The 60948-nt window shown below is 37.5% G+C and overlaps 3 protein-coding genes and 2 pseudogenes across 3 annotated transcripts; 1 reads left to right on the top strand and 4 right to left on the bottom strand.

Annotated features, from left to right (window-relative positions):
• Positions 1–2006: 2006 nt before the first annotated feature.
• Positions 2007–3511, bottom strand: LOC110753719 (protein DOG1-like 4). The gene has a single exon (XM_021954667.2). It carries the CDS (start codon positions 3309–3311, stop codon positions 2475–2477), a length of 837 nt encoding a protein of 278 aa, XP_021810359.1. The 5' UTR covers positions 3312–3511; the 3' UTR covers positions 2007–2474.
• Positions 3512–9356: 5845 nt separating this feature from the next.
• Positions 9357–11652, top strand: LOC110753718 (8-amino-7-oxononanoate synthase-like; annotated as a pseudogene).
• Positions 11653–13006: 1354 nt separating this feature from the next.
• On the bottom strand, positions 13007–22273 carry CDKE;1 (cyclin-dependent kinase E;1). Its single transcript, XM_021974147.2, has 16 exons — positions 21822–22273; positions 21451–21561; positions 21253–21356; positions 21119–21161; positions 20915–21013; positions 19664–19733; positions 19460–19554; positions 19282–19315; positions 19108–19192; positions 18893–18970; positions 16201–16248; positions 15639–15671; positions 15270–15375; positions 13948–14160; positions 13731–13849; positions 13007–13464 (listed from the first exon to the last, which is right to left on the bottom strand). The coding sequence occupies exons 1-15, from the start codon at positions 22074–22076 to the stop codon at positions 13784–13786; spliced, it is 1440 nt and encodes a 479-aa protein (XP_021829839.1). The 5' UTR covers positions 22077–22273; the 3' UTR covers positions 13007–13464; positions 13731–13783.
• A 10612-nt stretch (positions 22274–32885) lies between these two features.
• On the bottom strand, positions 32886–45898 carry LOC110770068 (zinc finger CCCH domain protein). The gene is made up of 12 exons (XM_021974150.2): positions 45693–45898; positions 43969–45413; positions 43150–43157; positions 40981–41153; positions 40376–40436; positions 40175–40273; positions 38791–38885; positions 38440–38553; positions 36268–36335; positions 35102–35212; positions 33859–34090; positions 32886–33140 (listed from the first exon to the last, which is right to left on the bottom strand). The coding sequence occupies exons 2-12, from the start codon at positions 45303–45305 to the stop codon at positions 33030–33032; spliced, it is 2409 nt and encodes an 802-aa protein (XP_021829842.2). The 5' UTR covers positions 45306–45413; positions 45693–45898; the 3' UTR covers positions 32886–33029.
• Positions 45899–56915: 11017 nt separating this feature from the next.
• LOC148294836 (uncharacterized) lies at positions 56916–59936 on the bottom strand (annotated as a pseudogene).
• Positions 59937–60948: the final 1012 nt, after the last annotated feature.

Below are 60948 nucleotides of genomic sequence, written 5' to 3'. Positions count from 1 at the left end.
CATATAGATTGATACCATTTAATGTCTATGTTATATTGATATCATTATATGCATCATAAATTTGTTGATTACTATTGAAGCTTTTCATTTTGTTCATTTGCTGGTTTTAGATAGCAGTGAAAGTAGGTTTGAGTTATGGTTGTTGTCAAAGCAATCATCATCTCTGGTTGTAAAAGGTTTGTCTGGTGTTAAAATAAAATAGATGTTGCTTTTGGGGCTGATACCTTTTAATATCTATGTTATATTGATATCATTATATGCATCATAAATTTGTTGATTACTATTGAAGCTTTTCATTTTGTTCATTTGCTGGTTTTAGATAGCAGTGAAAGTAGGTTTGAGTTATGGTTGTTGTCAAAGCAATCATCATCTCTGGTTGTAAAAGGTTTGTCTGGTGTTAAAATAAAATAGATGTTGCTTTTGGGGCTGATACCTTTCTGCTCGTATGTGTCTCAGAAAAGAAGCGTGAATTCTGTGGAACAATTTTGAGGGTATTGCAAGACCCATAGTTATGTTGTGACAATAAGGAAAGAAAAGTACAACAAAGTTTATCACCCCATTTACAAGGCTTTTTCCAATTATAACAAGTGGACTATTGAAGTGATGTGTTTGGCGGTATAAACCTTAAAACTTTACGTTCAGCTTTCATATATAACTATGTAAAATTTTCGTAAGTTTGATGATTGCTAGCTACAATTTGTTATTTATCTCGTTTGTTCCTGTCTCTTTTCTTTCTTTAAAATATATATATAGTTTCGTTGTCTGAAAGAATTCAGTTAAAACTCATGCTCCTCCTTTTAAGCTTTGACAAAATCAGACCAAATATAGCGTGGTAGTGATAGGATAAACTAATTTCACACTTCACTCTTGATTTAGTTTGCCAAATGTTAGATCTGTTGGTACACTCTGTTAACTTCTCTGGTTGTTGCACCATGTTCTAATAAGTGGGTTCATCAAGATTAGTTTTTATTTCTTCCTTGTAATTACATTTGATTTCAAGGTATTTTGTTCTTTCAGCTGTCTGGATTGCAAGTGAAAATCATCTTCGAAATAATATCTTCAATGTACAAGGATGCCCAATTATGTACTTTACACCTTTGGGTGACAACCTGCTAATGTATGATGGGGATAGAACAGAGGACACCATTAACTTTCTTCAGAATAATCGGTATAAGATTTCCAAACCAGACTCAGTAAAGGATGAGATATGATTATGGTACGTTCCTTGACTTTTGTCTTTTACCAGAACTAATGATATCTATCTACATTGCGGATTACTTATTTCTGCTATAGTAAAAAAAAAAAAAAAAAACAGAAATTAAATGTTGTTACTTAAATCTCTGTTGCACATTGTCAAAATTTTATTACTCTCTCTGTATGTTAAAAATCTGTACATAAATCCATATCTATCTCGTGTGGCGACTGGAATCACACAGCACTAGGTATGTATGTGGAGAGTAAAACTTGTATAACTGAAATACTACTACATAATACTAACATGGTGTGTTTAACCACTCATAGAAAGTAATTTATCAAATTTTATTTTTTCATTTCCGATATAAAGCTTCAAATTTGATAAAATGTTAATGAATGGCTTCCTATGAGTGGTTAGACATTCTACGTCAGCGTGATGAAGTGGTATGACAGTCGCACGGTCTATAAGTACCAAGTTAAATTTGTAGAGCTCTTCTTAGAAAAACCAAACTAGTCAAACTAGAAGAACAGTAACTGGGAGGGAGAGAGAGAGAGAGAGAGAGAGAGAGAGAGATTGCTGGCCTTTTTGGTCAAAAGTTTAGGGCAAGAAGTATTTCAATTACTTGAAAGGTATGGAAATTGGAGTTAGGAATCCTAGTAGTGCTGGTGGTGTGTTGGTACTCAAAGGATTAGCAAGCCCAATTATTTTAAAAGCAATTATCAGGTGCATCTGTGGATGAACAAGACTGGAATGGTGCCTAAACGGCTGAATTTGAGGAACTATTATGATTAGACTTTCAAATGGTTTCATATCAGGAGCGACAACAGGGAATAGGCAGTGCTGAAATTATTCTCAAAGTAAATTGAACATAAAGTAGAAAGGAAACATAAACCGAAAATAAAAGCAAAATAAAGGTCTCTATCAGAACTCGGAATAACGAAGATGGGGCTGATGAGTCCATGACACCCGATCGATGAAGGGGCTCTGGTCACCCAGTCGGTTGCGTCAATTGTTCATTCCCCGTAGCTACTAGTGTAGTAACTGCATGAATAACAATAATTAGATAGACATTATATATAGATATATATATTGAACAGTTGCATCGACTATATTTCGTAGCTGTGGTTAATTAGGTTGATCAGCCCCCTCCATTCCGGCCATTGCTTCATGCATTACACCTCTTGACACAACTTTTTGCTTTCTTCTTTGAACCCTTTTGGATTTTGTGGGTTGGTTGGTCGTAACTTCTAAGTACCTCCAACTTTTGATGGATCATAGGCTAAGATGAATTGCCACGGCTGCTGGCGTCCTCCTTTTTGCCCCAGTCATGAAGCCTCAAGTGTAACTCAGCAGCAGCAATCAAGAAATGGACAGCCTGGATTGGAGTCAGAATGTGTGTCATGGCTTTAAGCGTTTTTAGCCGTAGACTGTCAGCCCTCTGCAAAATCTCCTCCAAACCTTGCTCCTTGGATGCCAGGACAGACTCAACTCGGTCCTCTTCAACTTCTTGCTCATGACCAGCATTAGTGCTCATCAACTCGGTAATCAAGTGTGACAACTCGACCATTGACGTGTCTGCCACTGACTCCTGCTGTTTGGCCATTTTCTCCGTGATGTCCCTTTCCTCCTTAACAGTCCTCCTCTGCAAATGGTCCACCTGCATGAGCTGATGCTGTGAGATATCTGCCAAGTCACCTGTATCAAGGCCTTCAATCAACTCTGTGAGTCGAGCCTCAAGTTGCAAGCCGGACTTGGAGTAAAAGAGATGAAAAGCCATGCTTGGTCGCCACCCACCAATCCAAAGGAAGGCATCCTCTAGGGAGGTTGTCCAGGAGGGCGAAAGCATCTTGAGAACGTCTTGCTTGACCCATCTGGACTTGGCCTCATAGTATTGCTCATAATGCTTCACCACACGCTCTACCAGTGTTCTTAAACTTGTATTAGTATTAGCTGCTGCAGTAGTGGTGGTGTTGCCATTATTGAGGTTGTTTCTGGTGGTTTGGTTGTTTTGGGAGGCAATGATGAGGTCTTGGAGATGTTGGTTTTGTTCAGCAAGCCAGCACTCAAAGAAATTGTGGAAACTCTCGTGCTCAACATCAAAAATGGTGTTTGTCATGGCTAACTCTGTAGCAGCTAATACAAAACAGACCCTACTACTTTTGTGTTATATATATAAATGTGTGTGTATGAATGGACAAAACCCACAGTCCCAGGTTTTATTATGCAATGTTTTTAGTTGAGGTTGGGTTGGCAATTAGGTCATGCTAAGAGGTTCTAGTTTATTGTACCTTATTTTATTTACTTCGTACCCAAGTTTCAGAAACGAAGGTGGGTCAAGTTGATGAAGCAGCAGAGAATACCAAGATTAGGAACCGTCAGCCGAGAATACCAAGACAGATATTTTAGATTGGCTTTGGCAGCGTTTGTCGTACATATCCAATATCCCATGCATCAAGTTCATTCATTTCATGTATGTTGATTGATATTTGTTTTTTACCCCTTAAAAAAGAAAAAGTCACAGCTCTAAAACAACTAACTACACACTAGTTTGTTTGTAGGTCCTGTGGGCGCTCTGCTTTCACACACTACTTGTATAGTGACTCTTTCTCACCATAAATATCTCAGTATCGTGTGCGCACACAAGCATGCCTACAAAATATCTCATAAATATGTGTATAAATACAACTGTGCTCCTCATTTAATAATCCAATTTTCTTATTCCTTTTTCTTATTTTATTTTTATTTTTGAGTACAACGATAGTCTAAACTACAATGGTGGGGGATTTTTCACACATACACAACTATAATGTTGTGGGGATTCGAACCTGAGATCTCTAGTCTGCAAGTCAACGTTCTTTTTCACTGGGCTAGACTCCTTTGACATTTCATTTTTACTTTTAGGTAAACTACAAATGACCCATAAACTATTGCCTTATTTTTCAAATTTATTTATTGATGATTAACAAACACATACGCAAACACAAAGAAACTCCATAAATTGCCCCCACCTTCAATGGTTTGTTAAATATTTTGTTCGCCTCAAGCCACTTGTATCCTTATTATTCAATTATTCAAATTCGATGAGAGGTCTAGTGGGAGGAGAGGAGCATGCTAGGATCTTGGGTGGTAGTGGTGAAGTGGAAGCGCTGCCACGAGGAAGCCACATAAATTGAATTTGGGTCATCTGATAGAAACGTTGAAAGATGTCGACCACATCACTTTTATTTTTCATCCCATATAACCACATCATACGAGTGCAATCATCCACAAATAACATAAACTAGCGAACTCCCAAGGCTGTAGAAACAAGGGAAGGTCCCCAAACATCATAATGAACTAAATCAAATGGCATAAGCCATTTATTACAACTCGAAGAGCAGGATACTTGATGACTCTTAGCTAAAATACAAGTCTGACATTAGAAAGCAGACTCATTGACATCACTAAATAATGCAGGAAACAAATGTCGTAAATATCCAAAGGAGCCATGACCAAATCAGCAATGTAGCAACCAAATTCGGCGATAATGAGAAGTTTCGGAGCTACTAGCACAAAGAACCCAACAAGTTGCCACATCATTCACATAATAAAGCCCTCCCTTTTAGTACCACGACCACAGATCTCCTAAGTCTGAATATTCTGTAGTAAGACAAAAGATGAATACATCAGTACAAAGCAGTTTAACTGCTCAGTAACTTGCGACACAAATAATAAATTACTAGATAAAGATAGAACCGGTAACACTTTGTCCAATGGAAAAAAAAAGTGTCAAGAGTATAGAACCAGGCCCCGTGACAAGAGCAGCAGCATTATTATTTGGGCCCAAATTTGGTGCGCCTGGTCCAGAGATAAAAACCAACATCATTTTGGGCTGCTAATTTGGACCTAAAAATGACGCCCTCAGCCCATTAAACGCGCCCAGCCCATTAAACAAAATAAACAGGCCAAAGCAATATCACTTGGCCCAAAGGAACAAATGGGCCGTCTCAAGAAGAAACTTGGGCCTCGAAAGAAGCCAAAACAGGTTTGAGCCAAAGGAACAAATGGGCTTGGCAACTTTTAAAAAGAGAAAAACCCGCAAAAGGAACAGACCCATGTGACCCCTGACTTGGAAAAGTCAATAACTTCGGCTGAAATTAAAGATTGAGCAGGGGCAGGTATAAAGAAGGATGTCTCTGAAAAAACTATGTTGCCAGGAGATCAAACTCCGTTTTAATTATTCAAAAGATATTTTCCTATTTCAGAGAAGACACCATTCTCAAGAGATAAGCAGACTCAGCCTCTGTGAAAAGAAGATAAGCGGGAAACAGGGAACTGTTCAAAAACTGAGAACTTACCATCTCAAAACTTCAGAGTCTTGCAAAAGCAGTTGAAAAAGAAGAAGAGCATGGCACCCCATCAGAAATACAGAAAAATGGTCACTTCAGGAACTGATCGTTGAGTGTTTGCTTGCCAAAAATGGATAGAACCCCCTTCTTTCTCTTTTAAAAATTAAAGATCTTTTGAGATTATTTGCCGCCCAATATTAAAAGAATCAAAACTCCCACTCAAGAACATTTCTTATATATATGAGAGAGGGTGAACAGAGCAAGGGGCAATCAACACAACCAAAAACTCAGTCAAAAGACAAACACTCAAAATGATCACTTGATCACAAGAATTCCAAACAAAGTCCAACAAACCCAGAGTTTGAAGCATTTCAATATTCAAAAGCTTTTTCAACAAGCTTGCAGAATCATCCTACCTTTCTCAGCAAAGATAGTTAGAATACTGCTTCTGATTTGAATCCCAGTTCACAAATCAACAATAACGAGATTTCTCTCGTTACAAATTTAGTTCAGCAAAAGCCAAGACAAGCAGAGTTTGAGTTTTTCTCAAATACGAAAACCTCAACAAATTTATGGAGAGCCCTGACTAAGCACCACAGGTACCACAGTACACCTCCAGCTCACGTCCAATCACTTCTATCCCTTTCAGACCGGAGAAATCCCAGTTCTGCCCGTCCAAAAGCCTGCCAGGGCTTGAAATGAATTAAAGCTCTGCCAAATTCAAACTTGGTATCGATTTGCAACTGAAGCCTAGCAGTTGAAGCTGTTAAGAGTCCAATCCAGCATAGACACATCCAGTCCAGCCCAGAACAGAGGCAACTACCCAGGCAGAAATGGAAGCACAGCCCTCCTCTTATCTTTGCATAGTCAGTTTTTCCTTTTTGAGCCTTGTAAAGGGGAGTTCTACCTTAAATTAGTTCAATCTGTTACCATCTACTCTGGCCAGAACTACCGGTTTTATATCGAGAAAAATCATAAAGTCCTTACTTGTCTAAGGCATAGAAAAGAACTTACTTGGGAGATATTCCTCACCCAAATTCACAATCGTTTTGTTTAGAGTCAATAGCTTGGGGCGCAAGTTATCCTTACTCTCAAAGTCTATTAGGATTGAAAAATTGCTAACGGTGGCACGCTCAACACATAAAGAAAGTTAATTTATTGACCAAACCAAGGTCTTTGAATTAATGGGGAACTTTACCCTACCATCACAGGAAACAAATCAAAATGGGTGAACAATTAGCAGTCAGAACATGATCAAGATGAGGCAGAACAGTAGTAGAGAATAAAGTAGAATTATATGTCATATAGTCAGTAGCTCCTTAATCAATAATCCAACGTGTATCGTGTGCATCATGGGCATGCGGCATAGGTGCAAGAGGTGTTGGAGTGCTTGAGACCGCGGTCACTGCCAGAGCAAGAGTAAAGGTAAGGTCGTCATGCCCAGTGGTGACGTCAGCCACATGAGCTTTGCCGCCCAGTTGTTCCTTTTTTAAATGCCTCCGTTCCTTCTCCCAATCTGGTACCACATGTAATGCCTAGCAGGTGTCGATAGTATGTCTCTTTTCACCACAGTGATCACACTTCAATTTGTCTTTTTCTACAGAAGTCAGGTGACGATACATAACAGCAAAAAAGCAAGACCATGTAGGCCAAGAAACCATAGCAGTGTTTTTCGAAGCAAACACAATAGCAGGTTCCCCAATCTTGGTGCCGGATCCTGTTGCGTCGATTCAGCTGCACCAAAATGGATTCAGCTGCATCCTCAACTTGTGATACTCGCAAGTGCACGAGCCGTTTGGTAGTATAGCATATGTAAGTGCGAGGTCGATCCCACGAGGATTGGTGATTGAATGATCCAATTCATTTTCCCTACACAAAACAGAAATGAAAAAAGAAAATAAATAAAACAAGAAAAAGGAAATAACTCAAGCAAATAAGTTCCCAAGTTCAATTAGATTAACGGATTGATTCTAGCTAAAGTATGATTAAGCCATGGTGTTTGGTCATAACCTTGTGTTCCTAATTCCCTAATTTGATCATTTGTTGTCTAACCTAAAACTAAGCATTAGGAACCCATTAAGCATAGAAGAACAATTTAAACAACCAAGCATGTATCTAATCCCTGTTGTCGAATGTCCATACATACTCTTCCTATTCATAGTTCAATTCGAATTAAAGCATGGTGTCTACTCTTAATTCAAACCAAGATAGCTAACATGCAAGCCTAAATGGTGATCAATCATTCAAACTAGCATATTAACTTATAAGCATAATGAATAAGAACAAAAATCATAATTGAAACTTGGAAACTAATTAAACTTGAATACTTAAGAAAGAATGTACATTACAAATAAAAGTAAAGTAGAACTTGAAAAACTTAAGGAGAATTTCAGCACAAATATTTCATTACAACAATTGAAAACTAGAAAGGAAACTAAGAGAATTTGAGGGAGAGAAGGGAAGGGAGCTCTAGATAAGTGTTTGAGAGCTCCCCCCCTTGGGGTGTGTTTTGAAGCTTGAAGGCTTCTCTATTTATAGGGCTAAGAGGGAGGAACAACATAATGAAATCCAACACTACCATTCCTCTTTTAATACAACCCATAACTCACACTTCATCTTGTCTATGTTAGTGTGGTTGGAATCAATCTCATCCCATACTTCTTTTACTGCACCTCAAGCTTTCTTCACATGGGATCAAAGGTGATCAATTGTGGCTGCCTTTTGCTGCCAACCCATGTGGTCTTCTTTTGGTTGTTGAACAAAAACGAGTCTTCTGAACCAGACTTGGTGTAGGAAGGCCAGAGGTTTCAAAACTTATCCAATGGGGCTCAAATTTGGATATGTTATAGTAGACACCCATTGGAACAACTTCTATGACGAAAGTATTCCCATCGGAGCAGTAGAAGTGTGCGTTTTGGGCCTTGCAATTTGGCTGCCGAACAGAGACTGGAATTGACTTCATTTCATTTATGCTTTACATGCATGCACATGCTTTCTCTTTAATAGCTCCATTATGTACCAACTTGCTCCTTTAGAATTTCATTGCTGGAATGCCTCCCCACTTCACTCATTATGTTGGATCCAAAGTCAGTTGCAACATGGGTGAGGCACATGGCTTAAAGGAGGAGACAAGGCTCAAAGCTGGCAGCTGCAAATCCTCCTGAGCATGGTTCAGTGTTGGACGGGCTAAGGACTCCACATATGTTCAATTGGGCTGAATTCTGGATATGTTATACTAGACACCCAATTGAACAACTTTCATGAAGATCTTCACCTCATCCGAGCCCCAGAGTTTGCTGATCCAAGGCCAAGAAGTTGACCTACGAAACTGGGCTGGAAATGGGCTGTAGCCAAAATGTGTTTGTCTTTAAGCTCATATTCCTCATATGCCAATCAGCCCTTAACATGCATGGATTGCATCATTTCCTATCCAAAGTCATCATTGTTACCTAAATGTCAATTAACTGAAAGATAAACACAAAAAGGATTAAAAGCACAAGTTTAACTCAAAAACATAACCAAATCATAAGCTAGAAGGGTACAAAATGATATACAATTATGAACCGATCAGATCCAAGCATAATATTTTGGCGTTGAGCCTCCTGACGGACCATAAAAAAGATATTTTCGATACTTGGAACTTTAGCACTCCATAGAATATCATTGCGTACCTTGTCATAAGTATCGTCAAGGCCAGCCAAAAAATCATACACACAATCTGCCATAACAGCAACCTGAAAAGTCTTCATATCATCAGCACACTTCATTTGAAAAGGGCATCTCTTGTCCAATTCAAGCCAGATTGCCTTAAGTTTGGTGAAATAGGTAGAGACATGACGACCTTCTTGCTTGAGACGAGTAGCCTATCACCGCAGTTCATAAAGCTGGGATATGTTAGAGCCATCATAAAACATCTTATTAACAGAATCCCAAATTTCCTTAGTAATAGGTAGAGTATGAAACATATTTAACAAACTGGGTTCCATAATTTGCAGCATCCAACTTTTCACAGTAGCATTAACAATTTTCCACTTCCCAAATTGTGGGTCTTGGGAATCAGGGGCATCAGTGTCGCAAGTCAGGTAATCCAATTTGCCTGTAGTAGCATGAAGTTCGATCATCAAAGCCCATATCTCATACTTGGATCCATTCAATTTGAATCCCATGGGTAGATTGGTGGATGATTCAGTACGAATCGTCACAATAGGGATAGAAGAAGAGATTTTAGTGACATTCGACATGGTGATAGATGGCGGCGGCAGTAGAAGATTAGGTGGCAACAATGACAGTAAGAGATATGAGACGGCGCAAGCTTGGGTGTATAGGCGGCACGGGTTTAGGTGTATAGGCTAGGTGTAGCAGAAATATGTATTTTTTAGGATTAGGATTTTGATGTTGTAGAGACAGATCGGAACCCTCTCTAATACTAACTCAAAAGTAATTAATTAGGGTTTAAAATGATATGTTTATTATTCTCTCAATGAGGGATATATATATTATATACATAGTGGGTACAAATAGGAAATATATGCAAAATCTCCTAATTATACTCAAATTAGATAATTACAATAAAATACAAATTCTATTCCTAATAGGAACGTTGACTTTGACTCACACCAACAATTTATTCCCTAGGATTGCCTTCTTTGTCCCAGAGGATTTGTAGCCAATATGGCCTCGATGGTAGCTTTGGGAAATGTTGGCTCTCTCTTGGCTGCTGGAAAAACACCTTAATTAATGAAAAAATTGCCATTTTTTCTGATGTACTGAACCATGCGTCAAAAATTGATGGTATTCATCTTGCTGAATGACAAAAATTTGTAAAGATATTCATCTATAGACATTGCGACATGACTCACCTTAATGCATTGTTGTAGGTCTTAAACTTTTGTTTTAAATTTGTGTGCCTCTTCTTATTGGATAAGTACTTCATTGTGGCCGTAGCTTAGAAATGGGTTTTGTGTGAGAGATCAAGTTGCACAATGAGGAAGAAAGTCGTTGTGACTGATAGGCAATTGTAGCTGTTTTTAAATGCTACTTTATGTACCATCATTTCTGTTGGAATCAAATTTACATTCATATAAAGTATTCCTATTTGATTTTATTTCTTATATTTCTTATGGCTTGTATGTGTCTTCACTACAGCTTGTTTGGTATGGACGGAGACTTTGCAGCAATGGTTAGCTTTTACGCAAGGAGCATGGCTTTCTGTTAGTCATTGATGATGTAGGTCCTCTTGAGTTATTCCGCAGTAAAAACTTGTGAAACCTTTTTAAGGCCTATCTTGTAGACACATCAATGACTGTCATAATTATATTACGAATGAATTCTCCAGTTATACTGAAAAATCAACTTGTCGTCGTTGATTTTATTTGTCTATCGTAAAGGAAAAACGTTGGTCTATTTCTTCGTTTTCTTTTGATGTAAAGAAGATATTATCTTTGACTCAGGCTCATGGAACATTTGTTTGTGGCAAAAATGGTGGCGGAGTGGCTGAGCAGTACAATTGCGGAAGAGATGTTGACATTTGTGTTGGGACTTTGAGTAAGGCTGCAGGTTGCCATGGTGGATTCATAGCATGCAGGCAAGTACGAACTTAGAAAGGAAACATGGTGTAGAAGGGAAATTTGGAATCGGGTCTCATTGGAATCCTCATAAACAGTCCATAATATCTCTATTGTAGGGAGCGAAGAAGAGAAGGCTCTGCAATCCAGCCAGTTTTGGTTCCATCTCTATCTGTTTGTGAGTGATTTGGAGATCACTCTACAACTGCATCAAACTTTGTTTATTATCAATGAACTTGAGTTCGTTGAAATCCGGTTTCCATGTGACTGCACTTGACAAGTCTTCGTTTTAATTTTCCTTTGTGCTAAAGTATATTTACAAGTTTGGGTTGTATTCATCTTGTTCATTTTGTGTTATGATGCTTTGCTGTATGACTTCAATACCCATCATCTTTTAGAGGAATGGTATTTGATGCTTCGCTCCTGTTGTGTAACTTTTTAGGTGAGACCCAAAGGTATCCACCGCCGACAGCAGTGACTAATCCCTTTCGCCGCGGGAGCTCTCCCAATGGAGGTAAACGGCTGGCTACCACCACACCACATCTCATGGTTTCTCCTGTCAAAGTTATTACTTATACCCCTTGACTAAATTGGCAATAGGTTGAGTTAAAATCATGCAGGGTCTTAAAGATTAATTACCATAACAAATTATGTAGAAAATTATTGGTCATACATGAAAATAAAGCCAAAATGCATGTACAAAGTTTGGAAATTGAAATCTAACTCATTACAATCATGAAAAATTTGGGACTATACTTTAGTTCCCCCTCCACAATGGATGAGTTGAAATTATATTGTTTCTTTGTGGACTTTAAATTATTTTATTTTATTTTTCACTAAGCTAAGAGTGACATTAAGCGCAACACACACAAGAGCTGCACTCTCCCTTCGTGTCAATTTCCAAGAAATTGGAATCCATGGCTCAAATGGATATGCAAGGCTTTAGGATTTGATTTTTTTAGATTCCAATAGTTCATAACTGTACAGAGAATGAGAGTACCAAAACATATTTACTGTAAAGAAGTGAACATCACTTCATTTAGGATGTATGTGGGCCTTCATAAAGCTCCTTTACACCTTTTTATTTTATTTTTTTTTTAAATTCCTTTTCTTTTATAAATTAACAAGGGCTGAACGAGACATCTTAGTACTCACATGTGGCAGGTCGTCAGCCTTAAGTTAGCATTGGTGATATTTTGATGACAATGCAGTTCCAGTTTCAAAGCTGTAATTTGGGGTTTAGGGGTTTTAGGGTTGGGGAGCTCATTAAGTTGATGGGGAGAGTGTTGGTCTTGGACTTGGAAGGAGACTTGGGTGGAAGAAAAATAGGAGAGGCAGAGGGTTTAGAGCTCACAATATCGCATATAGTGGCAGTCTTGACTGGGCACCTCTCAGTTATGAGAAAAACTTAGTTATCACGCATGTTATAGCATTATTGGCTGGGGGTAGCAAAATAGTGCTATCACTATTTTATGGAAGTCTATGGCCTTAGTTACAGGCTACATCAAGTATGCGTTTCTTTTTCATCTTTTTTTTTTGTTGGTGATAAAATGATGAAACCACCAAACTTCTATTGCCCTCGTTCATAATTTTGCTATTTCAGGCCCTAAATGAATTTTTCAGACTCACCAAAAAGAAACAAAAAATTTTTGTAATTTTATTATCAAATCTAATTTTCTTCATTCTAATCTTTGATCATTACTTCTTAATAACCTGAAAATCTGAATGTATTTTTTTGATACTGATACCGGCCAGAACTAGAATGCCATTTTTTTGATTTGTATAGGCTGGTGAAATAATTTGAGGCCAGCTGCTCAAGGCATAGTCTGTTCTCTGAAACCATCATATGCAACCCTGTATTGCACTTGTGCATGAAAGCTCTAAGGCATGCATACGGATCACTGAAAGTAATAACTTAATTAATTAATAAGAAAATAACATTAATTAGAAGAAGAAAACAATACAATTTTTTCTCTAAATAACACTATTCTTCTTAAGATACATATATGTAACAGAAGTGAGTCCCAGTTAATGGGGGTCTCATCCAAACAAATGTGTTCCTTCCTATACTCTCCTACCATCCTTCTCCTGTTTTCTCTATTAGTGAGGATGCATAAATACTTAAAAGTAACTCAGCAATGTGGCAGCCATACAATGCTGTCTAGCTAACTTTCTGCTTGCTTCACAACAAACTTGTACAGAAATCAAGTCATAATTGTACACGTCTACACGAGCCCCAGTTAGATTGCAGTAACTGAAATTTTCATCCCACTGCAGTAACCAGCATTCCAAGAAGAACCGAAATTTCCGCTACAGCATTCCAGTTCTGACAGAATAAGAACTACTTTGTTGTCCTCAATCTTCATATTTTGGAAGCCTTGAAATGCATGAATAAGATAAGAAGGATTTCAGGTAAGGGGCAAACAGTCTAATATATAGGTTGTGAAATGTCATAGCTTGAAAGTTCAGTTGTTTAATAAGTTCAGATATTTATAAGATTGAACTTAAGCTATCTATCACTTCCACCATAACCTCATGCACAAATAAATTATCCAATATGAAATAGCCTAAATGCTTAACATATTAAAGTGTCTTCGACTAGTCTTTCTATTATTCAAGCAAAGCATCCAAACAAACACTAACCTTCATGAATTTTGGAACAGCCATTGCAACTAAAGAACTAGCTGCAGTATTCCTCAGAAACGTCTGGATTTCTGCTGTGGAGGGTATCCCATCCCCATCCCAGTATCTTTCCTTCTCAACTGTAAATGAAAAAAGAAACAAAAATAATATCAGCACATATCAAGCGAAAGAAGCAACACTTCTACATTGAAACAATTTAGGACTCATCGCAATATACCTGTTGTTGGTGATGGGCCTGGGAAACACCACGCTGCATTGGAATGCCACCAGGATTCATTCCACCACCCATTCCCGCCTGAGATGCAAGGTTAAAAGCAGTCATACCCTGAGGCTGCATTCGTTGCATGTTAAGCATCGGCCTGGGCATGGATCTGTTCATCCCTACATGAGCACCTGACATGCTTCCAGATACTGCATTTCCAGACGATACCTGGTCCAGATAATCAGATGAGCATGCACACATCCCCTAGAGTATAAAGCTTGAAATGCGAGACTTCCTATGTTCTCTATATTAAAACATGTTATTTTTCATGGAGTACACTCATAATATGTAGTAAATGACTCAAAAGCATGAATTTGTTCAATGCAAGGATGTAATTTATAGCAGATCAATAGTTGAATAAAATTCTATTGTGAATCTCTTTCTCAATAACAATTAAATCAAAGGAAAGGGAGGAAAGAAAATGGGGTACAATTAATTGTAATGTAGATATCAAGATGGCAACAATATGCGTTAAAATTCAATAAAATAATGACAAGTTGGCAGCCGACCAGCAACTGAAAGAGAATATGAATATACAAAAAAGGCTGGAAGGAGGTTCCAAGTTCTGGCATACAGACATTGAACTAAACTAAAAGCATCTCCCTTCAACAAGCACATCAACTTAAGCAACACTCATTTATGTAAAGAAACATAATTATGTCCATTTGTTAATGAAGCATAAGGTAAGAAACATCAGAATATTACATAAAAATATTATATATAAAAAATATTCATAGACAATCACTTAACCAATTAGACCTTGAAAAACCAATGAAACTGGTTTCCATGCATCTGTTTTTATAAAATATATCTAAACCCATCAATTTAATTTTCTAATCCATACCATCTTAACAGAAGATTTGTATGTCACAAGTCACAAGAGGAAAAGGTGACCACTTTAAGTTTATGCATCTTACAAAAATAAATGTGCTGATTTGGCATTCTAAACAATATATTATCCGCTGTAATTTACAGAATAGCAACACTATCATACTTTCTTGTTCTACATCCAACACATATTGAAATTAATATCCATGATTAAAATTCTTTCAAGAGGAAATCATTTTAAAATATATATGACACTCCTGAATCAGTAGACTACACAATTAAGTAGCCCTCCATTACATTTCTTTATTCTACCTTTCACTCCCATTTTGTCTCAAATTCCAACTAAATTTTGGCAATAAGCATTGTTTATTACTAGGCCTTCTCTTAAAGAACTGCAGCTTTAGAACAGAAGACTCTACCCATTTAGTTGTAAAACCATGTAAGCATACCGGTTGTGAAGGTTGAATGCTAGTTGTCCCTTCAAAATCTGTGCTTGTGTCTACTGGACGAATAGGATAATTTACTACTTTCTCTCCTTGGGTGGGTACCAATGCACTGATCATTGATATCACAAATACCTGGTCAAAATAGGGAACATGGGCGGAATATACAATAGCATCTAATACAAGTTCTCCTTTTCAATCTTTTTTCTTTATTCTCAAACTTCTTTGGTATTCATGAACATGTTGTCAAAGAATTGTAAAATAAAGACTCAAAATGGTGAGCGTATCACAAGGGACAAGTTCCAAGGTACAAAAAAAAAAAAAAAAAAAAAGAGGGGCAGGGGGAGGAAAAGTTAAAGAAGAAGAAAACCTTACTTGCGCCCTGGTAGAGGTTCAATACGAAAATACCTGAAACAAAATATATGAAGGTTTTTAGAAAGCAGTACTCCGTTGCTCATGACAACTCATGCATGAGATTCAAAATTCTTAGCACAATATTAACTGTAAGTTTCTTCAAATAATTTGTTTACAGCAGGTACCCCAGACTATCATTTGTCTACGAAAATAATTCACGTTTTTATAAAACTTATTAAGTGGCCCATTGCTAAGCTTGGGGAATGAACTAAATATTAGAATCCCCAAAACACCACTTGCTATTAGAAGCCCAACCAATACTACTCGTTTTACATGTTCTTTTTATGACTCCGCAATTGAAAGTAAAATAAGCTTAATTAAGTCTACGTTTCTTATTCGACCATTATGACAATCTGTAAGCAAAAATCTAGGGAGAATAATCATGAAAACATTAGTATATATATCAGCTTCTATACAAAATATGAAAGCTCAGACAGTATGCCATCGAAAGGGGTAGAAAGGAAAGGAAAGGAGAGAGAATAACAAGCATAATACAAAAGATATCAGAGACAAGAAGCAGTACTCATGCTCTAAAGCTTGTGCAGCTGTTATACGCTTTCGAGGATCATATCTGCATACACAGTTTGGGGAAAAAACAGATGATTAATATATTTTTCTAATGACAAAAGTAAGGCATTATCACATCTGAAAACTTAATTGCATGAAATAGAACTAAATATACAACCTGAAAACCTTACAGGTACAGGCTAATGTAACTAAGTACAACTTGAGCATACTTTAAAGCTATAATTTTAACACTTTTTAGATCGGACAACTGTAAATCTCAGAATTAAGAAAAATATGAGCAATGTATGATAGACAATGAGAAGAATGTTTGATCCAAGTTCCAACGGTCAGTTTGGACTGAAACCAATAAGATGCAATTTATCGGTGTCAGAAGCTCCAACTCTCTAAAGCATTCACTCTAACCCTACTCCTGACCGAAAAAATCAGTGCAAGAAAAAGGCAACCAATAGTAAAGATTCCACTTAAATTCTTTGATCTCAATTAATGCCCCTTAACTGCTTTTCATAATTCATATCCAAATTAGCTTGTAAATAACTGAATTTACTTCTACTTTCCTTTACAACTTGTGAACAGAAAAGCATGTCCAACAACATGTTCCAATCTGGGAAGACATCACTGACTGACCCATGTATCACACCGAATGACAGTAGACTTGGTATCCTCATTTTATAGCCATCGAATTCATTTTAAATCACTACTAGCTAACATTTCTTCAAAGACTTCATGCAGTAAAAACTAGTCATCTCCCCAAAACTTCCTACCCTATGCACCTCTCTGTTTATGGACCACCCTGTCACATTGAAAATATAGGAATTAAAATTCTCAACCACCCTCAAATTTTTGTAAGGTTGGTCAGTTTAATCCCAAGGAAAAGATGTTCCTTTAGTACCCTTCCAAATCCCGTGGTATTTACATGATTGTAAGAGATTGTCCCATTAACGTCTCCAGCTAAATACTTGTTATGATTTGATAGTGTTGTCTGCAGCCTTACTTTGTAAGTTAACGTGGAGCAGTTACTTTCTCCATTGCCCTGGTAGGAAGTGAAGAAATGGACTTGACTACTTTCTGGAGAGAAATAAGTTAACGTTTCCCTTAACTCCTCTCCTTATACTGAAATCTATTCATGGATCTCTATCTCAAGGCAAACAACCCTTTTCTACACATATAATGGGATGAATTTGAAGATGATTTTCTGAGGAAAATTTTGGGCTTCAATAGTCATTCAAAAGTTATCCCCTTTGTTTAATAAGAACTATGAAATCTGAAAGTAAATATCCTAATTAGTAGAAATCAGACTATGCATATAACATACACATTTACATATTACTTGCATCCCTTTCCAAATGCATCACATCCAGCTTTCGCATCTCAAGATATCCCTAATTCTTCCCTATTCTAAAACAGAAGTTCTTGTCCTAACATCCGATGCTCAATTAAAGCATGGAGAAAATTACAATGCAAGCATCAAGTAAGTCATCAACTTTGAACTCAATAGAGTACACAGGTAGTTGTTCTGAACCTTGGGGGAAAGTATAGGCATTATTACTTACAAACCTTAATACAGTCCGCACACATTATTCAATTTTAAATCCTGACTATTTTGTGCTCGTTATAATTATAATCCTTGAAACTTGTATTATCAACATATATGTGGAACCAAGAAACCATGTCTGTCTAAATATTCCACATGACTTCACTGTATTACAACACTATTCAGGTTGTATTAGAGAGCATCTACAATCCTGCTCCCTATTTTTTAGTTAAAATTTAGCTAAAAACACTTGAAAGCTATTTTAGGAGCTCTCTATCAAATTTCAACTCCAACCATACTCCATAGTTTAGGGAGTCATAAATGTTTTAATTTTTTTAATTGACCCTCTCTCTCTCAACATTAAATAAAAGTTTAAAAAGTATTAAAGCAGTATTTAACTATAGGGAGCCACTATGAGTTTTTTCTCTCCTCAGATTTAGGAGCTCCGAGAGGTCTCCCCTATCTTAGAAGGTGGATAGAGAGCATGGTTGGAGTTGTGTTTTTTCAATTCCTCCCTAAATTTTGTCTAAGGAGGTGGTTTGCCCGCGGTAGACGCTCTTTATCATCCCAATTTTTTTAACCATAACTGTTGGTATGCTATAATTCGGATGCTACCAAATTTAGTTTCTTAGTTTGTTTAGGGATATGATCTTAGTATCCTAAATTAAGGGATTGTGATTGTGGTTGCATCCTCTATACACATTTTTCATGGTTATGACTAGGGTGATTTAACTAAGCGCAATTTTATGCTTATCACACACCTACAACACTATTAAAATAAATTCCAAACCATTCCCATTTTACCCTCGTTAGTTTTCTTTTTACATATTTTTCAAATTTAACAGAGATAAAATATAAATATCCATGGTTAGAGACCATCAAAGTAGCCACGACATAGCTAATGGTCATAGATTGGTATGATGGTAAGAGATGTACAGGAAAGAAAGGGAATGATGGCAAGAGAGAGAGAGAGAGAGAGAGAGAGAGAGAGAGTTTAATTTTTCTGTTTCAAATTGGAAAAATAAGGGCACAATGGGAATTATAAGTTTTTGGTTTATGGATATAATTAGCCTGGTAATTAACATATCTCATTCTCTCCCAATTTGCTCAACAATAACAAAATGAAATTTATGTAAATTCAAAGGGCACCACTTACTCAAGCATCTTAGATAGGAGGTCATATGCAGGACTTTTTGGAGAGAGGTGAACTACACTATACAGTGCAGTATTATCACTGTCAAGAGCATAGACCGGGAAAAAGAACTGGTTAGTTTGATCAAGGGGAAAAAAAACCAAAAAATGAAAAACGAAAATGAAACCGCACATAGGAGAAATTAGACAAAAGTAATTCCTTTAGATGAGAAAACTTACTACTTATGCCCTTGAATATGTTGAAGGTCTTGTTGCCAGTGTGGAAGGTTTGCAAGTGTTGGCCACTTTTCTAGTGTAGGATGGCCTGATGTGATAACCATGGAATGTAAGCTAGCTCCATGGAGTACATAAAAGAAGACAAATGGCCTCAAAAAGTAAAACAAAACAAAGTACCTAGGACCTTGAATATCTTGTCAAGTTGATCAAGCTGCAGAATTGACATTATTTGTTTTAAGACATAATAGGATCAGAAAAATATACGAAAACTGCTGGTAATAAAAGCGTAAGAAAATGTAAAGACAGTTGAGGAAAATAGTTGTGAAAGAACATATTATACACAACGTTCCACAACCTGGAAAGGATTTGGTATAGCTTTGACTTCTGCCCCTTGAAATAGTGGCTTCAAAGTCAAAAGCTCGGCAAAGATGCATCCAACGGCCCACATATCTAAATTACATTTTAAGGAAACATTGGTTTCTAAATCAAATACAAAGCTTATTAGTTTTCTCAAAGGATTTGCAACAAATAGAATGAAAAATTTGGTGTCAAAGGATACCAACAGCACTTGTGTAGTGCTTAGCCCCAAGGAGCAATTCTGGTGCACGGTACCATATGGTTACCACAACCTGCAAGTAATATAGTTAACACAGTACACACTCAGTATTATTGTTTCAATGGAAGTGGATAATAGTGTTCAAGTAGGGGTTGGGGGCAATGTTCATTACTCAAAAACATAACAAAAGGCATTGGCCAAGTACACAAAATTTAACAAGAAAAAGCAGAAAATTTAAGAGATCTAACAATTCAAAAATGGAAGAAAATGAGAAACAATTCACATAAAAATATACGAATGACAGAGATCTAACAACAAAGCAGCTTAAGCACTGAATACTCAATATCTTTGAAAAATTCTTGCATTTTACTTGCTCTCAGATGCATCACTCACAAAAACAATCACATTTGATATCACCCAATTATTGTCTCAACCAAAGCGGCCCTTCAAGCAAGCAAAAGGATCAACAAGAGACGTTTTGTAGCTTATCCCATATAAAGAATACACAGGATTATAATTCCATGGAAAAATAAAATGCCAATCTTTAGGGATTTTCAATTTGCATAGAAATTGTTTTCCTCTTGGAAGTTATGGTTGTCGTGGAGATACAAATGCATTAGTTCCCAAAGGCATATAATTCAAGTAGGAGAATCAAAAAGGAGTGGAGAGAATCCAAGATTGGTATGATAAAAGTAACTAAGAAGATTAAAGCTCTAGATAGGATTTAATTCTAAATGGTACTCACTTCACACCACAGACACAAGCAGGAAATCAAAACAACTTTCATTTCTATCACTGTTCACTTACTTTCCAAAGCTTATAAAGTAGCTTTTTTATAAGGATTACTGACACATGAATCATTGAAGACCCAAAATGAATATACTTAGGGAATCTAGAAGACATAATTCTTGACAATTTAGACTTTGATAATGTATTTGAAGAGAGTAATGATACGACTATAAAATGCAGACTTAAAATGCATGTACAAATTGCATTATCAAAATGAAAATTACAAAGAATCTCAATCAGGTGGTGCTTGTTACGTAAATGGACTAATTTATGAAACTTTGAACTTAGCTCCTGTATCGACTTAGTTATTTAGTATACCTTATGGGTACCGCTATTGAGCCTTTTTATTGTTATAAATTAGAAAATATTTTATATAAATACATGAGAAGTTAGAGAACATCACATACACTCTTTAAAAAAATGATGGCAGCTAAAGAACAAACTAATAAAAACATGCTTCCTTACCCCGTTTTCAGACAGCGACTTAAGGGGAGCCTGATATATTCTTGCAAGTCCAAAATCCGCAATTTTAACAACTCCTTGTTCCTCTGCATCGCCCATAACCTAGCAACAAAAATTTGGGTAACATAGCAGCAACTTTTTGTCGGGAAAGCGAGTTTGTACAATAAAGGGTATTCATCACATGAGATGAGAGAATGAAAATTATACCAAGATATTAGATGGCTTTAGATCTCGATGAATGATCCAATTACTGCAAGGAAGGTTCCACACAAGCATTCCAACAAGTAAGATACAGCAATTGAACTGCACATGAGCAGAACAAAAATAAAAGCCATACATACCTGTGGAGATAATTCAGTCCATTGAGCAGCTGCCAGAGCAATGTCTTAATAGTGTACTGATTGATGGAATGATTAACTTTGTCTCTGTGGTGTCTAATAATTTCCTGTCAATACCATGTAAAGAACCCAGATAATGCTTTCCTCAATCAATCACATTTGGTCTTTCAAAGAAGAAATGGGAAAATACCATATACTCACATAAAGGTCATGTTCGGCGTAATCAAAAGCCAGATAGAGCGACATGTCTGCGTGGTTGATGTGAACATTCACAAGCTTCACCACATTCTCGTGCGATATTTCTCGCAGCAACTGAACCATCCAAAATATCTCATTTTTCTTAATACTTTCGAAATTTTCGTTAATGGGAAAATTCAAAATTAAGAGAATTAAACAAAAATAAAAAAGTGGGTGCTTGGCTTATGGGGAACCAGAACAAAATAGAAACGGAAAGAAACTTTGACGCCCCAAAAAGATTTTTTATTTTTTTTTCAAATCAAATTTCCCTGCGAAAATTTCGAACATTAACGTCTACAATTCAAAAACAAAACGGAAATTAAGAAGAAGATGACCATGATTTCGCGGATGGCGGTGGGAGAGACGCCATCACCGTCCTTGGACTGCTTGAATTTCTTGATGGCGATGGATTTGCCGCGGTTGTTAGGAGGAGACTTGGTCCTGGCAAGGAAGACGAGGCCGTACGTGCCCTCTCCGATCTTCCCTATCAGATCGTACTGTTGCAGCCACTCGGGCTTATTACTATGACCACTGTGGCTGTTGTGGTTGTTGTTATGGCCTCTGTTGCCGCTTGCGCTGCCATCACCCATGCTCCGTGCTTTCCACTGCCACTCCACCACCAATAACCAGTCACACAGATAGATATCTCTTCTCTCTCGCGCTCTCTCTCTCTCTCTCTCTCTCTCTCTCTCTACCTCCTTCTTCCCCGACTCTCTCTTTCCAAATTTTATTTTTCAATTTTCATCCAATTTTCCTTTCATTATTTTCTTCCCACTGTTTCCGGCGGGACCCAAAGAAATTGGTTTAATTAAACTTTTTTTTTGCGTTACAGTTTTTATGTGAATGATTTCTGTATTAAACAAAGGGAGTGTATTAGGGAAACCCGAGACTCATCTTATACCTCTCAGCGCGCGCGGAGAAAGACATCTTTTTTCTTTACTGTGACGACTTAAAGATTTTTTAATTATGATTGTGTTTATTATAATTATTATGTTTGTCAAATGACTTTTCTATCCCCGCGTAAATATAGTGAAATATGAGGATGAAGTTGCTCTCATGTTGATTAGGGAAATTGGAAATAACGGACAAATATCTAGCAACATAATTTCACTACTATTTAGATATGGGTCATCATTTGGCCCTCGGCTCGTGGCCGAAGTGGGTAGTCCGAGGTTTAATGGGTTAAAGCCCAACCTAGCCCGATGGTTAGGGTCGTTAGGCTCGCCCTGTTCTAAGTTTGGATAGGGCTTGGGCTTAGGTTTTGAAACCGCCGGCTCGAGGCCTGAGTAAGCCCGCTCATTGCCTTGTTGTTTTTTGTTTCCCTTATATTGCCTTATTTTCATTCTAAATATTTAAATAAATGTCTTGTCTTTTTGTACCCCATTTGGATTCAATAAAAAAACTAGAAAATCAAATTCCCAACAAATGAAAATATTAAAATCCAGTTTTAGTATAAGATACATTTTATACCAATATTGATACCTTAATAAGTCAATGTATTCTTTATACTAAAATCTCATAAAATTGTGTTTGATTATTTAAAATGTATGGATAATAAACCGCCAAAAATATCATTGAATACATTAGTATTCCAAAAGTTCATTTTTCATACTTAGTCAAATTTTGATAGAAAACAGTTTTTCAAGTATGATATGTAGTAATTGTCTGTTATTTACAATTTTCCTTAACAAAATAGTATGAAGTTGCTCTCATGTAAATCACGGAAAAATATCTCACACCATAATTTCACTACTATTCTTTTTTTTTTTCCTTTTTTTCAATTTCACTGCTATTTAGAAGAATAAAATGTTTTATTAAGGCAAAAAGTCACTTTTGGTCCCTGTGGTTTGTTATTTTTACTACTAAGGTCCCTACGGTTTCAATTTGGTCACTTTCGCCTTTGTGGTTTTCAATTCCAAGCAATTTAAAGACAATATCCAATTTCTATCAAAATCCTCTAACATCCGTTATTTATTGAACATGTGCCCCTCATGTGGAGGGCCATTTTGGTCTAAGCTAACTCCCCTCCCACCCCTCTCTTCAAAATTAATTGTTCAATCTCTCTTTCCGCTCCCACAAAATCAAACACCTCTTTAGCCGTCACCACCACCAACCTATCTCCCAACCACCCCTCTCTCTTCCAAACCACCACATCCACATCCAAATCTCCTCCCTCTCTCTCTCTCTCTCTCTCTCTCTCTCTCTCTCTCTCTCTCTCTCTCTCTCCTTGATTCAGCTTTTTTTTTTTATCGAATCCTTGATTCACCTTTTTTTTTTATCGAATCCTTGATTCACCTTGCACACAACCAAGGACGGATCCAAGAATTTCTATTAGAAAATTATATTTATATTTAATTTTTTTAATAATTGAATGGAAATTATATTGTGGGACCCATGACTTTACATAACTTTTACGAATTGGTATGTATCAATTGGGAATAGTCATGTTCTTAACCGAGGACAAATAAAATATTATTTTTTGAATAAAATAATAATACCTTATGTGAAAAGTTGCATTGTGTTAGTATGAAAATTGTGTTGTCATTTCCTAGACTCTAGCATAGGTTGGGAATTAGTATATGAATATTGTTTACTAGAAGTTTTGGCGCAACACATTCAACCCCGGATCTTCGAAGCATGACTTGACCGATATGAGAAACTTGATTTCAGATAAATCATGACATAATCATGCATTCACAATAGGATTCCTAGTTGGAGTTATTTTCACTCAAGTATTTTTTATGTTAATCTTATTTTTAATATGATTAGATTTTATCTCTTGAGATTTCTTTCCTAGTTGGACTCTATTTTGATTTAAGTTAAAACATTATGTTTTCATTATTCTTGACTTGGAGAGCACAGTTCCATAAGCCAAGAAAAAAGGGCTTTCGCCGGTTGGTTTTCGTTTGGTAGTGCGGTATGCCCATAATATGTTCAATAGTTCCTTCGACCATTTGCCATTACGTTGTTCGAACCATCTCTTTAAGCAATCAAAGATCGTGCTATTAGTTTTCTTAGCTTGCCCGTTTCCTTGAGGGCAACTTCGAGACGAGAACTATTGAATGATCCATTTTTCGGCACAGTAACTTTTGAATTTGCGGTTGTCAAACTGAGTTCCATTGTCTATCACGATGGCTCTCAGTATCTCAAATCGGCATATTATATTGCGCCATATGAATCTTACCACATCCGTTTGGGTTACCATGTTGAAAGCCTCAACTTCTACCCACTTAGTGAAATAGTTAGTGGCCAAAAGGACGAACTTCTTCCCTATGTCCATCCCCCAACTGGCCAAAGGCCAGAGTACCACAATAGGGTTAAGCTCCTCAGCTGGCTGTCGGGGTGCACGGTTTTGACAAATGTCACATTTTCTTGAAAATTGTTCTGCATCGCGGGCCATGTAAGGCTAACAATATCTTTGGGTTAGCGCTTTCTGGGCTATGCTCCTCCAACTCGTGTGGTTCCCACCCTTTGTGTATTTCCTTTAGCAACCATTCGGCTTTGCGTGGATCGAGGCATCTAAGATACGACCCTAAAAAAGATTTACGAAATAGCGTGTCATCTATAATGGCATACCTTGTGGCCTTTATTCATAATTTCCTCGCCTCAATCGGGTTGTCAGGTTGGGTTCCCTTCGTGAGATAGTTTATGACCCGAATCATCTATGTTTCTTCTTCGATATCAATCTGCATAACTCCAGGTTCGACTGGTATGCTGGGATTCAATAAGAGTTCCATCAGGGTAACCCTCATGTCCTTCATCGATGTCGATACGACATAAGTCAAGCGATCTGCCCGACCATCCATCTCTCTTGGTATTCGTTCCAATGTTATCTTTTCAAATTTGTTGGTTAAATCCTTTACCAGTCGTTGATACGCCCTCATTCATTCATCCTTAGTCGTGTATTCCTCGGTTGTCTGGCCGACTATGAGGCGAGAATTTCTATGAACGACTAAGCGTCTCGCCTTCAGCATCTCGGCAAGTTGAAGTGATAGTACTAGGGCTTTGTATTCTGCCATGTTGTTTGAAATTGGGAAATCCAATTGCGCCGAGTACTCCAGGTTCACTCCCTCGAGCGATGAGAAGACGACTCCCACTCCTGGTCCTGCCTAATTAGATGATCCATCTACATACAACTCTCATTGAGCCTTGTCTTTGTTTGGAGCTTCCTCGATTTCATCATGGTTTCCCTGCTGTTTGTTATATGCATAGCATTCTACTAGGAAATTGGAAATTACCTGACTCTTTTGGGCTATTTTGGGTTGGTATCTAATGTCGAATGCTCCGAGCTTGACAACCCATTTTGTAACTCTTCCCGAAAGGTCTGGTTTGGACAAGACTGCCTTGGTTGGCTAGGTTGTCAATATGATGATTTTGTGCACCTAGAAGTACTATCGAAGTTTCCGTTTGGCCATGACTAAAGCTAACACGAGCTTCTCAACTGGGTATCTTTTCTCAACCTCAATTGGACTCTTGCTCACATGGAATATGGGCTGTTGGATTGAATTCTCCTCCATTAGCAGTGCAATACTTACAGTGATTTCGGTAACAGCCATGTATAGGTACAAGGGTTCCCCTTGCTTCAAAATAGTCAGGGTTAAGGGATTGGAAAGGTATTTCTTCAGTTGCTCAAAGGCTTCTTTTTGTTCTAGTCGCCATATGTCTCCTTTCTTGTTTTGAATTGCTTAGAAAAATGGCTTGCAGCAATCAGACGATCTCGAAATGAATCGGCTAAGGGCCGCTATTCGTCTAGTTAGAACTTGCACATCCCTATGTGTTCTTGGATTAGGCATATTCCACAACGCCTCTACCTTCGATGGGCTGGGCTCAATGCCTCGCTTGTTCACTATTTGCCCCAAGAACTGTCTTGACGAAACACCAAACACGCACTTCTTCTAGTTAAGCCACATTCGATAGTTTCTCAATGTGTAGAAGACTTCTTACAGAAGTTTGACATGCTGGGATCTTTCTTGGGTTTTGATGACTGTTGAGGCCCAAAAAAAATCCACGGTTCGGCCCAAATAAATTCTCGGCCCAATGCAATACCTTATCGAGGAGAAGCCCGATTAGGGCACGCGAAAGTTCGTCATACGCGCTTGCACACATGCCACGCCAAGCAAATAAGCAACACGTCACGCTACAAGCTTAAGTGGGCCCAAGCCACTCAAATGCCCGGGGCTTGCTTGAGTGGGTTGTGGTATGGATGGTAACAAGTTGTCATGGGGCCCATCGATTGGGTCGAGAAATGGAAGTCTCGGGTCGCTTGGGGGCCTCGGGACTCAAGCCCATTTTTTAGGCCCAAACGTGGGTAAGCACAAGAGAGAAAGTAACCCATTGCCTCAACTAGAATAGCCCAACCAAAATAGCCCCATTGCTCCAACTAGAATAGCCCAACCAAAATAAGCCCATTGCCCCAATTAGAATGAACCAACTAAAAGGCCCAACACTTGATCAAAATATCACATCCATTGGATGAATCATGTGGTGGACTTAAAAAGCCTATGAGATTAGAATAAAAAGGCAGAATCAGACCTAGCACTCAATTTGAAGACAAAACCACAAAGGAACGTTGGAAGTCCACACGTGAAGGGGCTGCTGGGAGGCTTGGGAGCAAGTTCCAAGCAAAAATCCTTCAAGGAACCAAAGGATATTAGCACGCAAGGAGGGATGCCATATCTTAAACCAGCAGGCGCACCCACTTTCTTTCCTTCATCAGATTTGGCCATGGAAGGGGGAAGAAAGAGGAGAAAGAGGATGGGTGAAAAGGGGAAGCTCCCTTCTGAGGCAGCCGCTGGAAGAAGCTTGGAGCACCCAAAACCTCTGATTTTGTGGGATTGGACAAGAGCTGACCTTGCCACCATGAAGTAAGTCAGGAAAGAGGAGAAGAAAGAATGAGGAAAGCTTAGCTAGATTGGGAAGAAACCATTAGGGTTTCTTGGAGAAGAACAAACCCCAGCAACTATAAATAGGGCCTCTTCTACCCAACACAACACACACTTGGGAGAGCAAGCTTCCTCTCCTACCTGCAAGCTCAGTAATTTTCGTGCTTTGCTGGTCTATCACCCTTATTCCCCTCATTTTTTCCTCTTCTGGCAGGCTGCTCAGAGTCACCGACGAGCTGCCGGAAGTGATACTCAAGTCACCCATTTCTCTCTTTCCCTCAATCTCAACCAAACCTCTCTGCAAAACCCTTTCCTCTCCTACCTTAATACCCCATCTTTCCCCTAGAAACACTTAATTTTCCCTCAGTGCTAAACTCATGTTGATTTTGCTTCCATGCCACATGCCTCTCATGCCAAGCCCAAGATTTTATCTGTAAGCATGAAGAAATTATCTGTAAGTTGCTGTTGTTTTGGTTGGTGAAGGTAACCAAAATACTTCATAAGGCCCTGCTGCCCTTTCGAGGCATTTTGGGGCTTAATTTTTGAACTCAGACAAAGGGGACAATTTCATCAGCTAAGCCCACCTGCCGCCGGAAGAAAAAGACCCCTACAATGACCATGTCATTGATGTAGACCTCTATCGTTTTGCCGATCTAGTATTTGAACATTCCGTTCATAATCTTTGATACGTCGACCCTGCATTTTTCAATGCGAACAAGATCACCGTGTAACAATACAAGCCCGTTCAATGATGAAGGCTGTCTTTTCCTGGTCCTCACTTGCCATTGGGATTTGGTTATACCTCAAATAAGAGTATAGGAATGAGAAAAGCTCATATCCAGTGGTAGCATCTACCATATGATCGATCTTTGGTATCAGATAGCAATCTTTCGAGCGTGCCTTGTTTAGGTTGATGTAGTCTACGCACACACATCATCTCCCATCCTTATTACTTACCACGACCACATTCGAGACCTAGGTCGAACACCACGCTTCTCGAATGAATCCCACCTCGAGTAGTTGGTCCACTTCATCACTAATAATTTGGTTCTGATGAGGCATGAACCTCCTCTACCTCTGTTGGTACAACAGGTGGTTTGGATCGACGTTCAGCTGATGACAGGCCAACTCTGGGTCGATCCCTGGCATGTTTGAGTGTGACCACGCAAATACGTCCTTATTCTCTCTTAATAACTTCATTAGTGATTTTACCTCGTCTTTAGGTAGGAGGGAGCCCACCAACACTTTTCTATCGGGACAAGAAGGATCCAAAACTTTCTCCATGAGCAGTTCGATCGTTGGAAGTTCTAAATAATCTCTCTTCTTGCTCTAGTAGGTCCTTAGTTAATTGCTACAAACCCTCACTTTGCTGCAAAGTCGCGGCCTTAAGACTTGTTGCTATGCTGTAGCATCTTCTGGCCTCTACTTGATCCATGTTGTTATCAACGATGGTTTTCCTATATTCGGATAGGCACCTCATCACTTGGCAACATGTTGATGCTTCTTCATCCAATCGATGAATCTAATTTCTTTCCATTATAGCATTATACATGCTCGGTGGATCCACAACTATGAAATAGGGTCTTACCTGCGGCAATGACGAGTAGAGTCACGTCTCCAATTAGTTGTACTTTTGTTCCCTCAAATGTGTAGATCGGCGTTGGGAAAAAAATTTCTGATAGTTTACACTAATTAAATGTAATGGAAAATTTAAAAAGTAATGTTGTCCATGTAAGAGAGAGACTGTAGAATTATTATGGTGGGCTAGCTTATTGAAATGAATTTCATTTCATAGTTCATTTTATTGACCTATGAAATGAACTATTGATCCTTGAAATGAAATATTAATCTCTAAAATGAACTAAACTTTACCACAGCAAGACAAAAGTTCAATTTATTGGAATAAAATTGAAATGATCCTCACCATTGCGGATGCTCTTAAGCTGAAAAACAGCAATTGTCTATCCATCTAACTACCCACTTGCTGACTTCAATCAAATCAAAATTTTGTTTCAACAAAGTTTTCCAATCTAAGTCCGAGTCCTTTTAATTCCTAATACACCAACACTAACTAACTATTCCTAACCTCTTCACACTTGAACTAACACTTATATTTATATCAAAAGTATATTTACTTTCTTTTTTTTGTTTTTTTTTTCTTTTTTTAAATATTGACACCAAAAACGTTTTCATTATTTTTGTTCTCAAAAAAACGTTTGTAGAATTACACTACCAAACACATTTTTAGATCCACAATTTTTTTTTTCAAAAACAGTGATTTCCAATCTTCGCGAAGAGGTACATGCTATGTTGCAACTTAACAAAGTACAGTAACTTTTTCATATCTTTTGTTAGTTTTTAGGAACAATTTAGCCATATTATTGTGGTATTTTTCTGTTAATTCATTAGATATATATTTCCGAAATAATTTTATGGATAGAATGCTTTATTTAATATCTAATTATTGTTTATATTATTAAATATACTGCAAGTAAATAGTCAAAATTATCAGAAAATATTTTTAAAATATATCATGTATCATAAATATTATCAAAGAGAGTAATCTACCCCTTGAAGATTTTTATTTAAATTTCTTTTATACAAGCGATATTCTACTTTAATCTAATCTAAATTATGGGAGGGGATTCAAATCCGTTTGCAGAGTGAAGAACATATCTACTCTAGCCTCTGGCCAACTTGACTAAGCCCATATCTACACCACTTGAAGATCTAAAACTATCAAGTTGTAAGTAAAATATAATTCCTTTTGTAATCAAACTAGTTTTCATTTTCAATTCTTGACAATTTAGACAATTTAATAGGAGTCATTTACATTTTCATTTTGAATCCAAACAATTTAATAAAAGTGCTGCTAAACGAACCCTAAAATTAACTGAGTACATTATAATGTTTAAATTAAAATGTAAAATTAACTAAGTACAACTTATTTAACTACTAAAAATACTCATGGTAGACCTCTTTAATTTTTAATCTTTTAAAGTATTTAAAATAAAAAATGAAGTAAAATAATATTTTAACCAAAAAAATCTCTCTCTCTCTCTCTCTCTCTCTCTCATCGACGTTGCAGCTTCCTCTTCTTCTTTTCTTTCTCTCTCCTATGCAACCACCACCACATGGAATTGTAGTTCTCCACCACGACCACCATGGGTTTTTTGGAAACATCTGAATTGGGATTGGGATTGGATTGTTGCATTTGAGAATTGGGTTTTAATGAGTTGCTGGTGGAGTTGAAGGAGAAATGGTGACTAGGGTTGTTGATGGGGGTGGCGTAGAGAATAGGGTCTCAAGGTGGGGTGGGTCAGGAAGGAGAGAGTTTTTATTTTTATTTTACTTTATTTTTTAGTTTTAAATACTTTAAAAGATTTAAAATTAAAGAATTGACCATAATTATATCAATGAACATGTTTCAAGTCTTAAGGAGGGTGTATACATTGGGGTACACAATTCAATATATTCTTTTTGGTCATTTTATATAAGGATAAATTAGTAATTCAATAAATAGTTTAGTAATAGAGTGTGGTTGTAGGGGTCTTTTTCTTCCGGCAGCAAGTGGGCAGGGCTGCTGCAAGGAGCAATCTGATGCAAGTGTCCCCTTTGTGTCTGAGTTCGAAGATTAAGCCCCAAAGATGTCTCGAAAGGGTGATGACGCTTTAGGAAACTCCTTGGTTACCTTTACCAATGAAAATAACGACAAATTACAGATAAATCTTCTAGCTTTGCATGAGAAGATTATGGCATGGGAGCAAAATTATCATGAGTTTAGCACTTGAGAGAGAGAGCTGTGAGTTCCTATGAGGGGCAGAGGTTCTAAGGGAAAGAGAAAAGGATTCTAAGGAGGTTTGATGAAGTGGGAGAAGGATTATGAAGAATTGTGGGTAATCTTAGCAGTTTCCGGCAGCTTGACAGTGACTCTGTCAAAGCTGCAGCCAATCTGCCAGAACAGGGGAGCTAAGGGAAATGGGTAAGCAAAGCACGAAAATTACTGGATTTGCATGTGAGAGAGGAAGCTTGCTCTCTGAAGGTTGTGGGTTATGTTGTGTTGGGTAGAAAGGGTCCTATTTATAGCTGCTGGGAATGGGTCTTCTCCAAGAAACCCTAATGGTTTCTTCCCAATCTAGCTAAGCTTTCCTCTTCCTTTCTTCTCCTCTTTCTTGACTTACCTCATGGTGACAAAAATCAGTTCTGCCAAATCCCACAAAATCAAAGATTTTTGGGAGCTCCAGGCTTCTTCCGGCGGCTGCTTCAGAGGAGAGCTTCCATTTTCATCCATCTTCTTTCTCCTCTTTCTTCCTCTTTCCATGGCCAAATCTGATGAAGGAAAGAAAATGGGTGCGCCTGCTGGTTTAAAGGATGGCATCCTTCCTTGCGTGCCAAAATCCCTTGGTCCTTCGAATGCCTTTGCTGGAAATTTGTTCCCCCATCACGTGCTGAAGCTTCCAGCGGCTCTGCATACATGGACACCTTTGCTCCTTTTCGTAGCTTTTGTTTTCACCCAAGTGCTGAGGCTCCTGTTGACTTTTATGCTAATTGTATGGGCTTCTTGAGACAACAATGACTTGTCAAATAAATGGGCTAAGCTTATCAAGTGTTGGGCCATCTTGGTTGTAGTAATGGGCTATCTTTTGGTTAGGATATTTTAATTGGGGCAATGGGCTACTTTCTCTCTTGTGCTTACCCACATTTGGCCCTAAGAAATGGGCTTGAGTCCCGAATCTCCCAAGCGACCTGAAACTTCCATTTCTCGGTCCATCAATGGGCCTCATGACAATTTATTACCATCCATACCACAACCCACTCAAGCAAGCCCCGGGCATTCGAGTGGCTTGGGCCCACTTAAGCTTGTAGTGCGATTGGGTGTGAAATAATAATTTCCCACTTGGTATGACATGTTGCTTGGCATGCTTTTAAATATTACGCTTGATAGGATAATTGGCATGGATTTGCAGAGCTAAATGCATTTTATAATTTTAATCTCAATTTCTAGCATGACGGATTTTTATTTAGCATGGCGTGCGGAGTATGACTCGTGTATGTCATACTTTCATGTGCTCCAAATATGGGCCAGACATTTATTCGGGCCCAACCATGGATTTTTTGGGCCTCAACAGTGGTCAGTTAATTTTAGAGTTCGTTTGGCATTACTCTTTAATAAAAATACCTTCGAGTTACTTTAATGTTATTAATTAGTAAACATGTCATTAGTCATTTGGGGAGCAACAAATGAATTAAACCTCATTGACGGCATTTCCCAGTTAATTTTCTGCAATGGAAATATTGTTATGCACATTAGAAATTAGGAAAAGCTCCGACTTCTCGTCTTTATAACTGAATTATTATGTTCAGAGAAACAGAAACAGCTTGATGAAAGCTTGAATGCTTCTCCAAGAAATTATGATCAAATCTATTCCCTAGTGCTGGTAAATTATTGTCTATTTTTCCCGAAATGGAATCAGAGATCATAGTTACACGGGAAAATGCTTATAATTACAAAGAAAAGGAAATAAATAGTAATATATATAACTGTATAAGCGTCATCATTGAGTAAAATATATTATACCAAACCCATACATTAAATCAGGATGGCAAAGAAGTCAAGAAACATTGTTGTTCGAACAAATTGAGAAAAATATAAAACATAGGTTAATTTGTTGACAGAAAATGCACCCGAGCAAGTGTATATTCTTTCCCAGCAATCCAGACACCAGTCTGTGACCATTGGACATCCTCCCAGTCAAGATTCTCCTCCAACACCTAACCAGGAAGAAAGCTCAATAAAACTATGACGAGTAACAATATATTAAGGGTGAAATTTATCAACAAAAGAACTAGCAGCAACATGCATCTAAAAGCGTGTATCAGAATTCTAGTTCACATATAACCCATCAAGAGGCACCAAACCAAGCAGCATAGGCAATACCTTCTCTCATAAAGTAGATGATCTCAAATTGTTGATTCTGTTTTAGCACAGATTCAAAGGAAGAAGGCTTGCGCACGCGTGTATGTGTGTGCGACATTGATAACAATAGCAATTTGTAATATTCACCTAAAGACTTCAACATGCAAGATTGGATGGCACTGAATAAAGATTTTCAACATCCCCACATCATACAGTGAAGCAAGAAAACAAAATCACAGAACTTCAGTATAAAGATTATCTGCTTTTGAAATATTATTAAACTTTGGTATTTAGTTTTGTCACCATGCACTGCAATGTTTTCCATTTGACACAGGTCCAAGCAAACCAGAGTTAGTAAAGTGGGCAGTCACTGGCTGCAAAAAATTTGATCAAGAAAAAGAGGGCCAACCTCACGTGGGCAAAGGAATTCAAAAAGCAAAATGGCGTCTTAAAGAAATAATTTTCAGAATGACATCTACAGAGAATTTGTTCAATAATGAATGTTTCTTTAAAGAACAACCCATTCTATAATATGCACGAACTCAAAATGAAGGATATAACAATATGAAGTACCTCCACGTATTCAAGGGGCAGTGGGATCCCAACTGACCGCGTGACCTTCTGGGGAAGAGGCGTTTTACATCGAGACCATCTAAAGACATCAATCATAATGTGATCAGAATCATTTCTTTCACCATTGGTGGAATGCGATACATGATTTTGACTTTTCTCTGTCTCGCCTTCATGCATCTGTGATAGCTGTGTAGCTTTGACCATCTTCTCTCCGGTAAAACAAAGCTCATACCTTCGGATAATAAAATACAACACACTTAAAGAATAATGTTTTGCTCACAACATTCTACATAATTTTCTGTAAGGCTCATAATTTTTTTTTTTTGGGTAGAATGGATGGGCGAAAATGATTCAAGTAGAAACTGCTTCAGACTCAGTTAAATGCTGTAAACTAATGTTGATTTCAAATGCTTGCCCATGGTCATTTATAACAAGGGATCAAGGAATTAGACCAATTCCAGTGTCTTGCATACTAGAAATGGTAAGCCAACAATTCCAATCAGCCCATGGAGCTCCCCCTCCCCCCATTGAGACATAATGATCTTCTAAAAACACCACAGACCCCAGCTTCTGAAACTCTTGTTATCACAATTCTCCATCCAGATATGGCCCCCAGAAAAAAAATTCCTGTACTTTCTGAAAAGTTTACCTTGAAAGTTATTATGAGCAACAAGATCCTACATCACTTTCTGTATAAGCAACTCAATTAATTCTTCTGATTATTTGTATTGCAGCATCTTGAGAATCCTCACCCACCACCAAGATACAGTTTCTGTTTTATCTTTTTCCCTAACTAAATGTTTATAAATTCACTTATGACCAAGAACCATACTGGGATTGGATGAGGGAAAATAAACAAGAACTACCAATTAAAAGGTACAAATTCAATATTAACAAAAGAGAGAACCATATCACAAACACATATTGCCAAATCCCAAAGGAATATATGATCATGAAACCAAAGAAGATCAGGGAAAATAAGAAGAAACGTAAAAAGGGGGAAAGACAAAGAATAAAGACAGAAATCCGTATTTTACAAGCAAACAAACTCTCCTTGGTTATATTGTTTAGCTAAACAAACTAGAAATACATTTTCCCTCGTTTACAAGTAACTCATCTCCTATGTTATGTAACATTCAGTAGCCAAAACAAATGAAGAAAAATATGTGAATCAAAATTAGTCCTCAAAACAGATCATGTTCAAATCCCAGATACATAGTACAATATATAATTAGCATTATACCTGTGTGAATGTGTTTCTAAATAAAGAACTTCTCCCTTCTTCAAACGCGCAGAAGTATAAAGAGTTTTCTTCAAACCCTTGTCAGCAACAATGCTTATACTGTACTTAATCCTGAAGAAATTTGAAAGAACGAACTTAGGAAGGTGCAATAATCATTGATGGATAGGGAAACTAAAAGTAAAAGAAAAAATGAGCAGCAAAACACGTGAGATGAAGTAAAAAAAAGCAATCTTTCTTTGAACGTTTAAATTTTGAGAAAACTACAATAACAAAATTCCAAATCAGGTAACATCATAAGCTGCGTCCTATTGGATTAGAGTGTTTGGTCTGGCTCTTTCTTATTATAATTTGGCTGTAGCTTTCTCATGAGCATATTGTGCGTAGTCTTTAATAATATTTTCCGAAAAAAGAAAAAAATAGTTGCCATGCTGCACACAATATATTTGAGGTGAAGCAATTAGCATGCATTCATAGGTTGAGGTGTTACAGACAGCACAAGATGCAATTTTAAAAAGATAAGAAGTTTTTCCTACAAGAGCACTAACACTGAGATTCAAGGATTATTCATTAGATGCCTTGAATGTCTGTAGCCTTGAAAATCAAGAGTTTCTTTTTTCTAAAAAAGAAAAGAAAACTTAAATCAGATCCAAACAGAAACGAGGTTCATTGAGGTTCATATTTAGTGGAAAAAAAACCTTGTTTAACGTATATGGGGGATAGATTTCAAAAAAAACCAAAAAAATGTCTCCATAAACGAACAAATGAGTATCAACCTAGTGTAATATAATTAACCAAAAAAAGTATTATGAACGCATAAAACATAAATCTATATTGTAAAATGAACATATAACAAGGTGAGTCATCAACAAATTAAAAGTAGACAGCTATTTTCAAAGAATCTAACAGCTGCCCAAGAGAACTGAGGGAGTTAAGGCATCAGATGCAAATATGATAAACACCATTAAGCATTCAGACGAACCCCCGCTATAATATAATATATATTATTAGATAGTTATACAGACTGAGAATGTCGTTGCTTGGGTTAAAATATAGCACATGTCTCAAATTCATTCCACATAATGAAAGAGAATGCAAGTTTGTAGATAATACAAGCATTTGAAAACCAAGGCTCAACAAAATTAAAGGGTAAGAAAGATGTGGCCTACCAAGGCTCATTGCAGAGGTTGTACTGTATTGTAACTTCTCGTACAAATCTTTGTTGCCGCAATGCATTCTGAAGAATAAAGCCATTATGTAAGCTGGGAAATAGTGATGATTGCTGAAAGGCTTGTAAAATCATATGACAATACACACATATACTATCCAAGTATGAAACTATAGCACTGGAGTAATGACTGGAAATCTAAACATATGCACAAATAAAAAATCATCTGATGTTGAAATTTAACAAACGATTTTTTTTTCAAGAGCACATGCATATGCATGTAAACTTTAAATTGGTTATGGTGGCGCTGCCTAACTATGGTTATACTGTTTTACAAATTACAATTAACTTAAGTGATAGCACCTTTTGCATTAACTTGAAAAAAATGTTGAAAGCAGTTGAGATAAACTTGACATGCACTTTCTAATAAATCATACATTGGTCAAAACGGGCATTAGAAGTTGAGTTCTTATCTTAGCTAAGATTTAATCAAGAAAAGATAGCAAAGTTAGGAGGGATAAGCCCATCGTAGCAAACAAAGAAAAATGTAAGGCGAGGTGCATTGTTTAACAAGTATATGTGTTCACCCCAAATAAAGCTTAAGGTTGTTTGCTGTCGCCACCCAGTCTCATAGAGGCCTTTCGTACTTCCATTGCCAATGAACGTTGAAGGCTAGAGAAAATTACAAACTTAAAGGCAGAACACAGACAAAAACTGAAAAAACAACAGGGTAGTCCATCTGACCAAAGAAAGAAACAGGGTATAGTCTTCATTGCCCAAGAATACAAGCACCTCAGAACATTATCTTTAGCCTCCAAAGCAGAAAGTCCTAACCCCTCATAAGGAAGGAAATTCAATTTAAGTCGCATGAATCATAAGGACCAGAATAAGATGTATTGGATCTCAGAAGACACCCAATAACAAAATTCAACCTCAATAAACTCTTCTAGAGAAACTCCACCTCATCTCACATCTCCGACCCCTCAAACTCTAGTTCCATAAACAACTTTTTAAAATGATGAAACATTCCCAAATACCCTCCAAATAATCACAAACCCGGCAGTCTTGCCTGCTGCCAACTCAAAACAAAACACGAGGGCAAAGCTGAAGGCCCAACCTACCAGATAATAGATCTACATGCCACCCCACTAACAAAAAGGGCACATTATCAAGAATGTCTAGAGCTGAACCTAGGTAAACAACGTGATGTGCAAATACAATTAATAATAACAAAGCAAAAACATTGAAAGAAAGTTTCACGCATTTGGGAAAATCTATTGCTGATTGATTTCCAGTGTAAACTACTCTGAACATCGTTCAAATTCATTTTCAATACATCTGCACTTTATAATACAAAATGCGAAAGGCCTCATGGATTGCTAGAAGGCCCACACCAATTCTGCGTCAAAATTAGTTGCAAGATCTTTGACACAACACATAAATTGCCAGCAGTTTACCAAAAGTTATATTAGGAGCAATATGTATGGATGAAATCATTGTGAACTCTGCTTCATAAAGATTTCTAAACTAAAATATTGGTCTCACACAAATGCAGCAGATAATATTGTAAATCATTTGAAACATATAAATGCAGGGGCCATATTCAGTTACTATTTGGTATCCTTCATTGAGTCACTCTTATTGCGTAAGATAGCATTTCCAAAGTTTACAACAACTTATGGGTAAATTCTACAACAATAATTTTCCTAACCCAAGTACATATTTGTGTGCAGAAACCCTGTTCAGGGTTTGTTCAATAACACACCACATTTTACAGTTCAAAAGAATCAACTCTTTTGTCTGAGTGTAAATTCCAGATCACTGCCTTATTCTATCACAGTATTTTATGTGTCAGGAAAGGGTTTCACAAGATGTTGAATACTTGAGAATATGAAAATCCCCAAACCACTTATATATTTCGAAGATTTAAACTAATCAGCTGCTGCAGATAACGGCAAATGAAATAGGACATATAATCCAAAAGACAAGTTTCTATTACAAATAAATAAATAAAACTTCCTTAAGCAGTGGTTTGCATGTTTCAAAAATTAAAACTTAAAAGTGGCAGCAATAATGGAAAATGGACTAGGGGACATATTCCAAAAGGAAGAAAAATTTCAACTAAAATAGAAATAAAAAAACATTTGCTGAGTAGAGGATGTCAAAATAATACCGAAGCTGCAGCCCTTGTAGTCATTGTACGCTCAACAATCACTGGAGCAAGGGTAGGCTCCACTGTAGAAGTGTGCGTAAGACAAGGCTCAAGATCAATGGTTCCTCCTGCCTTCTGAAAACCAAATAATTAGGAAGAAGCATCAGTGCTATAAGCCCAGAAGAATCATTACAAACCACTAGTTTCCAGTTCATGCTAACAAATTATTAAATCCAAGTCCCTAAATATGTACTTAGCATCTGCAAAATCATATGAAGCACTATATAATTTAGCCATTACATAAAAAGGGTAAAAAAAAACACACACACACGCTTAAAAAGGATAAATAAATTGGCTTTAAGTTCTTCTCACCTTCACGATGCAACAGCGCTCAACACGGTAGCTACAACCAATCGCAGCTCCCCAGGCTCGAGATCGAACATTGTTTCTCAGAGTAGAAATGTAACCTAATAAAATGTTAGAATTAAAAGTAAACAAAGCATTAATTTACTCTTCGGAGTGTGTGTAAATGAAAAAGAACTAGCTTAGGTTTTTTAATTGAATAACTGGTGGAGTGCCATTAAATTGGAACAAACAGCGTGGGGTTTTCATTACCATCTAATATAGGGAATACTATCTTTTCTTCACTTAGAATTATAATTCCGCAAGCACAACCCCTTTAAATAGACAATAAACCTAGCAACCAAAGACCCAAATTTCAGCAATTTTTATTATTAACTAACAGATGGAAAGCTTCCAAGATTACCAGTTCGCTGACATCAATACACCCATAAGCCCTTCTAATACCCTCAAAAACCCTAGACATGTACCACCAGATTCGGACCTCACAAATATTTACCCTTTCATGAACAAGTGCACCTTGGGAGGCACTTTGGCCTTCCATATCGTAAGGAATGGGGAGAAGTTGTCATGCATAACAAAAGAATCAAGAAATGACTCGCAAGAAAACAAACCTAAAGACACAGCAAACTCTCCATCAGCTCTAAAGGATGAAAGTGAGAAGTTCTCAATTAAGGAGAGCAGGGAGAACAGAAGGGGAAAAGCACTTCAATTCCCACCCAAGTAATCCTCCCAAAATTGAGTTTTATCCCCCTCCACAAGAACATGAATATTAGACGAGAAAACAGAAAGTCCTTCAGAAATGCTTTGCAAAGCACTGACTCATGCCTCAATCCCAGTTGTTTGCATGTAAGCCATATTTTACTCTGGATGACCAAGTGCCACAAAGAATTGAAATGACCTCGACGGGAAATCTCTATAGTCATTCCCTAAAACCATCAAGGATGGGACACCACATTCTAACTCACTAACTGATCCTTTAATTAATGATAGCTAATTACTTATTTATATTTCTTTACCTATTTCTCTCTTCTTCTTTGATGTTATTTTAATTTTTTTTTTTTTAATAAACATTTTAAATTGAAATCAAGCAATTTTCTTCATAAATAAATGAATGAAAAAGAGCTTATATGTATTAACCATTGGGATACTTATTGTATTAATTGTTGGGTAAGCAAATGAATGAATGATTAATGATATTCGTATTTAGGAACTCTATGTAGTCTTGAGTTGTTCATCTAATTCAACATCACAAGTACAACGAATAAACAATTGCTTTAAATCATTTTAAATCAAAATTCGAGGTACATTCAATCAAATTTCCATATCCATATTCTTTGTAAGTAACAGACATTGATAGTGGCACCTATTCACACTAAGCAAGAAATGCACTTACAGTCTTGTGGAGGTAGTACTCGAACTGTAGCACGCAACTCCTGGATTGCAGGAGGTGGGGGAGACGCTGTTGGTCGGCAATATCCTGTGTGCATGAGAACTGGAAAGCAACACTGAACCATTAATACTCAGTTTCATACATGACCAGGTCATATGACATATAGACTCACTACTAACTGAAACCAACCCTAAAACCACATACCAGCAACGAGATCTGAATCATCTGTGTATATATCTGTCCCCCACAGCTGGCCACCTCTAACCTGCATGTAATGGAATTAAACAAATTGGTTCACAAGGGCAAACAAATGTACAAAAGTTGCCAAACCATAAAGGCAGTCAATTAATTTGGAAAGAAAAAATGACTACACTCTAAAAAGCACCTAGTAACAGAAACGTGTTTTAAAATAAAATAAAATAATTAATAATTAAAAATTATGAAAAACCATATATGAAGACTAGAATAGCTACTAATATCAAATACCTACAGAATTGTGTTCACATCTGACATACCACATATGAAGCAAAGTAATACACAAACAATGAGCAATACTCTGTGGAAACCATAAACAGAAATATACCAAAAAGTTTGAACACGAGCACTCGAAAATGATCACAACGAAAATGCAAGAAAACAAGTACATTCAAAGGAATACACAAACAATGAGCAATACTCTGTGTGGAAACCATAAACACAAATATACAAAAAAGTTTGAACACAGGAGCACTAGAAAATTATCACGACGAAAATACAAGAAAACAAGTACATTGTATCCCAATTTCGTATGAACATAATTTAGATCTTACTTGGCGATTTGTTGCGGTAACATGCTCAGCTGGGATCCGAATTTCAAGGGTTGGACCAGTTAGAGAGCTTTCATTTTTTTCACCTTGAGATACTTCATATTCCTTCCACAACTTTATCAGTTCTTGCATGCATTCGCCAACTTTATAAACAACAGAGGATACTTCATTTTTACCTGAAACAATAGCAGTGTTAGCACACAACCAATGTGCAACAATAACCATGCAATACAAAATACTGATGTTGACTATTACAGAAAAGCTAAGAAAACTTTTTACTACATGACTAGAAAACACTCTAACTCTCTCCTGCTCAGTTTGAGTACGCATCTGTAAAAAAAAATAACTAGAATGGAACCTATTTTCAAAGAATTTAGAAGCTAAGACGTTTTATCATGCACAGTGTTCTATAACAATGTAACATACATTGACCCTAAAAAAATAATATCCCCCCTTGTCCGCCTATCCAAAAGAAGGCTGTGAAATCATTGACAAGTTTTCCTCCCTAGGAAAATGCTTATTTATGGATATTTGTCTCTTTAGATTCAATAAATCATGTGACTCTACAGGCAATTATTCTTATTGCTTCTTACTTTCCGAATTCCAGACAAGTTCAGAGCTCCCTTCTTTCAAACCAGACTACTTCACCACGAGGGTAAAGGGGAAGGCTCCTTTCTTTCAGACCTTAATTCACCATGGGGGCAGAGGGAAGACTTTTTAAATTATGAAAGAGGCTTATTTTTGGGCACGAAAGACAACCCTTAACCAACCAGCATCAACCATAGCAAACATTGTCCACACTGAAACCACCAGAATGAGAGGGCAAGCATGAGATAAAATTGAGAGAAAGACATGAGATTTGGGCATGTCATTTAGGGTTCTTTTCCTTAGTGTTGATCAGTAAATGATTCATCGAACTGGCGAGAAGTTGGGGTCAACAGAGTAGTTTTCTTCTCCCCTTCATTTCAAATGGGATTGCGCAGCAATTTTCCATCCACATGCTCTGTCACTATCATCTAATGCTTGTTTGTTTGAGGTTCTACTAATATTACATGCCAAACAAAGTCAAACATCAGGGGATGCTTTTGTAATTAACTCAAACAGAATTTCCAAGGAATTACAGAAAATATGCTTTCCAATCTGACAAAATAACAGAGTAAACCCCACCTCTAACATGGTATTTTAATCAACCAAATCGTGCAAGGATTAAAATTGGGGAGAGGTGGCTAATCTATCAACCTACTATAACAAGATTTACATGCAAAGTTCCCACAGGACCAAGTTTCCAAAATCTTATATCCAGTCTACCAAAATGAAAGGTCCACAATCTCCACAATCTCCTACTAGGGAGACAGCTCCACAATCTCCAAACCAGTCAGATTTTTGTGAAGATTAAAATTCAAGCCATGTTGGAAATGGAATAATTTGAGAGTCAGAAAGCCTAGAAAGTCGAGGGAGATATGCACAACAATGGAGGCAGACTCAAAAAAGCTATTCTAAATCTCATTCCCCACCACAATCTCCAAACCAGTCAGATTTCTGTGAAGATTAAAATTCCAGCCATGTTGGAAATGGAATAATTTGAGAGTCGGAAAGCTTACAAAGTCAAGGGGGATATGCACAACAATGGAGGCAGACTCGAAAAAGCTGTTCTAAATCTCATTCCCCACCACAAATGAAGGTAAGGATAGAAAAAGCTAAAACCCTGAGAAATGTTTTTCCAGTGACATATACTCAAACCTTTAATCATGATATTGAAATCCCACCCATTAGGATTAAGCCTATATATTAAATGTAGATGATATAATTGCGATCATCAAAAGCAACACATTGAATTCCAGAAAGATGAATATATGTACCAAAATAGCCTCAATCACATCAAGGCTGAAGCTTCATTTAGACAAACACCTCTGGTTTTTGTATATATAATCAAACAGCAGTGACAACAGTAAAACTATAAGTGCAGACTTATGTGTGTATAAATTAATGTGTATAAGAATGGAAGAAATTATTTATGAACAAGGGATAGGGTTGGGATGTTGTACATATACATGTATGCATTTATTGGAGGGTAAAGTGAAGAGCACAAACAAAATAAATTTCTGCTGACATCTACAGAACTTCACCAACAAAAAAATTCTTGTTGCAAGAAAAAGGAATACAAGGGCACACCTTGGGATCTGCAAAATACAAGAACACATAAACAACATTAAATTGTGTATGAAACGAGGGACAACATTTCCATCACAAGACAAATGAATATCCATTAACTTCAACATGAAACCAATTTGACTGTATGCTGACGAATGACATTTTGCTGAAGAAAACAAGGATAGCTGTACGTTGATATTTCACTTAAATAATAAGCACGCTTTAAGGAAAAGTATACTTTTCATTTAAACTTGATTCTTGAATTTATAATGGTATTATAAGATTTATGCTTTACCAAGCTATTACCTGGGGCTGCCATTACATTTAGCAAATGACTCATGATAAAAAATAAAGTGATCGCAGTAACAAATATGTTTATCATTTATAATTCGCACCACCAAATTACAAATTGAATCAGTAAAAACAAAATTAAAAGATAAACCTTTCAGCGAATGACTTATGATAACTATAGTAAAATTAATTTCAATAAACAAATATCCTATAAAGAAGTGGAGAGATAACTGCCACTTTATTTTCACACCAGTTATGCTTTTAATATTAGGGTTGATCTTCCACTTCCAAAGAATTTTGCATATACCTAGAAAATATATTGCTTGTAGCCATTGCACAGATTACTACAGACGAATAGCTTTTCTGAATCCATATGCAAAACAAACACAATTATGAATCTACTAAATTTAGGTTCAAAATTAGTAGTTTATCTATGCAATATCAAAACACTAGAGCATATTTTCACATACTTTTTTGAATATGTGAAATCGGTAACCCATCATACTTGAAATAAAATAAGAAACGGAAAAGGAAAATATTTAAACACACCCTTCATTGTCTTGAGTGCGGGACCTAAAGCGCAGCTCACGATTTGCCACCTGAGGGCTACCCCTTGACCGTTGCATCCTTTTACGCTGCTGAACTCCATAATTACAAACTTCCTTATCTCGGTCTGTAGCCCCTTCACAATCTGCACATCCATCATCTGATTCTTTGTCATAGCCCCTACTGCGCTTTTCAGTTCTATCTCCTTCAACATCAACATCTCTTTCTTTCCTCCTATCTCTGGATTCCCTATCAACATTTCTCCAACTATCAAAATCTTTCTGTTTCTTCTGATCTGCTGGCAGAATTTCCTGTTCTGACACTCTAATAGACCCGTCCCCCACTTCCTTCTCATTATTTGAACCATCTTTCTCTACTCCATTCCATGGGTCTTTCTTGGTATGATCCCTTTCCCTCTCTCTTAGTCTTTCCTTGTCTTTGCCGGTGTCCCTCCTCTCCCTCTCCCACCTCTCTGCATCTCTTTCTTCTTTTGCTGGTTCTTTACACTCACTACTGCTGTTAGCTACTGGAATAGTGCTCCTACGATCACTTCTTTCCTTATCCCTGTCTCCCCATTCCCGGTACTTCATATCTTTCCTTTTTCTATCCTTTTCTTTGAATTTATCCTCACCTTTAGAATCAAATTTATTTTCCCCAACAGCCTCATGTGCCTCTACATGATCCCGCTCCTCAGTAACAGGGACTTCCTTTCCAACCTCAACATGGCCTTGTGTACTACTGCGATGCCAGGTATCTGCACTTCCAGCTGGGGCATCAGAATACCGTTTTCCTCTATGGTATTCCTTTGAGTCTTTCCAATTCAGGTGACTACTGGCCACACCATAACCTTCCATTTTCAGGTCAGCCTTCAGATCATTAAAATTCTCCCTTTCATATTTCGTCTCCTTATTGTCATCCCCTCGACTGTCATACCTCACATCCTTTTCACCCTTAGCATTCTGTGTATCCCTTCTTGACTCACTGTATAACTCCCTTGTCTCCGTCTTTGTGTCTCGGTTCTCAAACCGAAGATCTCTAGTATCCTTGGAATCTCTGGACTCCAATCTGTTTTCAGAAGCAGCAGGCTGATCTACATGCAAATCATTTGAAGTTGATGGCATTCGATATATTGAATGAATGGGAGATCTTCTATCTGGGTCACGGGATTCTGTACGGGGAATCTTCGGCAAGCGAGAATCTTGAGCCATCTCATAGGGAGGATGGTACTCATTGGAAACCGATGATGACAGCTTCGGGTAAGCTCCTGAATCATCATGTGGGTATTTTGAAGAGGAGGAATGACCACTCTCTTCGTGAGGTCTTTTAGGTGCACCGCTCATGCTCAAGTTCCTACAATGTTATGTACCCTACTTGGTCTGAAAAACAAAAATTATAACAGCAGCAGCTTCCCTTGTCCTTCTTATAACCGGAGCAATGGATGTTGCAAACTGCATAAACAGGTGTTGAAACAAACATTTGAGGGTGAACACATCTAATTTGTAGTTCAGACCGCAAAGATATTATTATTCACAGAACCCAGACAACGAGAACTGTAAACTACGCACTTCACATAGAGGTAATAAGTGAGAAATCACTAAAATTTAGTCCATAGTTGCCTAATTCGCTCAACCCCCTACGAATTTCGATCTGGATCGAGCGTACTTGCGGTCCGGTATCGATCTGGAACGAAAGATTTAACGACTCAGTTCTAGAGGAGAGAACAGTACCTGATAGACGACGTCGCTGCTACTGAACAGTACCTGACCGCCGACAGCACACGAGCAATCGAGGGCACATGAGGGAGAGTGCTATAGCTGATGAGCCCACGTTTGATTCTTGGGGCATAAGGTGAAGGAAGATATAGGGTTCGGAGAGGATTTTTTTGGACGAATAGATTCGAAGAGGTGGGATGGGTGATAAATGGAGAGTTGTTCTATATTAAGGTCCATATTTATATGGTCTTCAACTGACATAGTTTTAGCCGTTAGATTATTTGATTCTTACACTATCAAATACACCTTTTGGAATATGTGTGGTTAAAATGTGTGTTCCACTTTTAAGGTCCATATATGGAGGACTTATTATAGAATTTCGCAATAAATGAATAATGTAGAATTTTGCGATAAATAAATAGGCGTAAGAGCATCTCCAGTGGACAGCCCAGCCCAGGCAAAAGGCCTACTCTCCCAAAATCTGCTCCAAGGGTGACATCTAGCCCGAATAAGGCCCAAGATAGGCACTGAACTCAACAAAGAAAAATGAGTTAATTAGGGCCCGTTCGATAACGTTTTAAAGGATTATTTTTATTTTCAGAAAACAAAAATGAGGCAAAAACATGTTCGGTGCCCCAAAAACATAAAACACTGAGAATGCTTTCATAAAATGAAAACAAGTTCATGTGTACTTGTAGAAAATAGAAAAAAAGTTGTTTCCATTCTAATGGGAAACGTTTTCATAAAAATAATTTACATATTATTATTTCAAATTGTACTACCAGACACGTTTTCATTGTTTTTGTTTTCTGAAGATGTTTTCTATTAATCTACCAGACGCATTTTCATTTCCTGAAAATGCAAATTCGTTTTCTTATTTTCATTCTTTGAAAATACTATAAGAAAACATTCTTCGAAAATGTTACCAAACGGGCCCATTTTTTGTCACTAGATTTTGGATTGAAATCAAATTTGGTCACTGCAATTTTAATTTTCCCAATTTCGTCACCCTAATTGCAACAGTTAATAAATTCAGTCCAATTCCTCGATTCCGTCAATTTGCTTAATTAAAAAATATTTAAAATAAATAAATCGAAAGTAAATTATCTCTACCTCTCTCTCTTCCTATCCCCACCACAGATCGACTGCCTCCTCCCACATGAGAACATCTCAATGTCTCCTTTCCTCTTATTCTTCCTCATCAAACCCTCCTAGAAAATACACAGTTTGGAGTGCAAAATAATTGATTATGTTGTATACATTTCTTTAAATGGAGGAACTATGAGAAATCCAAAATCTATTTGTTAACATTTTGATAGGTTACAGATATAAAGCTTGTGTTTTGTTCACTCTCATCCATCAAATTCAGGAATTACTCATAGCCATAGACATCCAAAACTCTTATAAATTTTTGGGTTCAGTAATAGTCACAATTTCACAAACATCCAGAGTATGAGATTTTGAGTTTATAAAGAAGACCCATAGCAATAATCAGCAAAAACTTGTGAGTTCATAAAAATACCCATATGAGGCACGATTAATGGGTATTTGAGTATTCCCTGAGAAAAAAAATTCATGTAGATTCATCATTCATGTAGACTGAGAAAACAAATTCATGTAGATTCATATGCAGCATTTGGGTATTCCCTGGAAAAAGATCAAGTTCGTCGGAGATGGCTGAGTTTCGTCGGAGGTGATGGAGGCTGTGAGAGAGAGATAGAGTAGAACTTTGGTGTGTGGGTGGGAGGAGGAAGAAGAAGGATAGGCGGCGAAGATACTGGGTTTGGGGTAGAGGTGTCAAACGGGCCGTGCCGGGCTTGCCCGTCCCATTTAAACTCGTACTTTTAACATTTTCGTGCCGTGCTAAGCCGACCCATTTAATTTATCGGGCCGTGCTGTGCCAGCCCATTTAATAAAATCATTTATCCCGGCCAGGCCCAAAGCCCATGTCCACATTGAAACGGGCCGGGGCCGGGCCGGGCTCATGCCGTGCCCGTGCTCGTGCTCGTGCCATACTCGGGACCAAGAACCAACCCATTTAATTTGAAAATTTTTCAATTGATTTTTTTTTCCACTAGATAATTCAAATTGTAAACATTAAAAATATAATTAGAGGCAAGAAATGATGAACTATTTGAAAACATTAATCAATCAAACATCCAAAAAATATGAAGGGGCGGAGGGCAAAAAGTGTCCAACTCAACAAAGTCCACTTCAACTTTCCATATTTAAACAACTTATTATTTTATATGTGAAGAAATATCTTGCTTTGATTACAAGAGAAGCGTATATGTCATATGTATTGATTAGATATCAAGTCCAATGTTGTTTAATTAATTTGTAGTTGATATGTTTAATTAATTAAGGACCCAAGTAATTTCCCTAAAATGAAAGACATCAAATATATGTTTATGATTTGAAAAAAATATATATATAAACAATGACATTAGATGTCAAATTATTGCATTTTGACTTTTTGAGAAGAAAAAAAAAAGCTAAATGGGCCGGGCTTGAGCTCGTGCTTGGGCTCGTGCTGTGCTTGAAGCGGGCTCGGGCCAAGCCCGGCCCATGTCAGGCCATGGGCCGACCCGGCCCAAGTTTTCGTGCCGTGCCGAGCACGGCTCATTAATATTCGTGCTCGTGCCGTGCTGTGCCTCATTTAAACGGGCTGGGCCGGCTCATATCGTTTAACACCTCTAGTTTGGGGTGAGGTTGATGACGACTGGGGGGATTCGGTCGGGATTAATGGTTTTAATTGTTGTTACAATTTTTAAAAAATATATTATTTTAGATAATGTTTATTTTAAGTTAATTATTTTAATTTCATATTAAATATTTTTTTAATTAGGCAAATTTACTGAATTGAGGAATTGGACTGGACTTGTTAATTGCTGCAACTACGTGACGAAATTAGGAAAATTGAAATCACGATGACAAAATTTGATTTCAACCCAAACTCCATTGACCAAAAATATAATTAACACAAGAAAAATTATTTTAAAAAATTGAAAAATTTTCTGAAAAATTATCAAAAACTTCAAATATTTTATACATACCTATCAAATTTTTATTTATTAATCTCATATATATAAATAAAATTAATCCCATATAATAGTAATTGCCCTTAGGTTGCCATGACAATGGGTGAAAAAGCACAAAAAAAATTGCTAGGTCATATACTATTCAAGTGAACATTAACCGCTCTTACTTGCTCTTACCCTTTGCCATGGCAAATGGGTGGAAGTGCTCTAAGGGAAACATATTAGAGGTTGGGTGGGTGGGTGTGTCAATATAATAAGGGCATGTTTACATATCAGTAATAGAGAAAGTAAGGAATCAGAGAATTTAGGAATTAGGGCAGTATTGAATCGATATGGAAAGAATCACTCCCATTAAGCTGTTTACTAAACATATGGAATTAGCAAAGGAATGGGGTTAATTCACATTGTTATTGTTTACTAATTTTCATGAATCAAAATCCAAATTAATTTGATTACTAAAATGCCCTGCACATTTTCACCACAACACATATAATTCTCAAATTGGCTAAGGAGACCAAACTAATCCTACAGCAAACTAGTAAGGCGGTGTAAACATGAGGAATCAATATGCTGAACAAGATGAACAGCAAGAGCCCAATTAAATGATAATGTTAATAACACCTTTGTCCAGAGCCAATTTCAAATGAAAAAATAAACTCCAATAAATATATATCTTTCACCTACGTAACTAGTGTTGAGGCCCAAAAAATCCACGGTTCGGCCCAAATAAATTCTATGCCCAATGCAATACCTTACCGAGAAGAAACCCGATTTGGGCACGCGAAAGTTCTTCATATGCGCTTACACACATGCCACGTCAAGCAAATAAGTAACACGACACGCTACAAGCTTAAGTGGGCCCAAGCCATGCAAGATGCCTAAGGCTTGCTTGAGTGGGTTGTGGTATGGATGGTAATAAGTTGACATGAGGCCCATTGATAGGCCAAGAAATGGAAGTCCCGGGGTTGCTTGGGAGCCTCGGAACTCAGGCCCATTTCTTAGGCCCAAACATGTGGGTGAGCAGAAAAGAGAAAATATCCCAACCAAAATAGCCTATTGACTCAACCAAAAAAGCCCAATGCTTGATAGAGATAGCCCACTTACTCAATAAACCAACTTGGCCCATACAATTACAATAGAAGAGCTGCAAAGCTCCAGCACCTAGCTGAAGAACAAAGCCACGAAGGAAAGTCTAGAGGTTCACTATGCAGAGTTGCTGGGAAGTTCCAGCACATGGGAGGAACAAGTTTCAAGTAAAAACTTACAAAGGACCAAGGGATATTGGAGCGCAGATCACCATTTGAACCAGCATGCATACCCATTCTCTTTCCCTCATCATACCTGGCCATAAAAAAAAGGAAGAAAGGAAAGGAAGGAGATGGTTGAAAATGGGAGTTCTGAGGCAGCTGCGGGAGAGAGTCTTGATGTAATGACCTCAAAAATAATATTTGGTTTTATTATTTTTGTGAAAAATCTTATTAAGTCGTGTGACTATTTTGGGTGTTGTATGAATTTGGTTTGATGTAAAAATATTGGAATTAAGTGAGTTTAATCAAATTGGGACAAAAATACCCTTATGATTAAGTTTATGATTTTTCAAAGGAAGTACAAGAAATTGAAGTGAGAAAATTATGATTTTTGAATTGGAAAATCGAGATTGATCTCACGAACGCGTAGGCACAAACGGTTCGTGAATCGGAGTTGAAACAAAGAAGTTATGCTCGTTTGAAGTTTCAGGGACTTAATTGCAAACAGAGACTTTGCCTATAAATATCATATGGACACTGTTGAGGGTTCAGAAATTGCAATTCAACCCGGAGGTTTGAGAGCTCGTCGGATAGGCGAATTCCGGCGGCTGCTGCGGCGGTGTACGGTGGAGGTGATCGACACCACCAACCCAGATAGAAAGCCTGCTATCTTGTGAGCATAACCCAAGAAGAATCGGAATCATCGAAGGTGCGGTGAAGGCACAGTGACGCCGTGAAGTTGGTTCGTCAACAGTGAATTCAACAACTTCAACCAGCGGTTTGAGCCACTTACACTTCGAATTGGACCTTGAGGTAAGAATTAAAGTTGTTATACTCAGTATTATGAACATTTTGGTGTAGGTCTTGACCGGCGATTCTAGGGTTGGTCAGTCGCCGGAATAGTACCCGAACCACCACCGGCGGTGGCGGCGCTTGACGGCGCAGGGTGGGGATTCTAAGTTAGGGCTTTAGAGACAGAATGTAGTCCTGGAGTTACTGAACATGATAGTATGTTTAAATTGTTGAGATTCCGTCGTTTAGTCGACGATCGGAGCCTCACAAATCTGGACCGTTGGTTGGAGATGATCGGACCGTTGGATCGTGTCCAATTTTAATTATGTTGTAGCTGGTGTTGTGAGGATTCTGTAGGTTCAGACAGATTGATGATCGGATATCCCGATCTTAAGGTATCATGTTTCAAAGTTAAGGCGAGCGATCGCCATTCGATCGTGTAATGTAGAATAATCCGACCATTGGATTGGGCCCGAATTGTCGTAGGGTGATGTCGGGACTATTTAGAGTCTATTGGTGCAATCGGATTTGAAATCTGAGATTGTGGGCCCAAGGTGGATTTTTGGAGTGTCGGTTAGACATGTTGGACCCACGGGACCCAAATAGTGACCTTTTGGACAATAGGTGTCATTGGTCATGATTTGACGTCAACAGCACGTACGTCACAGTTTTGAAGTTGGTTGAACGAGATTTGATCGCTTTGGATCCCCGGTTGGTCCAAAGGGCAATTTCGTCATTAGATACGAAATCTTGGATTTTGGAGTTTTGCGCTAAGTTGAGTTATGTACTTTGCTTAGGTACTGTTGGAGTTTGAGTTGCTCGTTGAAGTTTGGGATTGAGGATTCGTTAAGTTGTTGAAGACGCAGCTTGGACGAGAGGTGAGTAAAACCATCCAAATCGTGAGTAAAATCACGAATTATTATATTTATTATAAGGTGACCTTGGATACACTACTACAAAAAACGAAATAGACGACGGGGATTCACCGTCGTTGTAATACTTTGAAAACCGTCGTTAAATCGACCGTCATCTTTTGGAGTATCAAACTACGACGGCTTTTCACCGTCGTTGTTTATGTGTAAAGACGACGGTTTTTACTAAAACCGTCGTCGTTCTTACTAAAGACGACCCTTTTTTGTTAAAAACCGTCGTTATTTATGGGTAAAGACGACGGTTTTTGTTTAAAACGGTCATTAATTATACGCACAGACGACAGTTTTTCCAATAAAACCATCGTTTTATTATCTTTTAAATATGTCGTCTATGATTCTATACAATGATTGTAACTAGAAAACCAATTATAATGCTTTATTAACAAATATATGCACTCAAAAATTATTTATTTCATAAAACTTGAAGATTCAAAAGTAATTACATAGTCAACCAATCTTTATTCTATTACACACATACTTCCTATCAATAAATTAAAATAAAGGAGCTCACAAATTCTACTAATTTGATCTGAACATTATCAATTTGTTCTTGGGTTGACATAGCTCTGCCTTCTTGCACATTTTCCAAGTTGTTGTATTCCCCTCCCCTGTAACAATATCAGCAACAGCAAGCTCTTCTACAAGACTTGCAAAATTAACATCAAACTCCACAAACACAAATCTTACTTCAGCAGTCATGTTGTTTTTGTCCATGCACAGTGCGTCTTGTCGTGAGCTGCTCTGAGAAAAGATAACCATAAACAAAGTATTCCTGAAAATAACAATAGGGATAAAAAGCAGAGCCAAAGTAAGAGAATGGGTTTAACTGAACTACTCCAATTATCTATAATCAATACCTAAATTCAAACCTATAAACCATACAAACAGCAGCAAATCTGAACTCAAAAACAAAGATTCCTTTAATTCTTTTAAAGAAACATACATATATATGGTAACAGCCATTCTCTATGGCCATTTCAGCCACTTCTTCTTTCTCCAATCTGCCAAACTAAAGTGTATTAGAATTGCTTTGAGTATTTTAAATAACCCTTTTCTTGATGATCTGATAATTGCTTTTAGTTCGAGCTTTACCAGTGAGATGGTCCACCAAAGAGCCATTTGAGATGTTCTCAGGAACAATAAATACAGTGCTAGTTGTAGTTAGATGGTCCTGATAAGTGACAGTGCAGTGTCCAAGAAGGCTGACCAAATGCCTATTCCTCAGCTTTGACAAGGCTTCCATGCTCTGGTTCAAGTTTTGGGGCAACTGCTTCTACTTTAATTTCGCACATTTCACTTGTATCGGTAAACCATTTCTGAGCCAGCCTTTGTAGACCTGTAATGTAAATATTGCACATAAATAATGCTATCAAGTTGATGAACAATAATGATGCATTCAAAGCCAATAAACAGCACAAATTCAATGTTAATACCAGTCCCTGAGATCTTTCTCCCATCAAATTCGGGCATCGAAATTGTTTGTTGCATCATCAATTTCTTCCAATGTAAATACACGATATGGTGGGAGCCCAAGTGTTGGTAACCTCATCATCTTGGGCACACGCCCTGAAAAATCCAAATCAATATAATCAGCTTCAATGCTTCACGAACTAAAAACCATAAAGCATGCATTTTTTTTTCTGTTTTTTTTTTCAGTCATTAAAATTAGAGACTTTCAAAGGAATTAAGGAAACAAAGAGGGCCTTACTTGCATCGATGTTCGGCTTTGGGGAGCTTCGAACGGAAATTTTCTCAACCATGGATCTGTTAAATTTATCTTCTCTGTTCCTCTGCCCTGCCCTGCTCTTTTGATAATGACCAAAATCAACAACCCAATGAGTGCAGCCGTACACACAACACAAAGAGAATACATAGAGAGAGAGAGAGAGAGAGAGAGAGAGAGAGAGAGAGAGAGAGAGAGAGTTTGGCTACCCATGAGAATCCCGGAGAGTATGAGATCCATGGGAACTGAAGGATTCAAAATATCCTCGCTGCAAACAAAAAATCATGAAAATTTGCATCGGATTTTTGGACAACAAATCAGAAGAAGCCTAAGCTAACTCCTAGAAAAGTAGCTTCGTACCTTTCTGGTCCACGAGGAAGAAGATCTAATCTAAAGCTTATGAAATGGAAGATGGGAATCCAGATGGGGGCTTAAAAATGGTCGCGATGAGGAAGGGTAGCTTCCATGGGTAGCGCGAGGGAGATGGCGAACGCGGCAAGATCGATGACCTGAACGGCTCGACGGAGATGGCGATCAAGGCAAGTTCGGTGGACGGCGCGAGGGAGATGTGCTTCATAGATGTGAGAAAGGGTTTTCTGAAAGGTCGTGATGTAGTACAGTGTTTGAGAGAGCGTGGGTTTTCTGAAAAGCTCCGCGCTCGCGAACTTAAAAGTTAAATTTTGTTTAGCGCCTCCTAAAAACACGACGGTTGAAATAAGGTATCGTCGTAACTTTATAAATTAACCCAAAGCATCAGCGTATTAGGCACCTTATCACGACGGTATTATAACACTCGTCGTCTTTTAAAATACCACGACAGTTTTTATATAAACGGTCGTTTATTGGGTGTCGTTGTTTAACATAATTGTAGTAGTGATAATGTTAATGGCTATAATTAACATGTTGGTTGTGATTTTGTAAAATGTTTTAATTGATTTAAAACACATGAACTTGTTCATCAACGGTTCATGAGGTAAGTGAAACCTATTTTGTTTTGAATTAATTCTTTTTATTAGAGATTTTGGTGTTGAACCATATAACATATGTTGTGGATGTATGGTGGAAATTCATTCGTGAATAACCACATAAATATATATAATAAATATATATTGCTGTGATTGGTGTATTTGGCTATAAAACAATGTTTAATGTGAAACTACGTACATTTTATATTGTTTTGGCGTTGGTGTTTTGGTGTTGGTGTTTTGGTGTTGATGGATTTAGGTGAGAATACCTTGAATCCCTTCTGAGTTTGTCAGGTGGGCATTCTCGTGGCAAATAATGAGGGATAAATTACCCTAGGGAGCAAGACCCAAGAACAGTTAGAGCTCTAGTCTGGCGCCATCTAGTACTCATGACTGGAGTGTAATCATGAGTAAACACTACCTTGGAGTTTTGTAGTGTTATAGATTAGAGGTTCGTAGTATTCTCTCTTCTATATGTCAAATAAATGACGTGTTAAAACTACTTTGAAATAAAAGAGTTTTGGTGTGGTCACAGGTGGTGATCGAAACGGTTCTTTAAAGAAAATAAAAGAATTGTGATTGTGATGATATTGATGATTATGATTACCTTGGTTATACAAGGATTGTGGTTTGCTAATGAAAGTGCATGTGTTTGTATATTATGTGTAAGTTGACATATTATATTGTGGACGTGGTTTACTCATACAAGCTTTAGAAAGTTTACTGGGTTGTTCTGTGGTGAACCCGATGCACTATTCGATGGTGTAGGGGAAAATCCTGCAGGTGGTAGAGACCGGGAGCAGGAGAATTAAGGTGAGGAGCAGGAGGCTCGTTGGTGGTTCCACATGGTGCAAAGTGTGGTGTGAGAGTGTTGGTGAGTGTTAGTCTTCCGCTGTGTGAAATGAGCTCTAAGGAGCAGATTATGTAATATGATGATTGTTCATTTTATTATGTAAGTTTGTAATGTAATATTTGACTCAGAAGAGTTGAGTCATTATTGACATTGTGGTTCGGAATAGTGGTGTTGTATCAAGAAAGAAAAATTTAAATTTCTAGGTACTTTTGTTGAAGGTTCCGAACTTCACGTCCCGGATGGTTGGTTGTTCTGTTTAAACTTTGCAGATTAATTGTTGTTGAAAATTCGGGGCGTGACAGTTTGGTATCAGAACATATGGTTCTGCTTTGATGAAGTGTTAGAGCTTATGGTCAGCTCTAAGAAGGGTTTAGGTGTTAGAGGAATGGGTCCTCTGTTGTGGCTGTGGTTGTACGTTAATTTCAAACTTGGTTATTTTGAGATAATACTCAAGTATGGAATTCACAGTTCACTTGTTTTTTTCCAGAAAGGGAATGGACCGAGGCAGAGGTCGAGGCAGAGGTCAAGGCATAGCTGGTGGTAGGGGCGAAGAGCAAGGAGCTGTAAAGACTACTTTTGAAATTCATAAGGAGTCTGAGGAGGAGATTGGAGAAGAAGCTCATGCTGGTGCGCAAAATATGCGCAATGTGCCAATGGATGATCGTACAGCTAATCTATTTGCAGAGTTCTTGCAGGCACCGGGGCATGGGGTTCCTCCACCACCACCAGTGCCACCCGCAGATCCCTTTAGAATGTCCCAATTGGTTCAGGACCTCAAGAAACTGGGAGTTAAACCCTTTGAGGGTAAAGTGGATCATATGAAGGCGGATAGGTGGATACGGAATCTTGAGAACTACTTCAAGATTTTGCGTATGACTGGTGTTAAGAAGACGAGTGCAGCTTCCTTTTACTTACAGGATGAGGCATGAGTGTGGTGGGATACGATGGATAGATCACAGAATGTGGATCAGATGGATTGGGAAGAATTCTTGGCACTCTTTTACAAGAAGTACTTTCCTGATACTGTCAAGGAGTTACAAATGGAATTCATAAACTTGACACAAGGGACCATGACCGTGAGGGAGTATGAGGCATAGTTTGCTGAGTTGTCTCGTTTTGCAAACCCTCTGAGTGAGTTGCAACAAACCCAGAAGTTTCAAAGGGGTTTGAATGCTTATGTGAAGAAGATGGGGACTGGTTTCCGCCATACGAAATTGGTGGATGTGGTGGAGTGTGCAGACTCTATTGAAGCAAATAATAATGAGTTTAAGAAGAGTCTGGATGTCAAGAGAGACGTCAAGGGGAAAGGAAAGGCACAAGCACAGAGTAGCACTATTGGGAGTCAGGGAGGTGTTGGTAAGAAGCAGAGGATGGGGTACCTGACTGTGATAAAAAATGATGCACATGCTAACAAGGTGTTTCCTAAGGCTTTACAACCCTTTCGAAACATTTTGGGTCTGATCTTTGAACTCAGACACGAGGGGGATATTTTCTTTAGTTTTCTCCTTACGGTAGCCCAGGCCCGCAGTAGCTGCCGGAACAAAAAAGCCCCTACAACTTGTAAACAATCAAATAATAATAACCTGCATAATCTTCATACCATTAAATACACAATCTTCATACTACCAAAAAAAGAGATATATAATCTCAACGAAAGTCATTCACCCATTACTCATCAATCACAATCACTGTAAGCCATGCTCCATAAGATTAAGCACATAATCTTTTTTTTTCTTCATCAGTCATGGTAAAGAAGATCCTCAGCAAATCGTGCTCTTTGGCTTAAACGTTGGTGATACGAAATACTTGCAAAGGAGATAGGAATTCTATTTTCCTTAGTTCACCACCAAGTTTAGCTTGCATATCAGCAAGATCCTTCTCTATTGAAAGAACATTAACCAAGCCTGCAAGCTGAGGTGCCATTCCTACTACAGCTTCAGCCATAAGTCCAAATTTGTTAGATATTTCATTCAAAGCATTTACCTTCTTACGAGGATGATTTGGACCACTTGCTACATCTTGTGCGGGTCTCTTTTGTTGGGCACGTTGTTGGGCACTCGAGGGTTGGGGATTTGATTGTATAAAGGTTGTCTCGTCATCTTCCAAATCCTCAACATCCTCAAATTGAGATCCCTCGTATTTTGAACCCCCATATTGTGACCCACCATCAGGATGTGAAAACATCTCCTCAATAAAGTCATCACCCACACTTCTATTCTGATGAACACTTGCATCATCTCACCTAACGTCTTCTTCATCATCATCAGCATTTCCAGCATTTGTTCCAATAGCACAATCTTTTCCATATATCTCTCCAAGTGCATAGTAATGTGGAATCGACTTGCCATTCAAACCACTTGCATCCTTTTTGTTCAACAATTACAATCAATATATACACACACACACACACATATATATATATATATATATATATATATATATATATATATACATGCATTAGTATTCTTAAATAAATATTAAAGACATAGCATAACATATGTATTTTTTAATTCAATACGCATAGAATAAGTGTAAGGTTCTTATTTGAACCAATATTGTATTTTGGCTCTTCTCTTAAACCAACAAACCCTTGTAATATTAACTAGATTCTAGGTTAGAATTAGTGTGGGTTGAAGGGCTTCCATGTCTCCTGGTTGCAGTTCAAAGGTAAAATCATTTGCATTGTTCACTTGGATTAATCCATATTCACTTGGATTGATCCAACGTACATTCCTGCATGCTGTCTGTTTTCAGTTGTATTAATACTTTCTATGAAAGTATTAATCCATGTTGCGTCTGTTTTCAAGCTGTTGGCAGATTTCTTTATTCATTCCTTGTTGAATGTTTCCTCCTTAGCCCAACGGGTGTGTGTGTGGAGTTTGGTTAATTTGTGTGTGGAGACATAATATATTATAACATAATATATTGTAGGGAGCATGTCTTTTGTTTATTTAATTAACCCATACTCTTGCTTCTTACAAAATGTTTTCTTGTCTCCACCTTTTTAAAGTGATGGGATGTTGTTATATTGATTCTTCTCTTTGTTCAATTACCTTGTGCGGCTCCTCTTGGTTTTAAAGAAACACACCCATGCTTTTTATATCATTGTGTTGAAGAGTCCATGTGCATGTGTTTCTAACAAAAGCATGGGATGATTATTACATTTCTTTCCCATGCTTATTTCTTGAAGAATCCAACGGCTCTTTGCTCAAACACTCCCATGTTTTCTTTATTCCTCTCCATACCCTGTCTGCCCACATGTTCTCCAAAAGGTATAAAACAATTCCTTATATTGTTTTGGTTTTTGGAGCCGTTAACTTGTTAAGTTCTTTTGTCTATGGCTTTAAACAAACAAGTGTGTTTAATGACTTCTCTATATATATTCTATACCTATCGGCTGGAGAGGGTAGGACTTATGTTTGAAACGGATTGCATCTCTTCTCTTATCCTTTGAGAAACCGTTTCTAAGTTCCTCAAGAACCATTCATGCTAGTCATGTAAAAACATATTTTCTGCATCTTGATGCAGAACCGGTTCTATGTTTTTGAAACATTTTATATTTGCTATTGAGCATTCAAAAACTATTTTATTGTCTCAGCCATTGTTAATTACTTGAGAGTATGAGTATGATTGCATACACATTAATTTCCTCCAAGTACATTCACATTGATTTCGGCTGAGTTTATTGTTTCATTATTGTTATGTTGATTTAAACTATTTGCTTCTAGTTCATTACTTCTAGTTTAATCATCACAACACTTAGGTTTCATTTGTCTAGCTCAATCATACTTTGTGATTGAGATAGATGAATATGTGAAACCATAACTCACTTCATACATATGCAACTTGAGCTTGGTGCTCTTGAGAGGATGTGCTGCTAAGAGATAAAGGAATTGGTGCTTGCTGTAAGGGTGATTGAAGCTGCCTATAGGTGATAGATTGAGCTAAGTCTTCCTTCTTTTCCTTGTATTTCTTAATGAGCATATTGGATCTCTCCTGGCTTGGTGCCTCCAGTTTTTCCCCTTGTTGGGTTTCTGGGTCAACAACTCTTTGTGTATGTTTATATTCATGTTGCCATTGTTGTACTTGCTGCATATTGTTCAAATCACATCAGTACACTAACATGGATTAATACGACATTGCACTGTATTGATCCAAATTCACAAGAGTTTCTGTTTGGATTAATACGTGGTGTTGTCTATATTAATCCAGCTTCCGCATTTTATTCTTAGCTGGGCTTAAAATTTAATTTGGTAGGTCTTTGACCTATAGCCTACTTCACCCCCCCCTCTGTAGGATTTTAGAGCCTAGGGCCTGGTTTTACAATAAGATATGCTTAGATTTACTTTCACCCATGCATCAAATACACTTTTCTAACATACCAACATCATCTCCTCTTCATTCCACCCAAAACCACTTTGAGATAATGCATAAGCTAAAGCACCATATTTTCCCTTCAAGGTCTTCACTCTTGATTCAATATGGGGTGATGCCTTCAACCCAGAATTTGGAAGTTTGACTTCTAGCATAGTTTCTAATTTATTCAAGTATCCATTTTTAAAGTCTGAGTCACCTAGCCAATTGGTATTCTGATGGAGTTCCATCAAGCATTCCATCAATGTGTTATCCTCCTTAATTGTCCAATAGCGCTTATTTTGTCCCCTTCCTCCCTTTACTTTTCCACTTGAAGTAGCAGTAGAACTCATGACAATAAATGATCTACTACATAAAATAAACAAAAAAAAGATACATATTTTTGAATCAAAAGGCATGAAAAGCAAGCAATGTCATGTAACAGACGTTGTCAATGTCAAAGGCATGAAAAACAATCAATCTGCTACACAAGTGATGAATAACATGTAATTATATTGAAAATTTTGAGTTTCCAGCTCTAAAAAAAGAATGAATGAATGAATGAAAAGGTTCTTAAAAACACAGGAACTCACATTAGTTGTTCATATTCAATACATTACATAAGCAAAATAAATAAATAATGTCTTGAGTACATTAAATAACATGATAAAAATAAACAAATAATGTGTTCATCACATGTCTTTATTCCCTATTTCCATTTCATGTATTCCACATTTCATTTGCAAGGTTTTGCCTCCATGAACTCCACATGTCTGAGGACTCAACTGTACTAATGTAATCATTGTTTCCAAAGTCCCATCTACAAGCTGATTGTCCACTTGATGTTCAATAGGATCCAAAGCCATCTCTCTTCTTATAAAGTTACGAAGCATACAACACACATAAATTATACAACGTTGTGTTATAATATCATAAAAGGATGGACTCCTAAGAATTGCACAACGCATTTTTAATAAACCAAAACACCTCTCTATAACATTTCTGGCACTCGAATGTTTCATATTGACTCAAGTCGGTGCCCATCCCTCCAATCATTAAGATGATAACATTGTCCTATAAAAGGTGCAAGGAAGCTTGTTCCATTGGTGTAACCAGCATCCACTAAGTAATAATAACCAAATGTAAAAACAAAATAGTAAAAGACATAAACCTAAAGTGATATTTTATGCATAACGGAAAATGCACTAAATTAAAATATTGGTTTTTTAATATTACCATTAGGGACTTTTAGTCCATTTCTCCTACTCAGAGCATCTTTAAGGACTCGACTATCATGTGCAAAACCCTCCCATCCAGACAAAACATATATAAACTGCAATTCTTGAGAGCGAACTCCCAAAACAT

The sequence above is a fragment of the Prunus avium genome, chromosome 4, assembly GCF_965620075.1.
Source record: "Prunus avium chromosome 4, drPruAviu1.hap1.1, whole genome shotgun sequence".
Lineage (NCBI taxonomy): Eukaryota > Viridiplantae > Streptophyta > Magnoliopsida > Rosales > Rosaceae > Prunus > Prunus avium.
Note: the sequence above shows the minus strand (reverse complement) of the source record. Positions and strands in the feature narration are given on the sequence as shown.

Coding starts and splice junctions, on each gene's coding strand:
- LOC110753719 (XM_021954667.2), bottom strand. CDS start 3,311: ATGACAAACACCATTTTTGATGTTGAGCACGAGAGTTTCCACAATTTC.
- LOC110770068 (XM_021974150.2), bottom strand. CDS start 45,305: ATGAGCGGTGCACCTAAAAGACCTCACGAAGAGAGTGGTCATTCCTCC. Junction 40,437..40,980: donor TTACCGCAACAAATCGCCAA/GTAAGATCTAAA, acceptor CATTACATGCAG/GTTAGAGGTGGCCAGCTGTG. Junction 36,336..38,439: donor CTACAAGGGCTGCAGCTTCG/GTATTATTTTGA, acceptor TTTATTCTTCAG/AATGCATTGCGGCAACAAAG.